At 40.9% G+C, this 72,089-nt stretch overlaps 1 protein-coding gene across 1 annotated transcript; it reads left to right on the plus strand.

The window, feature by feature from the left end:
* Nucleotides 1–208: 208 nt before the first annotated feature.
* IDO2 (indoleamine 2,3-dioxygenase 2) lies at nucleotides 209–47,875 on the plus strand (the record flags this gene model as incomplete). Its single annotated transcript, XM_079779075.1, has 10 exons — nucleotides 209–307; nucleotides 16,889–16,984; nucleotides 24,851–24,970; nucleotides 28,122–28,240; nucleotides 30,144–30,158; nucleotides 32,263–32,362; nucleotides 34,085–34,202; nucleotides 39,286–39,337; nucleotides 45,927–46,075; nucleotides 47,322–47,875. 10 exons carry the CDS (start codon nucleotides 209–211, stop codon nucleotides 47,675–47,677), a joined length of 1,224 nt encoding a protein of 407 aa, XP_079635201.1. The 3' UTR covers nucleotides 47,678–47,875.
* Between the last annotated feature and the right edge of the window lie 24,214 nt (nucleotides 47,876–72,089).

The raw sequence follows: 72,089 nt of genomic DNA on the forward strand, positions 1-72,089 counted from the left end.
TTAATTATTTACTCAGCCTTGTGTCAGAGAAAGTCCATGGCAGTCTGGATTTCAGCCTCAGGTCAAGGTTCTCTCCTGCTGCTGGGACACTAAGCAACTAACTGAAGTGAAAATGCTCTTTTGAAGCTCTCTTAACCTGGGTCTTTGATATATTTGAAGCTGTTGTCTTGTCAGTAGCAGCTTCGGTGCAGATACTTCAAACAAAATTATGGAACTTCAAAGACAGAATTTAAAGACAACATCGTCATTATCTTTAGGTCGATTTCACATTTCTGAAGACTGTGGTTTTCTTCTTCCAAAACCTCTGGTAAGCATAGAGTCTTTGATCAGGTCAGCATGTATTGACTGGCATGCTGGTTTGTTGGTTTGTTTGTTGGTTTGTGTGATTGACTTATGTAGTTATTAAGAGAGATACAACACAAATACCAAGTTGTTGACTTGGGGAAAAGGCTACAAATAATGCAAAGCATAATTCCCAACAAAAGAAAAGTGATAGCTCCAGCATAGGAGAGTCCAAATGAAATGTTTTAATACTATTTTTTTTTTTTTTTGGTAATAGAATGTTGGTTCAATAAACTTCTGAGAAAATCTAGTAGTTATCAAAAACGGTAGAACTTAGGTAGAGATCAATTATATGGGCAAACCAATTTATCTTGACTTTATAGTGGGAGAGAAAAGAGAACACAAAAGACTTGGAGTGCTTTCAGGGCTGATAGAAGGGATTAGACATTTAGAGAAAAGAGGAAGAAACTGTTGAGAAAGAACAGTACTTATTTGTTAATTCTACTTAAGGTTCATTGGGTAATGTAATTCTACTTAATTGGTTAACCCTTATCAACACTGCTTCCTCTTTGAATGTGGTCTGAGGCCTGCAGTGCTAAAACTAAGAAGCCATCGAATTCACAACCAGTAACTTTTACATTTGGGCTAGCTGAAGTCTAAAGGAGGTTGGTTTGCTCAAAGTCATATTAGTGACAAAAGCATAACTAGTACTCAGGACTCTTGACATATTTTTTTCTACTACATCGTAGATAAGGGGCAAGACCACTCAGTTAAACTCGGGATCTGATGTTACTATCATTGCAGTAACTTATTAGATCCACGTTTTTTTCTCCCATAGGGCTAAATTGCCATTTAACTGTGTTTAAGAATGGTCTACAAGTTAATAAGCTTTTATTGAACACCTACTGTGACACTTATTTACTTCTGAGTGTTATTAGAGGAATAGAGATGAAGATAACATCCATTCACTGGTCCTAAAAGCTCTGTTGTAGAACTGCTGGTTGTGAGACCAAGTGGCAAATCTGTGAGTAACTTGAGCATTAAAAATAGTAACTTCAGAGTGTTATGCAGGGTGGGACTGTAGCCCTGAGTACTGGATTATGCTGTTTGACACTGCCACTAGGATCACCAAAAGTTTCCATTTATTAGAAACTGAGGGGGATTCCAAAGATGTGGGATTTTACATGTTAGATCAGGAAAGTTCTGGGCAAACCAAAATGCATCAGTCACCCTAACTTGCACTTACAAACTCTTGGCCCCATCAGTGAATCCTAAGTGTTGCCTGCCCCCCAATTCCATTTCTATTGGATGGAGATCTAGTGCCGTCCCCACTCACTGGATTGCTATGGAGCCTGGAAGCACTTGGATAAATGCAGTTTAAAGGACTAAGAAGCCATTTATCCTGATCCTCAGCCCACTGCTCCTTAAGAACTCCCTTCTGTGTGTATAACTTGACTCAGGAATATTCCCATTATCCACAGTTCACAAGGAGGAAAGGGCCCAGAGGCAAACAAGCTCTTTTTGGGGTTAAATATTTAAACTGAGCTAAGGAAAAATATTATACACATTGAAGGGAGCCACAAATATTGAGTTCCTCCCTTCGTTGTTTCTACTTTGTAAATTTAAAAAATGAGAAACAATAACAACATCAAGTGTTGTCCTGAGTCAGACCATAATTGTCCTGTGGTCTGGTTGATGGAGATCCCTTAGTAGAAATTTCCATTATTGAGCTCATATAAAAATTCCCTGGCAAACTGGGTCTACTTTATTACAGTCAGAGGCCAGATATCTAAAAGTGTAGTTGTTTGTTTCAGTTTTCGTTTTCTCTCATTTGTGTGAGAAGTTTAAATATCTCCCTTTCTGGGAAGAGGTGTGGGAAGTAAGAATCCACCCTGGGTTGCTCTACCGATGAGGAGAGACTGTCATCTGTCTCTCCAGGCAGCAGTACTGTTGCAACAGATCAGAAGGGAAGATATCAGTCACCAGCTTCGGGCACGAATAAGCTTTGCTTTCCTTTCACTTAAAGCAAGTGACAGGAAGGCTGTTCCTCTAGGTCAGCTGGTTCAAAGATGCTCGTTAATCAAACTTAATGCAAATGTTCACTTCAAAGTCTCTCTGAAAAAAAGCACCGTCAAGCTAATGAGTAAGCAAACATTCTGACTTTGGGGAGAAGGGGCTGACTTGGTTTCAAATGCTCTACTCCACTATATCCATAAACGCTCAAACATTTCCAGGGTCCAACATTTCAGTTTGGAAAATGTATATGCCTCAGACTCATGGCCATAAATATGACACAACATCTTTGCCAGATTGTGTGTGTGTGTGTGTGTGTGTGTGTGTGTGTGTGTGTGTGTGTGTGTTTGGTTTGATGGGTGGGTGGGTAATTTTTCTTTAGCTATAAAGAATCTGAGGAATTTAGCTTGGCAGTAAAGGAGGGACCAGGTCAATTATAGCAGAAGATAAGATTAGAGTAGAACTGAGAGACCTTGAAGATTAGCCTCAAGAATTTGGATTTCATACATCTGGTAAATGACATGATGCAACTGGCATTTGAATATTTTTCTAGAAGAATGTTAAGTTCAGGGCAGATTAGAGAAGCAGTTTCTGGATTGCACATCAGAATGGCTCAGGGAGCTTTAAAAAATACTAATGCCAGCCCTGGCAGGATAGCTCAGTTGTTAGAGTGTTGTCCCAATAAAGCCAAGGTTGCTGTTTGATCCTCAGTCAGGGTACATACAAGAATCAACCAGTGAATGCACAAGTAAGTGGAACAACAAAAATATCTCTCTCTCTCTCTCTCTCTCTCTCTCTCTCTCTCTCTCTCTCTCTCTCTTCCTTTCTCGCCTCTGAAAATCAATCAATAATAAAATTTTAAAGAAAATACTGATGTCAGAGCCCCAACCTGAACAGTTAATTCAGAATCAGAATCTCTAGATCTCTAGCCTAAGTAGCTCAGTATTTGAAAAGCACGGAATAAATAGAGGACAATGCAGGTCCAAATGAGAAAGGAAACAAAGGAAAGGAGGACTTTCAAATGTGCCATGGAGCAGAAGAAAAGGACTGGTGTCAATAGTCCTGGGGATGTGGGAAACTTTATTCTTTGTAGTGATCATGCAATCATTTAGAAAAAATAAATACATACATACTCTCCTGTAAAATTCAAAACACTTGATAGAAGCAATGGATTCCTGCTGCTTAAAAGGAAGAGTAGCAAACTAATTGCCACAGGAGGCTATGGTTTCCAGACAGAAGGTATACGTAGGAAGAATTCAGATACTTCCCTGAAAAATCGTCACCTCTGCTAGGATCTGGGGCTTGCCTGATAGTATTGACTAGGAATTTGAGGCAATGACGGTAATATAGTGGAGATAGAGACAGAAAGCTCAAACTTCACAGCAGTTAATGTTAATCCATTAAAATGTTTTTGCAGTGAAGGAGATCGGATGCCAAAATTTAAGAACCAAGAAAGGTGAACAGAGCGAAAGGGGAAACAGACAGACAGAATAAGGAGAAGCAGGAGGAGGGACAGACAAGTTAGTTTGCTAGAAACCAGAATTTTAAACAATGAAGCAACTTAGAGTTTCTCAAACAGAATATCTAAGCTGTAGAGAAACTTGAAACAACATGGGGAGAGGTGAGCAGGCAGACCCTACGCTTAAAGGATGAAAACATTAGGTGAAGGAAAATAGACATCATTTCAGTCCAAATGAGGCTCAGGAAGTGTATTCGTTTCTTTGGGCCGTCGTAAGAGGAGACCACAGTTTTGGTGGCCTGAAACTATGGAAATGTATTCTCTCAGAGTTCTGGAGGTCTAAGGGTCTGAAATCAGGGTGTCCTCAGACCCATTCTCCCCCCAAAGGCTCTCTCGGGGAGAATCCTTCCCACCTCTTCCATCTTCCCGTGGCTCTTGTGGTAGAATGACTCCACTCTCTTGCCTCCATCTTCACATGGCCTTGGCTGTGTCTGTCTTCTCCCCTCTTCCTGTCTTCTCTTTTAAGGACACTTGTCATAGGATCCACCCTAACCCAGGATGACCTCATCTCTCAATCATTAAATTACATCAGCAAAGACGCTTTTTCCAAATAAAGTTACATTCACAGTTTCTAAGTAAACATATCTTTGGATGGGGTCATCATTCAACTCACTGCAGGGAGTGAGGTAAAAAGATAGAGATAGAGAGAGGGAGGGAGCTGGAGAAGTAAAACATTGTTTTGCCCTGAGATTTCCCAAACCTGACCATACAGGCATGAGAAGGTGAAAGACCATGAAAAGTGAGGGTGCAAAATACAAAACAGTCGCCGAAACCGGTTTGGCTCAGTGGATAGAGCGTCGGCCTGTGGACTCAAGGGTCCCAGGTTCGATTCCGGTCAAGGGCATGTACCTTGGTTGCGGGCACATCCCCAGTAGGGGGTGTGCAAGAGGCAGCTGATCAATGTTTCTCTCTCATCGATGTTTCTAACTCTCTATCCCTCTCTCTTCCTCTCTGTAAAAAAAAAAAAAAATCAATAAAATATATTTTAAAAAAAATACAAAACAGTCAAGGAGACACATGGCACAGTTCAATATCATTGAATGGTTTTGTCAGCACAATGTTAACTCATATTCTCCAGGATGACTTGGATATGCTGAAGAAAATTCATATCCTAAGCTGTAAAATTATAGCTTTAAGGTCAGAGGAAACTCATAATAGGAGACACAGTATGGGCAAAGGTAAGCAAGTAAGTTAGCCCACTTGAGCTCAAGTGCAGCCTTGTTTATATGTGTGACCACAGTAAGTATGTGACTACAGTATAATGGGAAAGGAGTCTTCTCTCCTGCATAAATTCAAACAGATAAGCTAGAATCATGTTTCTGAATGTGTGGCCTGTGGAGGGGGAGGAGGGAAGAGGAACAAAGACATTCTTGAGTGTGCATACATACTATGAAATTCAGTGTTTTTATTTTCTGACTAGATATAAAAACAAATTCTTATGTTTCAGTGATAACTTGCAATTGAAAGACACTTTTGTATGATTTTAGTGTTTATTTTTCAACTGAAGTCTTTTGATTCTTGGGAAATTATTCTCCGGGATTTATGAGCATTTTTTCTTTAAGACGATTTTATACATTACTCTAGTTGAGAAGTAGTACATAGTCAATATGACAAATTCTTATTAATGGCAGAGGTAGAATTTATAATGGTTATACTGGTTTCAGTTTCAATTCCAGCTAAATCTCTTTAACAGTTTTATAACTATCAGGTCATATTTACTCTCTTTGAACCTTATTTTCCTTATGTGAGAATAATACTGTATGGACATGTTATGAGCAATGAAGTAAGAAATCAATAAAAGTTAGATAGGGCTGAAGCCCCTTATAACTCTTACACGCTGGTTTGAGTCTAAAACAAAGTACCAGGCTAGCTCCAGCGCTGGGTCTTATTGACCACAGGGTAAATTAGGAGTCTATAGCCTAGATTTCCTAAGCCATGACCTATTTGAAGTAGACTATTTTATCTCATTTCATATCAAAATAAATATATGTGCCAATATATATCACACTATGTGTCTTAATTTGATTTTATAACATATAATTATTGTAAATATTACCAAATGCTTTTTTTAAAATCTTTATTGTTCAGATTATTACAGATGTTCCTCTTTTTCCCCCCATAGCTCCCCTCCACTTGATTCCCACCCCTCTTCAGGCCTTCCTCTCCTCCCCCCCCCCCCACTGACCTCATCCATAGGTGTAAGCTCTTTGTCCAGTCTCTTCCCGCACCCCACACATCCCCTTCCCCCCAAGAATTGTTAGTCTGCTTCCTTTCCCTGATTCTATTACATTCACCATTTTGTTCTGTTCATCAGGTTTTTTATTCATTTGATTTTTAGATTCACTTGTTGATATATATGTATTTGTTGTCACTTTGTTGTTCATAATTTTTTTTATCTTTACCTTTTTCTTCTTCTCCCTCTTCTTAGAGAATACCCTTCAGCATTTCATATAATACTGGTTTGGTGGTGATTAACTCCTTTAGCTTTTTCTTGTCTGTGAAGCTCTTTATCTGACCTTCAATTCTGAATGATAGCTTTGCTGGGTAGAGTAATCTTGGTTGTAGGTTCTTGCTATTCATCATTTTGTATATTTCTTGCCACTCCCTTCTGGCCTGCATAGTTTCTGTTGAGAAATCAGCTGACAGTCATATGGGTACTCCCTTGTAGGCAACTAACTGTTTTTCTCTTTGCTGCTTTTAAGATTCTCTCTTTGTCTTTTGCCCTTGGCATTTTAATTATGATGTGTCTTGGTGTGGTCCTCTTTGGATTTCTGTTGTTTGGAGTTCTCTATGCTTCCTGAATTTGTAAGTCTATTTCTTTCACCAGGTAGGGGAAGTTTTCTGTCATTATTTCTTCAAATAGGTTTTCAATATTTACTCTCTCTCTTCTTGTGGCACCCCCATAATTTGGATGTTGGTATGCTTGAAGTTATCCCAGAGGCTCCTTACACTATCTTCATATTTTTGGATTCTTTATTCTTTTCCGGTTGGGTGTTTTTTGCTTCTTCGTAATTCAAATCTTTGACTTGATTCTCGGGATCCTCTAGTCTGCTGTTGAATCTCTGTATATTATTCTTTATTTCAGTCAGTGTATGCTTAATTTCTGATTGGTCCTTTTCCATATCCTTGAAGGTCTCACTAAATTTCATAGAGGTTTCCAGAAGATTCTTGAGTAATCTTATAACCGTGGTTTTGAACTCTATATCCAGTATTTTGCTTTCATCCATTTCTTTCATTTGTGACTTGTTTCTTTGACTCTGCATTTTGGCTGCTTCCCTGTGTTTGTTTCTATGTACTAGGTAGCTGCTAAGTCTCCTTGAGTTGATAGAGTGGCCTTGTGTGGTAGGTGTACTATAGGGCCCAGTGACTCAGCCTCCCCAGTCACCTGAGGTGGATGCTCTTGGTGCACCCCTTTGTGGGCTGGGTGCACAGTCTTGTAGTTAAGCCTTGATTGCTGTTGGTATCACGGGGAGGAATTGACCTCCAGGCCAATTGGCTGTGATGACCAGCTGTGTCTACACTGGAAGATCTGTTGTGCAGGAGATACCCTTATGGGGCAGGACTTGCTTCAGTGGGGCTTTGGTGCTCACTGAATCTTCCCCTTGAGTGTGTCGCTTATGGATGTGAAGAGTTGCAATATGGTATGTTCTCACACTGACCACTGGGTATATTGGCTCTTGGATCTCCAAGGAGGTGCAAGGTCAGCCACTGTCTGGGGCCACCCAGCAGGAGCTACAGAGACATCTGCAGATTCCTCCTCTTTGTATGGGGTTTGGAAGTGCCCAGATGAGGCCCAGCTGTGATGCAAGGTTGGCTGCTGCTGCCAGGGTTTGGGCCTTCTTTTGGAAGCTCTGGGGCTCTCTGACCCAGCTGCAGTTTCACAGGTTTTAGGCGAACAAAGGACAGGCCATTCATATGCAAAAGCCAATGCGCACAGCTTGGGTGGGGTTGTAAATTGGGTGAGGCTGGGTCTCTGGGAATCACCAGGGTGGAGCAAACAGCAATGGCTGCCAGTCAGCCCTGCACTAGAGAGGTCCCTGGGTCTCTGCATCCCGCACCCCCATGCAGGAACAATGATTGCTGTGAGCACCTCTGAGAGAAAGCCACCATCTCATTCCTGTCCTGGTGCCAGACAGTCCAGTTTCTTCCCGTATATGTCTGGGTCCCCCAGATTTTCGCCTGGAACTGGAGTTCAGAGCAACCGGGAGCTTGTATCTCCCTCCCGGTTAAAAGAGCAGCACATCCAGGTGCCAGCACTTTCCATGCCTCTGCACCTCTTACCAGTCTCAATGTGCTTTCTTCACCTCTCTAGTTGTGCAACTTCCACTCAGCCAGTTTCCTGCAGTTCTGGGTAGTAGTTGTTCTGCCTTTTAGTTGTAATTTTGATGTGGTTGTGAGAGGCAGCAAGTATAGGTGTTTACCTATGCCACCATCTTGGTTCTTCCACCAACTGCTTTTATTGTGGAGCATTGGTGGTTCAGTGGTAGAATTCTCGCTTGCAACCAACTGCTTTTAATAACATATTATGGACCTATTATTGATAAAAAATGTCAAATATATATAAATTCAGGTTTGTGAGTCCAATTAATTAATCCACTGTTTTGAAATCTTACTTCACATTTCTCTTTATTGATAGTTTATTTTATTATTAATCTCTAGAAATTGGAATACTTCTGATATATGATAGCTCATCATTAGCCACAATATTTCTATGAAAAAATATTCTAACTATGGAAATTTTATTGCTAAATTCATAGAAGTATATTAAATAAAAATTGGAAATGTTGAAAAATATGAAACTATTTTTTCATAGCTCTGCCACAAAATCAAAATACCTTTGGTATTTTAGGATAATTTGTCTAAGAGTGTTTATGTCTGTGTGTGTGTTTGAAAAATTATAAAGTTGTAACCTATATTATGTACTTTTAACCCAATATTATAAACCTTTGCCTGAAATGAATCAGTCTTAACATAATTTTAATGGTTGTATCAAATCCCATTTGTTTGACATATTACTGAAATGTAAATAAATTAGATATTTAGTAAATTTCAATTTATTTTCTTCATAAATAAAACTGATATATAAAACTTGTGTCTATTTTACCCTTGATGTTTTAACTCAAACCAAACAATTTGCCCCAAATTTTAATATCTCGTCCTAAAAATAACTTGTAATCACTATCTAATTCTGAAACAATTATTTAAAATACTTCCCCACCTTTCACTCTAACCTCCATTTGTTCTCTCTCTTTAGAGTCAAATTACTGTCCCCTGATATACTATTATCTAAATTTATTCTGGCATTTTATTTATAGTTGCAATGTAGTGCATATTTTTTTTCACTGCTCTCTATGCTTAATGGACTTAGGCAGATGCTTAGGGTACAGATATGAATAAAACCAATATGAGCTCTGTATTCCTAGACTGAAGAAAATGTTGACAGAGTATGACAAAAGAACAAAAACATTGTGCATCCTAGATGAACTAATTAATTTGATGCCAATTAAAAGGCTTTAAAATTTTCACAGTATTTTTTATGATTAAAGATTAAACTTTTTTTTTTTCTATGTGGAGAGAGGGGTCTGAGAAGATGAACTACTCTCTGTGGTAGATAATATATCATGATTATTGAGACGAGAAATTTTGGGTGGTGAGCTTTTAATTACATTTTTCATTTTCTTCATGCTACATTGGTCTATTTAGGTTTCCTATTTTTAGACAAAAAATTTTGATCTTTTACAATTAAAATGAGGATTCAATTCAGATTTTCAAATGTATTAGCAAAACTTATTTATACCATTCTCTTATACTTGGTTAAAAATTGAGGTTTTTGCACTGGTGAAGCTCAGTGGTTGACTGTCAACCTATGAACCAGGAGGTCATGGTTTAATTCCTAGTCAGGGCATATGCTTGAGTTGCAGGTTCAATCCCCAATGTGGGGCATGCAGGAGACAACTAATCAACGATTCTCTCTCATCATTGATGTTTCTATCTCTCTATTCCTCTTCCTTCCTCTCTAAAATCAATAAAAATATATTTTGAAAATTTGAGGTTTTTTAGCTCCTGTTAAAGCCCCTTTGTAATATATAATAACATAATAATAATTACTATTTAGTTAGTGCTGATCTTGACCTGTATCTTGTATTATTAACCTTAACTATACTTTTTTCATCAGCACTTCACAAATTATTCGTTTGATTATAATGAATTCTGCCCTTTCCCTGAAATATACCTCTTAAATGCACAGCTTTCTCTATTTCCATCCTAGTTCAGTCCAGCATCATTTCTCTTCTGGATTATTGCCTCCTACCTTGTCTTCTTATTTCCATGCTTGCCCAGCTGTAAGTCTTTCTGCAGAGCAAAAGAACTCATCAAAAACAAAAATTAAACCAGGGCACTTTGCTCTTTAAAACTTTCCAAAACTGCTCGTTAGAACAAAAACAAATGTTTTAGTATAGCCTACAAAGCCCATCATTCTACTGACCTATCTCATCAAAGTTATCTAATATTTCTTTCTTCTCACATTACTTTGCTGCAATGTCACATTGGCTTCTTTCTCTTGAATATTGTCTTTTATTTCATTTAAAAGCAGCTGCTTCAAATTTTAATCTGAGAATTTAAGTTCTAATTTTTATGATATTAAGATTGTCACCCTGCCCTAGCTGGTTTGGCTCAGTGGATAGAGCATCAGCCTGCAGACTGAAGGGTTTCTGGTTTGATTCCGGGCAAGGGCACATGCCCGGGTTGTGAGCTTGATCTCCAGTAGGGGGGCATGCAGAAGGCATCCAATCAATGATTCTCTCTCATTATTGATGTTTCTATCTCTCTCTTCCCTCTCTCTTCTTCTCTGAAATAATACAAAATATGTTTAAAGAAAAGATTGTCACCCAACTTTCCTTTGTTTATATTTGCCTGGTTTATTTTTACTAAAATGTTTAACCTTTTTGGCTATTATTTTAAGTTTAATTTATTGAGATGACATTGATTAATAAAATTATATAGGGTTTCAGGTACACAATTCTATTATACATCATCTGTATGTTATTTTCTTAACCAAAAGTTTTAGTTAATTTAGCCAGTGTTAATTTAACAAAGACTTTATTATTTTTATAAATGTTTTATTTTAATAAGTCTATTCTCTTGTAGGTTATAAGTGTGTTGAGAAAAATTATCCAAAATAAAGCAAAGGATGGTTGTGCATTCATCCAATATTATCCCAGAGCACTAACAGTCTCCCTTTATAATTATTTAATCATTTAAGGGCTGTCCCTTTGTTTGACAAGCTATATACTATTGTTTATGTCCCAATCTCTGAAGTTACAAATTAACTTGTAGATTTTTAAGCAAAAGAGCTGCAAATGATTTCTGTTGGATAGAAAATATAACCCTAAAACATATGATGGCACTGCCCTATTGGATATTTACCAATTATATATTTAATCTAGCAATTTGATTTCAACATTATTTTTTTAATTCTAAACACACAGTTTATCACCCTTTTGAAACTACTGTACCATCCTGCTGATTCCATAATTAATGAACTATCTATATTTTTGACACAAATTCTATATTGGCATGAGTCATTTTTAATTTTTTTAAATAATACTTTGACAGGTGTAAAGTCTAGTAAAAGAATAACATAAAATTAAAAAAAATGATTTTAAAGGAAAGCCAAATATTGTATTATTTTTGTCCATCACACTCTGGGTCTTCTGATTATTAGAATCAGGGGAAGAAAACCATGTAAAATGTCTTTTAATTTCCTATCCCCTGCATCAACCTCCCTCCTCTCTGCCCCCACATCCCCCATTCTCCATGTGTTTTCTCTGAGAGGTAATTGAATGTACTCTGAACTTTGAGTCAGAGAGGTTTGACCTGGCCACTGACCAGATGTGTAATCTTAGGAAAGTCATCCAACAGCTTTTGGCTTTAACTTCCTCTATTTCAAAAAGGATATAATGAGATAAAAAGGCCTAACTCATAACATGTACAACACAAATGTAGATCGATTAAAGATGTGAACATCAACAATAAAACTAGAAGTACTCTAAAAGAAATAAGTGAAATAACTTCCTAAGCACAATATAAAATGTAGAAGAATAAGGAAAACTGTTGGTTCATTTGACTACCCTGCTGTGAATGACTTTTAAAAATATATATATTTTAATTGATTTCAGAGAGGAAGGGAGAGGAAGAGAGAGATCGAAGCATCAATGATGAGAATCACTGATCTGCTGCCTCCTGCACACTCCACACTGGGGATGAAGCCCACAACCCAGGCATGTGCCCTTAACGGGGAATCCAACCCTGACCTCCTGGTGCATAGGTCAATGATGAAAAGGAGGAGGAAGGGAAAGATTCCTTTAGCAATCTAAAGAGAAAGATCAAGTAAATATTAAAGACTAGAGTGGCACCTCAATTGAGGTAGTGTTTAAGAATTTCCATGCAAGTCAGGAAGCAGAAACCCAGATGCCTAATGTAATTATCAGAACAGGATTCCTTAACTAGGTATCAGAGATGATGACTTAGTTACAACTTCTTTTCTTAAAACATACTTTAAAAGACAGGAATATTGCCCTGACCGGTTTGGCTCAGTGGATAAAGCGTCAGCCTGTGGACTGAAGGGTCCCAGGTTCGATTCCAGTCAAGGGCATGTACCTTGGATGTGGGCAGATCCCCAGTAGGGATGTTCAGGAGGCAGCTGATCGATGTTTCTTTCTCATCATTGATACTTCTAACTCTCTATCCCTCTCTCTTCCTCTCTGTAAAAAATCAATAAAATATATATATTTTAAAAAAGACAGGGATATTGCAACCCTGTATCTTTTATTTCCTTTTATCAAGATTATATTCCATTGTCTCTTGTAACTACATTCAATTTTTGCTCATAAAACATATGAATCATATAGATGAAACAAGTTGTCAGTTTTCCATAAATCTGTCTTGATTCTTGCTAGCATTCTTTACTCTACTTTAGTCACTCCTTTTTTAAAAAAAGTTTAAATTCTTTATTGTTTAAAGTATTACATCAGTCTCCTTTTCCTTCCATTGACCTCTCCCTGGCCGCCCCCACGCCCCAGCACATGCCCTCACCCTCCTACTGTCTGTGTCCATTGGTTATGCTCATATACATGCATATAAGTCCTTTGGTTGATCTCTCACCTACCCCCCCCCCCCCCCCACACACACACACACACTCCTCTGCCTTCCCTCTTAGGTTGAAGGGTCTGTTTGAGGCTTCTATGTCTCTGGATCTATTTTTGTTCATTGGTTTATTTTGTTCATTGCATTCCACAAATGAGTGAGATCATGTGATATTTATCTTTCTCCGATTGGCTTATTTTGCTTAGCATAATGCATTCCAGGTCCATCCATGCTGTTACAAATGTTAAGAGTTCCTTCTTTTTTACCGCAGCTTAGTATTCTATTGTGTAGATGTACCTGTGAGAGCCCCTTTCACGTCCCGCGTGTTTCAGGGTTCCCGTTCAGGTCCAGTTTCTGGAGAAGGCCGCAAACAAAATGAAAAGAGACTGGAAAAGAGTTAATTTGGGTAAATGGGGGGCCAGGCAGGAGTCCACCTCTAGGGGGAGGACTACTCACTACTCTGGCCTTTGTTATCCCTTTTAGTGGGGTTCTGAGATATACCCATATCCTTTAGGCAGGAAATTCCAACAATAGACAATCAGCAAAAATTTACATATGATTAACAGGTGAGAGTTGCTTTAACTACCAATGTCTCAACTAAACAATGAGTGACTAGCTTTGACCATTCAGAGCGATTAAGGTTGTCCAGCCTTCCGGGATTCCCTTTTCACATTTAACTTCCAATTGACAATGTTCGGTTTCTGGCATGTACCACTGTTTTTTAATCCACTCATCTACTTATGGGCACTTAGGCTGTTTCCAAATCTTAGTTATTGTAAATTGTGCTGCTATGTACATAGAGGTGCATATATCCTTTCTGATTGGTGTTTCTGATTTCTTGGGATATATCCCTAGAAGTGGGATCATTGGGTCAAATTGGAGTTCTACGGTATTTTTAATTTTCTGAGGAAATTCCATACTGTTTTCCACAGTGGCTGCACCAGTCTGCATTCCCACCAGCAGTGCACAAGGGTTCCTTTTTCTCCACATCCTCACCAGCACTTGTCATTTGTTGATGATAGCCATTCTGACAGGTGTGAACTGGGACCTCATTGTCGTTTTGATTTGTATCTCTCAGATGATTAGTGAGGCTGCTGGAAGGGGCTGGCTCTCCAGAAAAAAATAGCTGCTTAGGTCTGGAGAGTCAGGAATGTCTCAGTGCTGGACTTCTGGTCACCTATCCACGACCCGCTCTCCTCCACAGCCTCTCCCTAGACTCCATAAATCCGCACCTCCACCTGTACTGCAGCCATGGGTGAGTGTTTTTATTTGAAAGGTCATATGAATTGGGTTTAGTGAATAAAAGGGAAGACAAAACAGGCAAAACAACCACGTGACTTCTAGTTTCTCCTCCTCCCCCACCCCCTGCCATCACTGCATGGCTCAGGCAGCTCTTCAGGATGCCTTTCTGGGCTCAGCCTCTCATGGCTGTGGACTTAGCTTTAGAATCCCCTGCCCCCAGCAGCTCTGTGGATTTCCTTTCCACAGTCAAATATTATGCCTGTCCCCAAAGGACATGGACTTGGTGCCATGCAGCTTCCTTCTGACCCTCTTGACTCAGTGGTCTCACAACTCTCTCCAGCCCCAGACCCGGCTGCAAATTGTCTCACCAGCTGTGTCTACTTTGCCAATTCTGGGTGGATGTCCTTCTATTTAGATGCTCCTTCTATCTGCTCCAGGATAAAGCTCAGGACATGCCTATTCGGCCACCATTTTCCCATCCCTCTCCATTGATTTTTTTCTAGTCACTCCCTCTTACAGTCACAGACTATAAATGGCTTAAGTTTCTCATTTCTAAGTGGTGACAGCTCTCAAACACAAATTAAACACAAATTTCCCCTTTCCTAGTGCCTATGGCTCTCCTAGAAAAGTAATTTACATTTATGGTCTCTATTTTCTTTCTTCCTCAGCACACTAAAATTTAAACCCTGCTTCTATGACCATGACCTGGGTTTGCCATATATATTGAATGACTCATAGGTATTAGTGACTTCTTGTTTTGGGTTGGTTTGTTTTTTGTTTTTGTTTCCCCAATCTTATTATAAGTTTCTAATGATGCATTTGACCTTCTGAATTTCTTACTTCTGTGAAAGTCTCTCATGTCATGACTTCCCTAAGATTAATTCTCCTCTGACTCACTGAATATCTATAAATGCCTTTTTGATTTGTATTGCTGGATTCAGTTCCTCTGTCTTATAAATGCCCCTTTTGTGTTGATCTAGGCCTCCTTCTCCTTTCATTTTGAAACTTCTCCCCAATGACCTTGTACATTTTTGTGGTTTTAACCACATGTGGAATTTTTTCTACAGTTATGCTTCCCAGTTGTATATTTCTAATATTTATTATCTCCTGAACATCAAATAGTATGTCCAAATGCCCAGTATACAAACATATTTTAACATTCCACATATATATTTAAGCTGTATCTAAAAAAGAAATCCACCATCTTTACACCCTCTCTTTGACTTCCTCCTGTACTTCTTTTTCAATGTGTGCTCCCACCAATTCATTCAGTCACCTAATTCACAAACATGAAATCATCCTCACCTCCTTTCCTTCTTATCCCAGAAATACAACATTTAGTTGTACATAATGTGCTCTCAAAAAGGAAACCCAGACTCTGGGATAGATCAGAGTTGGCAAACATTTTTTTCTAAGAAGCCAAATAGTAAATACTTTAAGCTTTGATACCAAATAGTTTCAGTTGCAACTACCAATTCTGCTGCTGTAATAGAAAGTAGCCATAGACAATTTGTAAACAAATGAGTGTGGTTGTGTGCCAATAAAAGTTTAATTATAGCCCTAACCGGTTTGGCTCAGTGGATAGAGAGTCGGCCTGCAGACTCAAGGGTCCCAGGTTCAATTCCGGTCAAGGGCATGTACCTTGGTTGCGGGCACATCCCCAGTAGGGGGTGTGCAGGAGGCAGCTGATTGATGTTTCTCTCTCATCAATGTTTCTAACTCTCTCTCTCTCTCTCCCTTCCTCTCTGTAAGAAATCAATAAAATATATATTTTTTAAAAGTTTAATTATAGCAATAAGTGTAGTTTGCCACTTCCTGGAATTGAGTCAGGGTTGCTGAAATCCAGCCTATGTTATACTTAGCTACATCATGGGCCCAGAGTGGGCACATAAAGGGTGCCATGGGGCTAGGAATCATCTTGCTTTTAGCATCCCCACCTCAAAATTTAATCATCGCATCATTTCATTTTTACTTTCAAAATATCTTTTGAATATATGTCTTCTCCTTTCCAAATTCATTTCCATCACCTAAGTTAGTCCTTGGACAGTATTTCAAATACTTTCTAACCTGAATGCATATCTTAAAATCCTACAGACAAAACAAACTTTCTAAAATTCAAAATAAAAAAATCAGATCAACTTACATAAAAAGAAAATTCTTATGTAATCTATACAAAGCACGTTTGATCTGATTTTGCAGTCTCATCTTCCATTATCATTTCTCTTGACCTTTATATGCTAGTAACATTGGATTATTTATAGTCCGCAAAGCACTGTTATCTCTGTTTATCCACAATCCCTTCTTTACTGCCTTCCCATCTTCAAATCTCCACCTAGAAATGTCACTTTCTAATTCTACAACTGGCCCCAACTGTCCTATTTCTGCATTTATTTCCCTCTGATTGCCCACAACAGCTGAAAGAATTAAGCACATTTTCCTCTTTGCAAGTTCTTAAGCTTATACACACATTGGTAATTAAGTATATTATTTTTTGATATATCTGATTATTTATATATTTTTTCTGTTAGTAGATCATATGTTTCTTAAGCACAAGGATTATATATTAGTCATCTGTGTGTCTGCAGTATTTAGCACAGGGCCCAGTTTATAGTGAAATCTGACAGCAGCTACTCCCAGCTACTTCTCAGAGAGGTCTAAAATACTGAGATGATTCTATTTTGAATGCAGAAAGAACTTCCAGATCATTATAAGCCCTGGATGGAAATTGCCAGCAAACTTCCTGACTTGATTGGGAGTCACCAGCTTCGAGCTCAAGTGAACGAGGTATGTATAAATAGTTATTTTACTTTTCCACCCCTTCTCACCACCCTATTAAAATCCTCATGCCACTTTTTCTTCTCAGCATTGTGGAACTGGGTGAGTTCACTTAAGGATACCAATTATTGCCATTGAATTTATTGACCCAATGTTCTCACCCTTGCTGAAGAGCTGAATGACTTGTTCCTGTTTTGACACATGTGTTACCCTAAAATTTCCAGAACCTGCATAAAACAATTCCCGGAACACATATTAAGTACTCCACCCATATTTGTTTTAAAAAAGGAAAATAAGCTCATCTTGTGTAGCTCAGCAGTTGAGCATCAACCTATGAACCAGAGGTTATAATTTGATTCCCAGTCAGGGCACGTGCCTGGGATTGCAGGCTGTATTCCCAGTAGGGGGCATGCAGGAGGCAGCCTCTCAATAATTCTCTCTCATCCTTGATGTTTCCAGCTCTCCTTCTCCCACTCCCTTCCTCTCTGAAATCAATATATATATATTAAATGAAGACAATCTGGTTGGGATCTGTAGGCAAGTTGCTGGGTAAGATTTAGCTGGGGAAGGACAAGCATAGAAATGCTCACCCTGTGTCACATGGTCAGTGCTCCTCTGCTCTGAGTGAGTCCGCCTTGAATGTACCAGAGGGGCCTCACAGAATAGTTGAGTCAAGAGAATTTCTGCGTTATAAGGTCAGTGTTGTCAGATTCTGGAGGAATGATTGATAAATCTGTAAATACATATGGGATAAAAATGAGAAATATCTGCCAAGAGTATATAAGGAATAAACAGTGAAAGAATGACAAGAAGGTGTAATCAGAAGAACATACGTTTTGATTCCGGAACACCTGAGTTTGAATCCTGGTTTTAATCAGTTAGTAGCTACATAACTTGGAACAAGTGACTTAATCCCTGTGCTTCTGCTTCCTTATTTATAAAATGGGAAAACATGCTGGTCTCATTGAATTGTTGTGAAGACTGAATTATTTTTGGAATGGCTTTTCGGATTTCCTGTCACACAATAGTGTTCAATATATATTTGTATTTCCCACTAGTCCCTTTGCATCTGTCTTAGTCTCACAATTCAAAGTGCCATGTGATTTCAAAGACACAAGAAATGTTTTCTACTCTCCAAAATTCTCCTTCACTGACTCTTACATACTTAATGTCCATAATTAAAAAATTCATTTAAAAAGACTCATTGAATGTCTGCTAAGGACAAGTCACAACATTAGAGACATTGTAAAAGAAATGTGAAACACTGTCTCTGGTAAAATGGCAAACTAAACCAAAGAATTTATTTTCCTGCCACATAAAGGGCCCATTAACATGGCCAAAAGAATACAAAAAGAAGAAAAAGGTAAGAAAATATCTGTAGTGCAGGAAAACAAGATAAAATTTAAGAATGTACATACCATATTAAGCAAATCATAGTGATCTACAAATGGGTGTATATGACCCATGCCAAGCATTCAACCACAGCAATAAGAAGACCCCCTCCCACCCCCACCTCTTGGAGCCTCTCTCTCCCATCTCAGTACCAGGACGCAAAATCCAAAGGGAGTCTAAGACAGTCTGTAGGAAGACAAATTCAAGTTCAGCTTCTGAACTGCACAGTCCTTTGTACCAGGCTTTCCTCAGGCTTTTAATTGATTAAAGTGCCATAAATAAAATGAAGGACTCGCTGAATTGGTGTTCCTCATATATTAAATGTCAATGAGAAAAGGCCAGGAGTGTCCTGCTAACTTTTGTCCATTGAAACCATGGGAGTTGGGGAAACAGCTTCAGCACAAAAGTGAAATTAATCCCCAGACACTTCCACTGGGCTGAGTAGTGTCTCTTTAAAAATCATGTTTCCTCGGAATCTGTGAATGTGAGATTATTTGGACACTAGAGGCCCAGCACACGATTAAATGGTGTGCGGTTAAGGTCCCTAGGCTTAGCTGCAATCAGGGCCATGTCCGCCGCCCAGCAATGCTCTTCCACCTCCGTGGTCTCTGCCCGGGAAGCGCCACGCTAACAGCCCCCGCCCCGCCAGGCTCCTTGGCCTCAGCCGCCCACACCCTGGACGCTCCTCCTCCTCAGCCACCCCGTGAAGCTCCATGCTAACAGCCCCACCTCACAAGGCTCCTCAGCCTCACTGCCCCATGAAGCTCCACACTCACAGGCTCCGCCCCACGAGGCTCTGTTGGAGAGTGAGAATTTTTGAGCATGCTTCCAGAGAGGCCGTGGACTATGCCCCAGATAGAGATGTCAGTGCTGACACTAGGCCAGGCCTTGAGATAGGGTCTCATGGCCCCTTCCCAGCACGTAGGCCTTCTTTCATAGAACACTGTCAGCTTTCTGAAGAACAGGATGACCCTGTGAATAACATGGTCGTCAATGGCATGACTCTGACGTTGCTTGGAAAAACTGTTTTGTCTTGGGTTACTTGTTCTGCAGAAACCGGATGTGGTTAATGTGCTTAAAAGTGGTCCTACACAAAGGGTCGCTGCTGCTCTCTGGTCTCCCTGCGTGGAGAATGGCAGAGCAGTCGCCAGGTCGCCCAGCCGCCCGGCTAATAAAGGCTCCCTAAATTTTAATTTGGTCTGGGCTCCAGTGGTCATTCACTCGCATCCACTCCACAACAGCTCCTTGGCCTCAGCCAACACACAAAGTTCCATGCTCGCAGCCCCCCACCCCACAAGGCTCCCGAGCCTCCATGGCCCCACCCACCATGCCATGAGAGCCAGACCAGTCCTTTGGTTGTTTGGGCCCACCGTTCCCTCTTCCTGACGCCCCGCTGCAGGCAGCCGGGAGCCCACAGCTCCCGCTCCCTCAGCTCCTTACCCTGCCGTTTGGTCATCCTTCCGGTCATTTCGGTCGTGACGGCACCTGGCTTTTTATATATTAAGATAAGGTCTTTGCAGATGTAGACAAGGTCATATTGCATTAGGCTGCACGCTAAATCCACTAAGACTGGTATCGTTAGAAGAAGAAGGGAATTTGGACATAGACACACAGGGAAGAACACCACATGAGACAGAGGCTTAGATTGGAGTTGGCATCTATAAGCTACACCGAGTTGCTGGCAATCACCAAAGACTAGGAGACAAACAATGGAGCAGGTTCTCCCCCCTCATCGCCTCCAGAGGAACCAAGCTTACAAACACCTAAATTTCAGATTCCTAATTGTGGGAGAATCAATTTTTGTTGTTTCAGCTTCCCATTTTGTGAGCATTTGTTAAGGCAGCTGTTGGAGACACTCTTGGCAGTCTCTTTACTTCTAATTACTCACGAAACATCTAACTAGATAAGACCATTTTTAAGACTTTACCACCATAGGCTGAGACTAAATAATTTGGAAATCAGTTATGAGAAGCAAATATAATGGCTTCCAGGACCACATATGAAGCTACATACTCAAATATTTGTCCTCTTGTGTCCTTTACTTGGCACAGACAACATAATAAGTGAATTTCCTGTTTGGATCTCACAGTACTTTAAGGACAACCACTTGTTCTTAGAAATCTGTATCTTGGTTACAAATAATAATCTATACTAATAAAAGCCTAGGTGGTCCTCACATGCAATGTCATCACAAGATGGCCTCCACAAGATGGCCACCACAAGATGGCCGCACACACAGTGGAGGCAGGGCCTGGCGGCCCCTCCACGAGGTGAGACCCAGGGGCCCCATGGCTCTGCATGGCACAGAGGAGGCCAGTCCTGGTGGAGGAGGTAGGTGGCGGCAGAGGAGGGCAATTGTGGGCAATCGTGCCGGCAGGGGAGGGCAGTTGGGGGCGATCGTGCCAGCAAGGGAGAGCAGTTGTGGACAATCAGGCCAGCAGGAAAGGGCAGTTGGGGGCCATCAGGCCAGCAAGGGAGGGCAGTTGAGGGTGATCGGGCTGGCAGGAGAGCAGTTAGGCATCAATCAGGCTGGCTGGGGAGTGGTTAGGGGGCAATCAGGCAGGCAGGCAGGTGAGCAGTTAGGAGCCAGCAGTCCCAAATTGTGAGAGGGATGTACAACTGCCAGCAGTCGGACATCCTCCAAGGGGTCCCAGATTGGAGAGGGTGCAGGTCAGACTGAGGGACAACCCCGCCCCCACACATGAATTTCATGCACTGGACTACTAGTAATAATAATAATAATCTTCTTCCAGGAAAATTTGCCCTCCTACAACCTCCTGCCGTAAAACACTACAGTCAACTGACTTGTTCACAGGAAGCTAGGACACTGGAAACATTATTAGGGAAGCTATATCAGCTACTAATCCTAATAAAACTCACCTCCATTCCTGAACACAAGTAAATAAGCCCAAATTATCAAAAGATATGCAGAGAATGAGCGAGTCAAAGAGCAGGAGGAAGGAACTGGATATTTAGAGCCAATGACCTCCAATCCAAAACAAAATATGAGATTAATGTTTTTAAAATTTTAATGTAATTAATTTAAAATCATTAATTAAGAATTAATTGATGTATAAGTAATTACATTTACTTCATAAAAATAAGTGAAGTTGCTACATAAAAGAAATTATTGGAAAACAAAGAAAGAAACAAACAAAAACAGTAGTAAAAACCCAAATAAATTAGAAAAATATGGTAATTTAGGGAATTCCTTGAAAATTTGTATAAAGCATAGAGCAAAAATGAAAGAAATACCTGTCATCAGAAAAATAAAAATATGTGAAAAAGAGAAATGAGTGATTAAAATTTCATAAAATAGAGCTCTCACAAACAGAGTAGTGTAGGTGGGGGAAAAGGAAAGCTTTAAGCATATAAGAATAATTTTTTTAAAAAATCTCAATAAATTAATTCTATTAAAAAGACAAATGGGGGTAGGAGGGCACCCAGACATCCTGGTGAAATTTCTTATTTTCTAGATTACAAAGGAAAATTTTCAAATTTTAATCATGAAATAATAAAACTGGGTTACTTACAGAATAACATAGGACTATTTATAATAGTATTAAAAGACAATTTAACATCTATTTGAATTGCTATAATTTTTTTTTAAAAATCTGGCAATACCAACTACTACTGAGGATATGTACTGAAAGAGACTCTCATTCATGGTGCTGGTGGGAATGCAAAATGGTACAGCTACTTTGGAAGACAGTTGGCAGATTCTTATAAAGTTAAACATAGATTTATTGCCTGACCCAGCAATCACACTCCCAAGTACTTAGCCAACTAAACTGAAAACTTATGTTTGTGGAAAACCTTCTGTGTAAATGTTTATAACAATTTTATTCATAATCACACAAACTGGAAACAACCAAGATGTACCTCACCAGGGGAATAGTTAAACTGAGTACCATGGACTAAATGTTTGTGTTGCTCCCAAATTCATATGTCAAAACTCCTAACTTCCAATGTGATTAGGAGGTGGGGGCAACGAGGAGTATTAGTCAGGGTTTGCCCAAGAAACAAAACCAAAATGTGGCTAAAACAAATTAAGATGTAAAATACTGGATATTGAAGACTTACTAGAAAAAAAGAGACTATTAAGTAGCTTATTATTTTTCTATTGATATTGCACTTATAATATTGTAAATATATTGACTTAGACAAAACTATATTTTTAATAAAATTTCACCTGTTTCTTTTTTACTATTTTTAAAATGTGGCTTCTAGAAAAATCACAATTGCACATGTGGCTTTCCTATTTATGGAGACAGACAGTACTTAACATGAGAGAGTAGGGCTGAGGTCAGAAGGGAAATTGCACCCTGGCTCAGTGCCCCCAGGCTTTGTCAAATACCTTATCCTGTCTCACTCTGTGGGTTTGGGGGAAGGGAACCACCCTGCATGAGAAGTTTTTAGCATTGTGCCTTCAATGTTCTTTAGTAAGAGTCTTAGAATAAATACTTAATAAATAAATGCCGTTATAATTCTCAGGCTGGTTCCAGTTGAAATGCAACATCTCAGCACCCCACTCCCCCCACCCTCCACACACACACACACACACACACACACACACACACACACACACACACGCCTAGGGCACCTTAAGTAGGCAATTTTATCTCAGAGCCAGTTTATAAGAGAAGGAAACACGCAGACAGGTTAGGAAAGGCTGCCCCCTAGTGGATAAAGAGAGAAGGATTCCGTCGGAAGGTCCCAAGCCCGAGATCCCCCTGGGCCTGGGTGCGTCCCAGCTCACTTGGAGGTGTCTGTAGCTTGAAAGGAAACCCTAGACACTCACCGCTGCTCCTTCAGGGGTTTCTTCGGACCCGGAGAGGGGCACCAGAGAAGATCTAGACAGGCTGTGTCTAGGGTTGGGGAGGTGATGCAAAAAGGAGGCAAGCTGAGGGCGCTGTGCCTGGAAGTGGAGCCCTGGGTCCTTGGTGTCAGCCAAGGCAGGCGGGGCCGGCCCAGGCAAAACTAATAAACTGACGATAGCTGTTTGGGTATTGCTGTTAGTGATGACTAACTTCTGCACAGGGTGTTGCCTTCATTGAGGACATGGCCTGTGTGACACGGGAAGGAAACGGTCATGGAGAGGTTCAGAGACCTAGATAGGGTCACCGGGAGTGTTGAAACAAGGGCTGGACAACCATTTGGTCCAGTTTAGCTCCCCCCTCTAGGAATTTGGTCAGATTCCTAAGTCCATCGGGCCTCTTTCTGTTAGGATACACAGCTGGTTAGATCTCAGCAAGGATAGGGAGAGCAAACAGGAACTGACATCTGACTAAGCCGGCAAATAGCTTTGGCGTCACCCCAGGAGCAACTGACATAGGTCCACCAGCTCAACAGGCCTGGGAAAACCTTACTGCCCACAGCGCAGGACTGTTTTAGGGCTAAAGATACCAAGTAACCAGAAGTGCTTTTATTCATTATTTTTTTTTTTATGATTTAAGCTTTTATTTGGGAAAGATACAACCCAATTATTTGAATAAATAATAAGATAAAACCTTATTATTTGAATACTCCATAAATTACATAGGAATGACAATCAGATAAACAATTCATTCTCTCAGTGATAAAAGAAGTTTTGCTAATAAAATATAAATCTTAGCAAAGAGGAGGGTTGAGTTGTTCCTTCCACTTAAGATAAAATATTTTTTCAGCATCTTTTTAAAAAAAAAGTTATTGTTGAGAGTATTACAGATATTCCCCATTTTTCCTACGTTGCCCCCCCCCCTGCCCAATTCCCACCCCACTCTAGGTCTTCACCACACTATTGTTTGTGTCCATGGATTATGCATATGTGCATTTTAAATTATTGGGTTATTCTCTGCCTGACCCCCCCCCCCCTTCCCTCTGAGATCCTGTCAGTCTGTGCTATGCTTCCATACTAACAGAGGTGCTTTGTTTTTAAATGATGTGATTGTAAAAGCTGCCATTGAAGCCCTGGCCAGTGTGGCTGAGTTGGTTGAGCATCATCCCGTACACCAAAAGGTTGAGGGTTGATTCCTAGTCAAGGCACATGCCCAGATTTCAGGTTTGGTCCCCAGTAGGGGTGTGTAATGGAGGCAACTGATCAATGTTTCTCTCTCTCTCTCCCTCTTCTTTTCTCTCTCTAAAATCAATTAAAATATAATTTTCAAAAAGTTGCCATTGAGGACTCCCATGTAATAAATGATCTTAGCCAATTTAATTATTTTAGGTAACCAAGTGGTCACCTCAGTGATGGAGACCAGTGCCCGGCACAACCATGGGCACAATTTAGGGACTTGGGTGGGGCTGTTAGGTACTTGCAGAACAATATCATTTGGACTACCTCCTCCTATCCTGCAGTGTCCTAGGATCGGGGAGAAATGGGTGTGCATGGTTCTTGCACTGAAATAGAACCCATTCCTGTACCCAAAGAACCCTTCAAGCCATAGAACCCCTGTGCTCATCCCATCCCCTGCACCTGATCATCTCTGGAATTTCTTTGAACAGATGCCCCTCCTGAACTGCCAGTTTCTCAAGAGTTACAGGGAACAGCGCCTGGCTCACCTGGTCCTGAGCTTAATTACCATGGGCTATGTCTGGCAGGAAGGAGAGGCACAGCCTGCAGAGGTAAGGGATACATTGATGCCTGTCTGCTCATGGGCAGGTCTGCCGCACCTCGGACATGCTGTCTGCTTGGCACCACAGTGTTCTTCTGGAAAATGGGTCCTTTCTTGTTCTTTTCTTTGGGTGTCCGTTGAAGAAAGAGCCAAGAGCCCATTTAAATAAAAGATGTCTTCCTCCTGACTGAAAGGTTAACTTTCTTTTTTTTTTTTTTTTTTTTTTAGAACTGGTAGCCCTTTTATTACATTTTGAATCTATTTGTTTTCTGTCACCCACTTCCAAGAATGTTTGAAAAGTTGGGTTTGAAAGCAAGTTTGAAATCTCATTAAAAAACTTACTGATAGCTCACATTTGACAGCATTTTGTACTGCTAATACATCAATTGTCTTGGTCAATTTTCGCAGTCCCATAAGGTAGATAGATCTAAGCTGTGTCCAATTTACAGACAGCTGAGGACTATAAAAGTCCAAGGTCAGATGGCCAGTTTATGGAAAATCCAAGGCCAGACTCCAAACTGTCTAATTTCACTAATGTCAACTCCTTCCTCCAGAGGCACACGTTGACATTTACAACACAACTGCTTTTGCTCTCTAATAATTATTGGTTTGACTCTTAATAATTCATGTAAATCTCTTCTGAATATTTGCATAACATTTTACAGTTTCAGCTCGAAACTTGAGACATGAAATCGCCGAGCTCCATTAATTGTAGTATAAAAGACGACTGCCTTTCATTTTATATAAATGCATCTTTTCCAGAAATCAGGGAGCTGCTCATGTTCCAGCATTCCATGGTCAAGGGAATGGCCCACACCTGTTTTGTTTGCCTGGTTAATTCTACCTCTTATCTTTCAAGTAGGTGCCTGAGACTCCCTATGAGAATAAAAAAAGGAAAGTGACAAAGAAAAGTATAGAGCTGCTTTAGATTTTTTAAACATATATTTTTATTGATTTCAGAGAGGAAGGGAGAGGGAGAGATAGAAACATCAATGATGAGAGAGAATCATTGATAGGCTGCCTCCTGCACGCCCCCTGCTGGGGATTGAGCCTGCAACACTGGCATTTGCCCTTGACCAGAATAAAACCTGGTACCCTTCAGTCCACAAGCCAATACTCTATCCACTGAGCCAAACCAGCTAGGGTTGCTCCCGATTTTTTAAGTGTCAGTATAACTCTTCCCATAAGCAGTAGCCTGAGGTGACTTCTGAAAATGGTTTGCTGTTCACTTGGCCCAGAAAATCCCACAAAGTCATGCCAATCAAGAGATTCAAATCTTCATGTTCACTTTAAGAACACTCGTGAAACTGCCCAGGCCATCAAGGGTATGCATATCCGAAAGCCACCAAGTGTCTGTCACTTTACAGAAGCAACGTGTACCATTCCATCCTTACAATGGTGGAGTTGGCAGGTGTGCTCAGCCACACAGTGGGGCTAAACGCAGGGTCTGTGGCTAACTGCTGAATTTAAGGGTGTAGATGTAGGTTATCTGGTCATTGAGAAAATCTAGGCGAACAGAGCTCCCAAGATGCAGCGCAGAACCTACAGAGCTCATGAGTGATGAACCTCCATACGAGCTCTCCCTGCCACATGGGAAGGATTCTTACTGAAAAAGAGCAGATTGTTCCTAAACCAGAAGAGGAGGCTGCACAGAATAAAAGTACATCCCAGAAGAAATGGAAGAGACAAAAACTTATGGCCCAGGAATAATTTAGCATAAAATAAATGTTAATAAAAGTCAAATAAATGTCAGTACATATAACTTTTATGAAAGTATATGTTTATTGTTAGAAAGTTTGATATCTAGGCCCACAACAGAATATTCCAATTAGGTTTCCCTCCCTTGCCTGTTCTCCAAACCATAATACTACGTCGGGGTAGAGAAGGGTGACAGGTGATGGAGTCTCCAGCTTCGAGGAGGGTCCATGTATTTCCAGGCCCCGTGAGCCCCCTACTCTCCAGCCTCAAATCCTATCTTACTTTTTTTGTATCTTCTCTGACTTTTCAGCTAAGTAGACACCTCTCTTCTGCACTGTCCTCCTCATCTCCTGCCTCCTGAGGGAAGCTGACCTACGTTTGCATTTTATAACTCTTTAAAGCTCTTTGTTGCTTCTACCTAAGAAACAATTCTATCCCAAGTCTATTTATAAATATTATAGGGAAAAACAAAGGCAGAAGCAAGAATTCCAAATAGATATTTCTATCTTAAGGGTAAATAGAAATGGAAGTGGGAGCAAGGAACCCCAAGGATGTTCTTTTGGATCTAGACTAGCCTTGTCCACAGATAGATCTGAGTTGCTTTCCTGGATGTGGGGGACAGAGTGTTCCTCAGGTAATTCAGGGGTTGAATGGGGACTGTTTTGAGGTCACTTACTTCAAGTTGTTACTGGGTTTGACTTATGAAGTGACTAATTGAATCAGTGGCCACACATAAACACACATATACATATAGGTATGTAAAATACAAATATATAAAAGCATAAGCGACTGGACAACCGAACGACCAGTCACTATGACGTGCACTGATCACTAGGGGACAGACACTCAATGCACAGGATTGGGCTCCCTCCTGTCTGGATTGGGCCTGTGGGGATTGGGCCAAAACCAGCTATCCGACACCCCACCCAAGAGGCCCCAAATTGTGAGAGGGTGCAGGCCAGGCTGAGAGACCCCACCAGTGCACGAATCTGTGCACTGGGCCTCCAGTACATATATATGCTTTTAGTTTTATACACACAAATGTACATATATCTACATATCTATAAATATAAATATATAGGTAGATAAATAGATACATTCATATAGATTTTATCCTACCGCTCATTACTTCAGCCCCAATTTATGCTTAAACACTTGGTAATGCCATTTTATGCATAATTAATGTTCAGGTATTATTTTATGCTACATGTATATGTATGTGTTCCAATCTTATACTTTTCCACATAAATTTCAGATTGTACTCATAAACAATATATTCACTAGGTTGTTAACAGAAAAAACTTGAGAGTGAGGTGTGCATGTACAGATCACTCAGATAATCCCAGTTTATCCCCAAGTCCATTTCTCTACCACAGGATTGCTGAAGTAAAAGTTAGCCATAATTACCTCCCCTGCTGCACTCTTTATAGGATGTGCTCATTGTCAGGATTTATATCTGATAGGTTCTGCCAAGAAACCTTGCCCTTCCCTTTGTGGAAGTCTCCAGGGACTTGGGGCTCCCTCCTATCCTGGTCCACGCAGATTTGGTGTTGACAAATTGGACTACAAGGAATTCTGAAAGGTAAGAAAAGGAGAGTGCTTTGGACTTGAACAGATGGAAACAGAGTAATGGACAGTCTTGTGACCTGCTAGGAAGCTCCAGGTTTGTTCAGCGATTTTGTGATTAAAGGTGTTCATATTTATTGTCTGCCATATGGTTGCAAAAAAGGGATGAACTTGAATACATGTTCAAAAATCACAGGTCCCAGAAATTTCTTCTCAACCCACATTGACTGCATTGGTGGAGACCACTTTTATTTGTTTGCTTCCATATCAAATTTGCAGTTCTCAACCCGACCTTAAAGCTCCTGCATATTCAGGTTTCAATCATTCCCTAACATGTCCTCCATTCAAGTCAAGTTAGGACCAGGAATGCAGTAAATGTTCTTTATATAGAGATTACAAATGAATGATTATGTATGAATTGAGAGTAGGTACTCTAGGTATGTCAGATTGAAAATTTGATTGCCCAGCCAGCATGGCTCAGAGGTTGAGCATTGACCTATGAACCAAGAGGTCATGGTTCAATTCCTGGTCAGGGTATATGCCTGGGTTGAGGGCTCGATCAATAGGAGGCAGCCAATCAATGATCCTCTCTCATGTTCTTACTCTATATATCTCTCCCTTACTCTCTGAAATCAATAAAAACATATTTAAAAACATATTTATTTGATTAATAATGCTATCTATCCCCACTAACTAGCATCATTCTTTCAACAGTTTAGGTTGAGAATGTTGGCATTTATCTAAAGAAAAGTTGAAGGAGTTTTTAAAAACAAGAAATTCCAATAAATAGAATGGGGTGGAAGTGGTGAAACATTTTTTAAAAATATTTATTGTTGCAAGTATTACTTATGCCCCCTTTTTTCCCCATTGACCCCTTCTAGTCTGCTCCCAGCCCCCACCCTAGGTCTTCACCACACTATTGTCTGTGTCCATGGTTATTTATATAAGTTTCCCTTTGAACTTATTTTTACAGCCAAATTTATTTCAGGCCATAGATGCAAGCAACAGCACTTTTGTGACTTATGAAAATAGCTAAAGGGACATTTAAATTAGATGTGAGGAAGACTTCCTTAGTATAAGGGTGTGGGTAAATACAGGATTGCCAGAGATGATGGGATTTTTTTTAAAAGAATTAAGTGCTTATAGGCCCTTAATTAGCTCAGTTGATTAGAGCATCATCTTAATATGCCCAGGTTGCAAGTTTGATCTTTGAATCAATGAATGCATAAATAAGTGTAACAAATCAATATCTCTACCTCCTTCTCTCTCTAAAAATCAATTAAAAATATTTTTAAATGATTAAATAAAGAATATATATATATATTTCTCAGTGGGTGAGAATGCAGGGCTAGTTTAATCCCAGAGAGGCAGAAACAATCCCGGTTCAGTCTTTATTCTTCTTGGCAATTATTTTTTTGTATCTCTCTTAATATGCCTCGCACAACACAAAGTACAATGAAGAAATGGAAGCAAAGTACAGCTATTTAACTAAGTGGTTAAATAACAAAACAAAATAGTATATGACAAATGTCAGAGTGACACAAACAGTAAACCCTTCGGAATTTCAAAGAAATTACATTATTGCAGACTTTAAAAATCAGGAAAAAGCTTGGTGAGAGGTTGGAACTTGATCTAAAGTAGATATTAAAAGGTGAGTTGGAATAGCATATCTACAACAAAAATTGAGTTTGTGATAATTGCAAAAATATAAAAGGAGCAAGATGATTTATCACACTACTACAAGTTAAATGTTCTGGGGCTGATACAAGAGTTGAGATTTGGCTCGCTTTTTGTAGCCTATTTGAGTGTGTGTGCATGCCTGTATACATGTGACCCTAGAAGGATGTCTGTTTACAAACTGATTTATTCTTTTATTTTCTTTTGTCGTTTGTGATTGTCAATAACTGAAATTTTACGAGGCCCCTGGACATCAGGTAAGTTCTCAGAAATCTTTCAATCACTTAAGAATTCACACTAACTTTAAAAGATTACAGCAAATGGGGGAATAAGGACACATATGTAACACCATAATCAATAAAGAAATAAAAATAAAAGATTACAGCAAAACAAGAAAGAAGCATATCAAATTGTATGTATAGTATACAAGCTATATACAAATGCATGCAAAAATAAGGCTAAAAGGAAAGGGGCCAGAATTTATCAATGGTAGCCTCTTACATGTAGGGATTTGGGGATTAATTTTTTTAACTGGATTTTTTCAATCTGTACATAATAAAGCAAGTAAAGTGCAATGCAAGGAAAAAACTTTACCAATCCTATATAATAAAGAGGTAATATCCAAATTAACCCTCACAAGATGGCTGCCTACAACCAGGCTGGCAGGGGGGTTAGTGAGAGACGACCAAATGACTGAACAAGCAGGCTGCGTGGGGTGACCAGGCCAGCAGGGGGGTTAGTGAGGGACAACCAAACAACTAAACAGCAGGCTGCGTGGGGCGACCAGGTTGGTGGTGGGGGGGGGGGCTGTGAGGGATGACCAGGCCAGCAAGGGGGACAGTTTGGGGCAACCAGGCCAGTGGGGGAGGGGGCAGTTAGGGGCAACCAGGCCGGTGGGGTGGGCAGTTAGGGATGACCAGGCTGGCAGAGGGGGGCAGTTGGGGGCAATTAGGCTGGTAGCAAGGGGCAGTTAGGGGTGACGAGGCTGGCAGGGGGGGCAGTTAGGGGCAACCAGGCAGGCAGGGAGGGGGCAGATGGGGACAACATGGCCAGCAGCGGGGGACAGTTAGGGGCAACCAGGCCAGCAAGGGGGGTAGTTAGGGGTGACCAGGCAGGCAGGCAGGTGAGCGATTAGGAGCCAGCGGTCCAGGATTGTGAGATGGATGTCTCACTGCCGGTTTAGGCCTAGGGATTGGGCCTAAACCAGCAGTTGGACATCCCCTGAGGGGTCCTGGATTGGAGAGGGTGAAGGCTGGGCTGAGGGGACCCCCTCGCCCCCCGTGCACAAATTTCGTGCACCAGGCCTCTAGTCTTTAATGATCTGGAAAAGAGCTCTCATTTCACCATAACTTTTATGAAGGGCAAATTACAGGCAGTAGTTGCCACAGCTACAGAAGAATTCCTTTGAAATATTATGTCACCTGGACAGCAACTCTTGAGGCAGGTCTGGCCCAGACATCCTTAGGCTATTCTTTCTCTGGAGAGCAGAATCAGCCTCTAACTTGACATTGCCTCTCCCATCACCAAACCTCAGTTCAATAAAGGGGTCTGGTATAAAAGCTGTAGCTCAGGAAATTGAGGGATGGAGGGGTGAAGACACCTTTTCTTACACTAATGTAACTTCTGGAACAATGGTATTTATTTTGTGTTTGTTTTCCTTTCTTCTCATGCTTAAACTATTAGAAGCAGGAGTGATTTATGGAGTGAAGTTTTTTAAGTTTTGTAAATTGGCTCTATATCTGGGATATTTGAATCCATATGGTCACAGGTCATTTAAAAGTGATTCCTCTGTACAGTCTTCTAGCTCTCACCCTATCCTACAAAGCAACACAAAAAAATTATTGATTAGAAAGATCACTAGCGTGAGTTATGAAACTATTCCCCACCTGGTCTTGTGACTAACCAGCAATGTGACCTTGAGCAAGGTGTTTGCTTCTTTGGGCCATATCTATAAAAACAACAATAACAACAAAAACAAGGAGCAAGGGATTAACTGTTACCTGTGGTCACTGTAGCTCTAAGACTCTGTGCTCCTGACAGGAATGGTGTAATGGGCCTGAGAAGAATCAGAATGACCTGCCCACTCAGGCTTCAGCTGTTCCATTGGGGGGATGGTCTGGGACCATCAGGGCCATGCTGGACTCTGAGAGTCCTCAGAGCAGGTGAACTTGGACTTGAGTAGATCTGTTCTCTTCCCTTCCTGAATGTAGGGAGATGCTCATCCTTGAGGCTTCCCTGTAGAGAGAAGTGTTCACCGATTCTGCCCTGTGCTTACAGTTGTCTAACTCTGAGGGGACCTGTGGGCTGTGCACACTCACAGTGTCCATGTCTCTCTAATCATATGGTCATCTCCTTCCCAAGGAACTTGGACATCATTTTCTCATTGCCTGGGAATGAAAGCCTGCGTGGTTTTATACTGGTGACTGTTTTGGTAGAGAAAGCAGCAGTACCTGGGATTAAGGTATCCTTCCACCCACACCACTTTTTTTTTTCTCAATGAGAAATCAGCCTGAGCTTTACTTCCATGAATTAATCAATATAGATGAGCATAGGCCTTGACCTGCTGTTTTATATCTGAGGAAAAGGTCATGTTCTAGGCCATATAGATACTCGCTTCTCCCAAATCCTATAAAATGTGGAATTGACCATTTGTCCATTCGACAACAAGCATTGTTCTAGACAACGAAATATATGGGGGAACAAGACTGACCTTGTTCTGGCCCCCAGAGAAGCTCCTGATATGGTGGGGAAAGATGGGTTGATGTATAGGGTAATAAGAAAAAAAATGCAGTGTTTTATAAAAAGAAATCTAACACTTAATTCAGACCTGAAGGGTCAGGCAAAACTTCCCAGGGGAAATGACAACTAAAGTTAAAACCTGAGTGATATATAGGAATTAAGCAGAGAGAGAGAGAGAGAGAGAGAGAGAGAGAGATAAAGGCAAACAGACACATAGACATATTTCTGGCAGCGAGGACAGCTGTGCAAAGGCTCAGAGGAAAAGAACCATCACTGAGATGACCTAGCCTTCAGAGTTCAGGCAGCTTATAGAAAGGTCAAGTTCAGTAAGACAAATGACAGTGGAGCCCAGCTGGTGTGACTCAGTGGTTGAGCATAGACCCATGAACCAGGAGGCCACTGGTGTGATTCACGTTAGGGCCACATGCCTTGGTTGTGGGCTGGATCCCCATCAGGGAGCCTATAAGAAGCAGCCAATCAATGTTTCTATCCCTCTCCCTTCCTCTGTCTCTAAAATCAATAAAAGTAATAATAAATAATAATAAAAAAGACAGTCCAGCTGGCGTGGCTCAGTGGTTGAGCATTGACCTATGAACCAGTAGGTCACGGTTCGATTCCTGGTCAGGGCACATGCCAGAGTTGCAGGCTCGATCCCCAGTGGGGGGCATGCAGGAGGCAGCCAATCAATGCTTCTCTCTCATCATCGATGTTTCTATCTCTCTCTCACTCTCCCTTCCTCTCTAAAATATAAATATAAAGACAGAGGAGCAACAGGTGATCAGCTAGAGAATCCATGCCTTGCCTGAAGATTATTAGTTAGGTTTATGTCTTTCCTTACCACCTTCCCTGGTGAGCATATTTTTAAGTCTTTACTGTGTCACCAATCCCGGTGTGAGTATTATAACATTCTCAAAAGTGAAACCATATAGTTATTTTACTTCTCATCAATTTAGTCCATTGAAAGGTAAAAAATGAAATATTGGTCTTTCAAATATAGCTCAGATAAGGTAGAGACTGCTAGGAAGGCTTCATGATGGAGGGGCCTCTGGAGCTGGGGGCTCTGTGGGCTCTATAGAATCTGCCTGATTTTATGAAAACAGAGCTCAGGGGTGAAGATCTCCTAATTCAAGATACAGACGTAGACATTGTTATAATGTGTGATAAATACAGAAGAAGGAAGGAGAAAAAGGATAGCATTATAGCAAGTAGCAATCAGTGGAAAGATCTAGAAAAATATGTCCAAGGGTCTATCTGGGAGATGCCCAGAAAGGTTATCCTCTCAGGCAGACCTCACAGCAAATTCAGTTTCAGGGAGCACTGGCAAACAGTCCAGCAGTCAGAAGGACGCCCTTCCTGATTTCTGTAGCTCTGATGCTCAGCTCACTCCACCTCAGCGGGCCTTAAGTGAATGCTAATAGACTGAGTGAATGAACCTTCTCCCCAGGCACTTGTTGAAGCAATGAATGCCATGCTGCAGCCCAACCAGGACTCCCTGCTGCAAGCCCTGCAGCGGCTGAGACTCTCCATTCAGGACATCACCAGAACCTTAGGACAAATGCACGGTATGGGGCTGCTGTAGGTTGAGGGTTCTGCTTGGGGCAGGGCTGGGCAACATCCACTAGATGGAGCTAGTGTATTAGCTTTGTTTTATGGTAACTCATTGCTGTTTTAACTATTGGAGAATGATCTCTCACTTTGCATAGATGTTCTGCGGTTTTGTCTTTTTTTAGTATTCTCTTGTGGTTAGGGTAGTTTGCTCTCTTCGGTAGCCGTATATTTCTTTTCATGTTGAGATCTTGCATGAAGTTTGGGAGGAGGGGGTGAGGCAAAAAACAACAGCAAAGGTTGTGTACATTCCGTCCAGCAATGTCAGGATACTGCAGTGTTGTCCTTATGCTCGCTTATGCCCCTTTTAGCCTTTTTTTCTCAAGTGGAACCTGGGATGATTGATTGCTTTAGGCCAGTGGTTGGCAAACTAATTAGTCAACAGAGCCAAATATCAACAGTACAACGATTAAAATTTCTTTTGAGAGCCAAATTTTTTAAACTTAAACTTCTTCTAACGCCACTTCTTCAAAATACACTCGCCCAGGCCGTGGTATTTTGTGGAAGAGCCACACTCAAGGGGCCAAAGAGCCGCATGTGGCTCGCGAGCCGCAGTTTGCTGACCACTGCTTTAGGCTCCTTAGTGCATAGATGAGGTTTCATAGGTGTAGCCAATTCAGTGGCTCACCAGTCCTGTGGTTAGTTTACATTTTATTCAGGTGACTGCATTCAATTTCAAGACAGCTCTTCAACTTCCTCTATCAGAAGAAACTTGAAAGTGTATTGTGTGTGTGTGTGTGTGTGTGTGTGTGTGTGTGTGTGTGTGTTTTGTTCTTTAAGTAAAATTGGTATATAACCTCATATGTTTCAGGTGTATAACATCACAATTTCACATCTGTATATACTACAAAGTGATCTGTACCACAAGTCTAGTTAATATACATCACCATGAAACCAATTCCCTTCACCCAGTTCTCCCAAGCCTCAACCTCTGTTAACCACCAGTCTGTCCTCTGTATCTATGGGTTTGTTTGGTTTTGTTTGTACATTTGTTTTGTTTTGTTTGGATTCCAATATGTATGAAATCATATGGTATTTGTCTTTCCTTATCTGACTTATTCAGTTAGCATAATACCTTCGTGTTGTTGCAAATGGCAAGATTTCATTCATTTTTATGTTGAGTACTATATATATACATATTTACTAGAGGCCTGGTGCATGAAAATTCATGCACTGGAGGGGGGGCAGTCCCTCAGCCTGGCCTGCCCGCTGCTCTCACAGTCCGGAGCCCTCAGGGGTGGGAGGTGACCCAGAGATCAGGGGAAGGCGATGCCCTATCACACCTCTGCTGCTGCCACTGCCGGCAGCGCAAGCCTCAGCTGGCCCTGGTTACCTGAGCCTCGGGCAGCCCTGGGCGGCTGGGGGGGCTGAAGGGACTGGGGGACTCTGGAGGCAGGCTTGCGGCAAGGCTGGGCCTGCCTGGGGGTGGGCCCAGCCTTATTGCATGCCTGCCGCCCCGGTGAAGCTGAGGGGACAGGGTGCCATCATCTTGTGGCTGTGGGCGCTGCCATCTTTGAGGGTGTGGCAGTTAATTAGCATATTCCCTCTTTATTAGATAGGATGCTGCCATGAACATAGTAAGTAGTGCATATATCTTTTCCAATCAGTAATTTTATTTTTTATATGAATACCCAGAAGTGGAATAGCTGGATCACATGGCAGTTCTATTCTTAAATGTTTGAGGAATCTCCACACTGTTTCCACAGTGGCTGCACCAATTTACCTTCCTTCCAACAGTGTATCAGAGTTCCCTTTTCTACACATCCTTTCTAACAACTTGTTTCTTATATTTTTGACAATGAAATGTGCCAACAGGTGTAAGGTGATATCTCATCATGTTTTAATTCATATTCCTCTAATAAGTAGTGATATTGAACATCTTTTCCTGTGCCTGTTGGCCATATGTATATATATATCTTCTTTGTAAAATATTTATTTAGATCCTCTGCCCTTTTTAACATGGGATATTTGCTTTTTGTTGTTGAGTTGTAAGAGTTCTTCATATGTTTTGAATACTAACTCCTTAAGCGACACATGATTTGTAAATACCTTTTCCCATTCAGTAGGCTGCCTTTTTGTTTTGATGCTGATTTCCTTTGTTGTGCAGAAGCTTTTTAGTTTGATGCAGTCCTATTTCTTAATTGTTGCTTTTGTTTCCCTTGCCTTTGAATTCAGCCTAAAAGACCTATGTTGCTAAGACCTATGTCAGGGACCTCCTGCCTTTGTTTTCTTCTATGAATTTTATGGTTTCAGGTGTTGCATTCAAGTCTTTAATCCATTTTGAGTTAATTTTTGAGTATGGTGTAAGATAGTGGTCTAATTTCATTCTTTTCTGTGTGGCTATCCAGTTCTCCAACATCATTTATTGAAGAGGTTGTCTTTTCTCCATGGTATGTTCTTGATTCCTTTGCCCTATATTAATTGTCCATATATGTGTGGACAGTTAGACTTATTTCTGGGCTCTCAATTCTGTTCTATTGATCTGTGTATCTTTTTATGCCAACATCATGTTTTTTGTTTGTTTGTTTGTTTTTAAATATTTTTATTGATTTCAGAGAGGAAGGGAGAGGGAGAGAGAGATAGAAACATAGATGATGAGAGAGAATCACTGATCTGGTGCTTCCTGCATGCCCGACACTGGGGTTCAAGCCCACAACCAGGATATGCCCTGACTGGGAATCAAACCGTAACCTCCTGTTCTTAGGTAGATGCTCAACCACTGAGCCGTGACAGCTGGGCCTTGTCGTTTTGATTACTATAGATTTATAGTATAGTTTGAAATCAGAGAGCACGATGCTTCCTACTTTGTTCTTCTTTCTTCACAAAGGCTCACTCTTTCCTTCCTCAGCTATGCACACAAGGAAGTGGCCACATGTGGGTGTGTGGCATGTGGGTAAGGCACCCTGAACACTAAGGGAGCTCATAGGCCAGTTGGGGGATCTGTAGGCGCAGCATTCCCATCAGCTCCTGGGAGGGTGTCTTGTCAGAGTCTGTGAGATGGTCAGTAGGATCTGCATCCCTTTACCACCCTCCAAGAGCCCTATCTGGCACTCTCACAGCTGCTCCTCACCTCCCCGCCCACCCATTTTCTCAGTCCTGAAGCTCACCTTAGTATTCTGGATATGGTGAGGAAGAAGTGGGTCTCTGCATGCATTCCATGCATCTGGGGAAACTGGGCACTCACATGCTCTCACTTTTCCTTGCGGGACAAATCACAGGCCAATAAGCTCTCTGTTGGTCCTGAGCTATGTCTCCTTGTGGGGCGGGTGATGTAGGTAAAGTGAAATGCTCTTCTTACTCCCTTTAGTGCATTCAATATCCTCAAATTATTATTATTTTTTACTGTAGTGGTGTGCTGGGGCTTTGCTGGACTCCTGGACTTCCACAAATGCTCTCTTGTCCATGGGTGACTGTCTAAATCAGTATTCATTGGCAAAAGACAGTAGAAACTCTTATTCCACTATGATAATGATGTCACTCCTTTGAATATTAACCTTAAATCTAGCACGTCTTATTCATTGTAATAATTATGTAGAGATTATTTGGGGTTTCTATAGAGAAGTCATTTGAGAATAATGTTCTCTTTTTTTATTCATTTATAATACTTATAACTTTTATTTCTGTTTAATTTTATTTCTCATTCTTCTTGCTAGGACTCCCAATACAGTATTGAATGGAAATGCTGATCCTTGTTTTGTTTCACATTTTGAAATACTTATTTTTTTATATTTTAACATTAAGTATAATGTATACTGGAGACTTTTTATGGATTCCTTTTATCAATTCAAGGATGAGTACTACTATTCCTAGTTAGCTAAATCATTTTACTTTATTTTTTTTACCATGAATGGATTTTTTCACGCATATTGAAATGTTTTATATCAAAATCATTTCACATCTATTGAAATGATCATTTGACTTTTCCTCATTAAATATGGTAAGTTGGGTGAAAAATTATTACCAGTCATTACTGATTTAGAAAAGTGTGTACCTAATATTTAGCATTTGGGAAGGGGAGGCAAAGAGCACCAAATGGGTAAGACCCAGAAATATCACCCAGAAAAAAAAAAGTCCAGAAGAGTATTGTCACAGAAGAATGAGAGACTGTAACACCATTCAGGAGCACGGGAAACCCTGAGGCTGAAGGAAGACATTAGTTACCTGAGTCATGGGACTTCAGAAAAAAACAAGAGATGGAGGACCAGAGAGTAGGTGTGATGGTAGCAAAAGAAAAACTGATGGTATAGAGATGTCACTATTTAGGTATCATAAAAAGAGATGTGTGTTTTTCCCCTCTTAGAAACAGAGAGAGATAGACAGGAATATGCATAAGAGAGCATGCTTAGTCACAGAGGGACCCCATTAGATGAAGAAAGAGAACAACCCTCAAAAGTTGATTAAAAGAAATTTGTTACAAATGTGAAAACTTGCTTCCTTATATATAATTTTATTATCTAGTGAAAGCAATTACCCATAAGCATTGGCTTAGATTCAAAATAGCTGCACAGCTTAATGAATGCAGCTAAATGTGGAGCTAAATGAATCTGTATTTGACCCGGTGTGGCAATCCCCAGCCAGACAAGGGACTCTCCACTCCTCTGTCCTTTGTTGGCTATACAGAACTCCACTTGAGCAGAGATGGCTTTAGTTTTCCTCTCTTGTGAAAGCCTTGAGAGGGGATTCTTTCTCTCAGCCTTCTCCTTTCCACTTCCCATATTCTCTCAAACATCATGTCTGTTTAAATTATTAATTTTTAAAAAGATGGCCTTGATCTCTCTTTTTGTTGTGGTTAAGTAGAGAAAGGGGAAGTACCACAAATAGAAAAGGGCAGCATTTGGAATAGTTTAAAAGTTCTGCAAGCGCCAATGAGGACAATTACAGAAGAGAACATTCCATCCACCTCTTGCTTGTAGCTTTCATTCCAGGTTTCCATGCAGATCAGATAGAGAAGCAGCCCCAGGAGCTCAGCAGGGCCCATGCACATGTAACCAATTGCTTTTTTCGCCTGTAGTAAAGTTCACATTTTGATTGCTCCTCCAGATTATGTAGATCCAGACATATTTTATGCAGTCATCCGGATCTTTCTCTCTGGGTAAGTATAGTTCAAACGTTTTCCTGCAGGAGGTCTCTGTAGCATTTTCCAAATTTATGGGGGTGGAAACTGACATAAGCTTCCTAGAGTAAGAAACACACCAAATAACCATTGTTAGCAAAGTAGTCACCTAGATCCACTCTTGGATAAAAGAAGAGAGGTAACATCTGCATGGCAAATGACATTAAAGGTTGAATATTTAAGTTTAGAGTAATTGTCCTTAGGCTCTCATATTAGATTCATGTATATTTACTTTCTTAGAACCCGACCTTGATGACAGGAAGGGAAAAAAAAAGCCCAATATGCCACACACAAAGCTCAATCATTTATATTTATTCCCTCCCCTTGTTATTAAAACAGATGGAGGTATAGACAGTAACTGGAAAGCTTTCTTTTTTTTTTTAATATATATTTTATTGATTTTTTACAGAGAGGAAGGGAGAGGGATAGAGAGTTAGAAACATCGATCAGCTGCCTCCTGCACACCCCCTACTGGGGATATGCCCGCAACCAAGGTACATGCCCCTGACCGGAATCAAACCTGGGACCCTTCAGTCTGCAGGCCAACGCTCTATCCACTGAGCCAAACCAGTTTGGGCTGGAAAGCTTTCTTATAACATTCCAAGGTTGGCTACACCAAGCCATTTTCTCATATTCCTGTGTACTCTTTTTTTTGGTCACATGACCTATAATCTCTCCAAAAATAAATCTCTACTCTTAGATGCAGTTCTTTTTTTAAATACACTAGTCATACATTGACATATTTTAATGAGATTGTTTTCCTATTCACTTTAAGAAGTTGAGTTTGTTTGGGTGTGTGTGTTTTTAATGGTGAAAAGTGTAAGATGGCAGTAGTGGATGGATGTGGTAAAAAATGTGAAGTCAATATCATCTAGTGTGCCATGTGTATAACTAGGAGATGCCTGAAGTGCTATTGATAGAATCTGAAGTTTGCTTGGATAGAACAAGAAACATGCCAAATACCCAAATAAATAAATTTATTGATTTAGTGGTATAATGCATTGGTGCAAGAGCAGAGTGACAACATGTACTAAGTATTTTCTATAGATTGGGTGGGTCTGGAATGTGAGAAAGTGACCTCCCTCTCTAAGGGAGGGCGGCTTGGGTGGGGATTTCTCATTTATTCTCACTGTAGAGAATAAAAGCAGGAAGGTTTCTATAGAATAATTTGAGAGTAATAAATACCTGGTTTATGGGGGAAAAGGGAGAAAAAAGGGAGTGACAGATATGGAATTGGGACTGTTTCTCAAAATGCTCTCCAAAGAGAATATCATATAGAATTCTTCTCACTCTTTATATGTTTTTCATGTAGTCAGGGTCAAGAAAAGATCTGATGGTAGAGAAAAGATTCTAGCAACAAATATTAAGCAAAACATGTAGATATGCTTTGGTAGGATTAGACAAAAGAAAAAAGGGTCATTTAAAAATGTTTTAAAATAGACTGGGATTTAGGAAGCACCTATTTCTGAAAAATCTATTTATGCTTTACTTGGTTCTCTGCTTAGGGTCTCAAAAGGCCAAGTCAGGGTATCTGCTGGGCTGAGTTCTTATCTTGAGGATCTGGGGAAGAATTCACTCACTCACGTTTTAGGTTGAATCTAATTCTTTGCGGTTTAGAAACTGAGGTCTTTGTTCCCTTGCTGACTGTCAGAGAGAATCTGCTCTCAGCTTCCAGAGGCCTCCTGCATTCTTTGTCACATGGTCTCCTCCGTCTCAGCAATGACACTTCCTATCCTCCTAGTACTTCAAATCTCTCTGACTTCTCCTTTTTGTCACTAACCAGAGAAAACTCTCTGCTTTTAAAGACTTATTGATTGGATTCAGTTCACCTAGATAATCTAGAATGACTCCCTATATTAAGACCAACTGACTAGTAACCTTAATTACATCTGTAATATGATATATCATATCTATAGGCTTGAAATCTCATAATATTAACAGTTCTGGGAATTAGAATGGGAATCTTGGGACATTTTTTTTTTTAATTCTACCTATCATCATTAAATAGGCACCAGAAGGTGACTTTGTTTTCATTAAAATAATTTCTGGGTCAATGATGCATTTTATCAGTGTCTCACCTCTGTTTCTCATCCTCAAAAATATTTCCCATATAACTAAACTAAGTGGTGGCCAGTACCAAATCCTAAGTACATTGATAAGTGCAGATGTCCAAGAACATCTGGATTGTTGATAATTCCCAATAGGGTTGTCCTGAAAAAACTAATTCTGCTCCTGTGTTCTTGATTTGTCCTATGTTTGATTTATTATTTTTGTTGACTTTTTAAAGCTTTTTTATTTAGGAGAGTTGAAAGATTTCATTTGCAGATGAAACATTTTATCTTTATTTCCCACTCATATTAAATTTCTCAGGAGGTTAATAGCCCCTGTGGAAAAATAATGTCATCTCATTTTCTTTTCCTTTTAAATGTCTGCTTCTATTGGGTTTCCTAGAAATATGCTACAAGAAGACTAAAAATAATCTTGCCTACAGAGACTTGAAAGAAAAATAATCCTTTCCTTCCAAACAGCAGTTTGGGCCTGAGAATGCATGGGAGCAATCCGTGGGTTCTTTTTTTTTCTTCTTCTTTTTTTTTTTTAAATATATTTTATTGATTTTTTACAGAGAGGAAAGGAGAGAGATAGAGAGTTAGAAACATCGATCAGCTGCCTCCTGCACACCCCCCACTGGGGATGTGCCCGCAACCAAGGTACATGCCCTTGACCGGAATCGAACCTGGGACCTTTCAGTCCGCAGGCCGACGCTCTATCCACTGAGCCAAACCGGTTTCGGTAATCCGTGGGTTCTTCACAAGAACTCAATTTCCCTTCCTCAGACTACTGTCATCATAGACAGAGAATATGTGTGTTTTATTAGTAAAAGTAAATGCCTTTCTCTTACTTTTTTGACTTTCACACTGGTATTTCCTCTTTTGGTATTCTATGGGGCTCCAACGTATCTTCTTCAGGTTAGGGCACTAAAAGGAGATTGATGTCTTCACCATTTGAGCATTTGATGGCTCTTTTAGGCTGGCCAGGTCTTTTTAAGAAATATACTTGCGTCTACATGTTCTAGATATAATACATAATTATAGAATGCTATATGTTTTATTCACTGATTCATCTTCCAGGCACAGTTCTAGGTGTTAGCAATGAAACAACAAAACAAAACAGCAACTTCATTTTTGTGGAGCTTACATACATTTTAATGATGGGAGGCAGATGAAGAAATAAATATAATAACATCAAGTATCATACAAGATACGTTAAAACAATAAGCAATATGAGAAAATGTGAAGTAAGATATAAGGAACCATGGATTGTGGTGGCCAAAGTTTGTTTGTTTGTTTATTTATTGCGATCTAGGAATGCCACACTTCTAAGTGATATTTAAGCAGATACTCGAAAGAAGTAAGGAGTAAGCCACCTAGATACTGTTGCAAGCAAAAGGAAAAGAAATGACAATGACCCTGAAGCAAGAGCATGTTTGTCATGGAGGAGTAGCTGCAAGGGAGCCAGCAGTGCTTGAATGGAGTAAATATTGGGGAGAATGAGAAAGATACAAGTGCTGGGGGAAGACCAGGTCCTGCAGGGGCCCATTAGCTTCTTTTCTGAGTGAGATGGGCAACACTGGCATGTTTGGGAGGACTGGCATGATCTGTCTTAAGTTGGAATTCATCACTCTATCTTCTAAGTGGAAAATAGATGATTTCAACTCAAGAATGGAAGCCAGGAAAGTATTTAAGGAGCTTTTACTACAATTCAGGGTGGTAGCTTTAACTAGGGTGGTAACAGCAGAAGCGTTGAGAATGGCCAGGTCTGGATACAGATTGAAGGTAAAGTTTGACAGGATCTGCTATTGGAGTGCACGTGGAATGGAAAAGAAAGGGTTCAATCAAAGAAGATTCTATGGTTTTGTCCAACTCTGCTGAAAAGATGTAACTGCCAGTTTTTCTGTTGGGGAAGACTGTAGGCAGGACAAGTTTGGCAAAAGGGTGGGGAATCAGGAGGTCAGTTTAGAACATGTTAATTCCTGTGCAGATGTCTAGCAGGCATTCAGATAGTATAAGAGTCTGGAACATGGGGGAGAGGTTCAGGTGCTGGTGCAAATTTGTAAACAGTGAGAATAGGTGTTTAAATCTATGAGGCTAGAAAAGATCCCTTGGGAAGGGCGAGCAGTGAGACGCCCAAGGACTGAGCCCTGAGAGAGCCTAACACTTGGGAGTTGTCATAATGGGAAGAAACTAGAGAAGGAGACCAAAACGCCTATGCAAGATCATCGACAGGAATACAAAGGAAACCTGAACAGGCTGGTCATTGTATTTGGTCCACTTACTGCAGAGTATCAGTCATCTTCCATATTCTTCCACAGAGAATGTTGTTTAGAAATTTTATCTGACCAGTGTTCTGAACTCTGACAAGTCGTGAAACCTCTCTGAAACCCATTCCTTTCTCCCAGCAGCTTTAGGAAGTAGGTGCAAATTAGGAGCACGAACACTCAGAGGGTTGGTACAAAGTAACAGAATAATGAAAGGGAGAAAAGGGATCCCACTCATTCTGAATAACATTCTAAAATGGCTGATATTTATTGAATGCTTAATAATGTATTCCAGGCATTGAGCAAGTATTGTTTTAATTAGTTCTCTCAAAAACCCAATAAGGTGGATACTTGTGGTATGTGGAGGAGGAAGTGGAGGCTCAGAGAGAATTGAACTAAGCCAAGGCTCACAGTTAATACACATCACAGCTGAGATTAAATTCTCTATCTGCCTAAAACAGAGCCCTCTTTCCCAACAAGCACAGCATGTTATAGTTTTACACTCAGGAGCCTTCCTTTGCTTTTCCTGCTTGTCTCCCTGACTGCTTTCTGTGCTCCATTCCTTTCAAGAGTGACAGCGCCCCACCTGCAAAGGCCACTCTGATATTCCTCCAGTGAAAACCAGAGTACAGCCAACCAAAAACAATCCCCCCCGAAAAAATAATCCAGATTCTTGTAGCATTTCCTGCCTCAGAGAAATATGTAAAAAAGGTCATGAACAGCAAGCTGAGCGGCCTGTCTACGGCTTTCGTGCGTATGAGATGTGTTTCCCTTCTCTGGAGCACAATGACTTTTAGAATTACGGGAAGAAGGCGAGACATCACGTAAGCCTGTTATTTAAACTGTTAACAACTGGGAGTAGTTTGTTCCCAGTAATAAGAGAAAAGGATTCTGTTTCTTAGAAAAAGTAGAAATCCACATGTGCAGGTTCTGAGAACATGAAAATAGAAAATTACAAGTTTGGGATTTAAGTTCTGATTCTCTTGTTCCCTAGCAATGTGGCCCTGGAGATTGAACTGCTTAGAGTCTTTATTTCTTTATCTGCAAAATGGGCTTAAAAATACCTGCCTTGATATACTCATAAGAGGTCAAACGAAAAAATGAATATGAAGGTGCTTTATAAACTGTAAAGCATTGTAAGTACAAATATATGTGTTCTTGGTGCTCTTGTTTTTGTCTCATTATGGAGCCACCCACATACACTCTGTGACTATTTAAGACTTTGTAAAAAGCAGATGGAAATGAGTATAATAGTTGAGGTAGAGAGAGGGGTATCCAGAGACAAAAAGATAAATGGAATTAGGGAGACTGAAGGGAAGAAAGGAGAGAAGAAAGGAGAGAAGAGGGGAGAAAAACCCACTTAATCTGAGCATGACTAAGAGCCTCCAGTCCTTCCACATCGCTCCTGACACTCTGCAGTCTTGTATTGTGTTCTTTTAGTCATACCCTTAGTATGCATACATGTCATCAACAGAGCATTTGATAAAGGCATTCCCGTTAAGTCAAGTAGCATTTAGAACTGATAGTTTAATATGACAACTGTTATAACTGTTTTAGGGAAGGGCAAAGAAGTGTGTGTGCGTGTATTTATATGTGTGAGTATGCTTGTGTGTGTGTGTGTGTGTGTGTGTGTGTGTGTGTGTGTGTTTTCAAATCTCTACTAGTGAAATTATCAAGTCATCAAGGCTATTTTATCAGGGGAAGTGAAGATTGTTCTGGAGCCCCTACTTTGTTCCTGTTGATAAGCACTGATGTCATGTTTATGATTGTATGAGAGATTCTTTTCTATTCTTTTAAAAAAATAATTTTATTGATTTCAGAGAGGAAGGGAGAGGGAGAGAGAGATAGAAACATCAATGATGATAGAGAATCATTGATTGGTTGCCTCTTGCACACCCCATATTAGACATCAAGCCTGCAACCTGGGCATGTGCTCTGACTGGGAATCGGACTGTGATCTGGTTCATAGGTCGACTCTCAACCACTGAGCCACACCAGTTGGGCATTCTCTATTCTTTACTTCTCTGTAAACTCCTTTAAATGAAGGAGGAAAAGGGCTGCATTCTATGTCCTGTTATGAAATTGGGGTCAAGATGATGCTTAAATACACATCCTACAAAGATATCCAGTCTTTTGCCCTGAAATTGCCATTCAAATCATGTTGGCTTTATTGCTCACTCTCTGGTTCTATATCAGAAAAATATACTCTTAACTCCAAGCACCTACTTCTTTCTGACTTTTACTCTTGCTTAGATGGAAAGATAACCCAGCAATGCCTGTGGGATTGATATATGAAGGAGTCTCCACAGAGCCCCTGAAATACTCTGGAGGGAGTGCAGCTCAGAGCACAGTGCTTCATGCCTTTGATGAGTTCTTGGGCATTCGCCATAACAAGGAAAGTGGTAAGCCAGACATTTTTCTTTGTCTTTTCTTTTCTTTTTTTCTTTCTTAACAGGGAGAAGAACAGAGGTGTTTTTACAAATTGATAAAACCAAGTGTAACTTAAAATGTCACGAAGTCTATACTTTTCCAAATTAACTGGGAAACTCTGTGCCTGCCACATGTTATTGTGTCAAGTCAATTAATATCAGGTCTCAGCAGGAAATTGGGTTTCATTTCCAAATCTTAAAACATTGCTATATTTCCAGCTGTTCACTGCAGTTTTGTTTGGATCTTTAGGCAATGGCTTCCTTGCTCTAAAATGAAGGAGAGTTCTGGAGTTTGGAGGGTTTGGCATTTTGTTGATAAGTCTGGGTGTTGCCCATGATGGTTCGAAGCTCCTCCATGAAAGCCCTTCCCCATGAAAATGGTGCAACCTCAAGCCAATTCTATTTAGACCAGAAGAGAGAAGGGCCAACCATTTTAGAAATTTGAAATTGCTAATTTCCTTACCTGTCAGTCTTGAGCCAAATGTTTAATAGCTGCCAAAAGCACTTCATAGTACAGAGTTTTCAAGTTGAATTAGAAAAACAAAGACTAGAATTTGGTGTCAGAGGGTCCAGTCTCATCTGCAGAAGTCAGTTCTCTAGAACTATAACTTTGCATGGATTTTGACTTGGTGATGTTAGTAGGTGTCGTACCATGTATAATATTAAACAGGAATGGGATTCCTATAGATTATCTATCTACATTTCTTGTAAATATCAATTGATTAGGTTTTTAAACAATTTGACTTCAAGAGGTTGTAATTAAAGTTGCTCATTCTTTATCTTTTTTCTCTTATAAACCCTATTATTTTCTTCTTCCTTAGCACTCCTCCAAAACAAAGCATTTAAGAAATAAAATTCAGCAGGTTATCTAGCTACGTAGTTTAAGAGTTTATGCTCACATCTGTAAATATCCTCTCAGAACGATTAACAATATAATTTGCCCACATTTGACATATGGTAATCATTTATACCATGATAGAGGTAGTTCCAACTCAGTTATCTGAGCTGTGCTTACTTCATTTTCCCTTCCCCGTAACCTATCAATAGTCAGGAATGTACATTTGTGTGTTTGAAGTCTACTAGCAAAAGAACCAGCAAACTAGATTGGACAGTTAGCATGATAACAACACTTTTTGCTGCATTGATGTCTGGAAAAGCAGATCAGTTCTCTTACCTTTCCATGTGGAGCTTTGACATTGGTCTGGATTATTTCTTTCAGGTGACTTTCTGCTCAACATGAGGGACTACATGCCACCTTCTCATAAAGCCTTCATAGAAGCCATCCAGTCAGCTCCTTCACTGAGGGACCATGTCCTATCCTCCGGGAATGGCCCACTCCTGTCAGCATATAACCAGTGTGTGCAGGCCCTGGCAGACCTGCGCAGCTATCACATAACCATGGTGACCAAATACCTTATCACATCTGCAGCCAAAGCAAAAGGCAGGAAGCTAAGCCATCTCCCAGGGCCACCTCAGGCCTTAGAAGACAGGGGCACAGGAGGAACCACAGTTCTGAGCTTTCTAAAGAGTGTCAGGAATAAGACCTTAGAGGCAATCCTCCCCCAAAGTGGTTAAGAACGGCCTCTCCTGGTGATGCCAAATCAGCAAATGCCCTACCGGAGGGCAGATGGGCCTGGAGAATGAAGGTCAGGGTCTGTCTGGAATAACCCAAAATCGACCTCAGCCTTGTTCATGTTCCTGTTCTATAGAACTTCATCTTCTTCTTTGTTGAGACCTGTTGGCCTTCACAGAGGAGAATTTTCATGGCCATAAATTTTCTTTTCTCCACACGATCACTAATTGGTAGCAAATAGCTTTGGACACTCCCTCATTCAGAAACCTATAAAGGAGCAAGGGTATCCCTATTCTATTTGCAAAGTGATGAAAAACCAATCAAAATGTCAGAAACTAAATAAAATTGCCTGTGGACAGACCACCTTGTAGATTTCTTGGAAAAAACAAATTAAATATTCATGCATTCCTTCATTCACTTAACAATGTACTAAGTTCCACTCCAGCTCTCACCTCCTTGCACCTGTTGATTTGTGGAGATGTAGAGGATAGAGGAGGCTGAGCTGACAGCGAGACTTGGAAGTCACCAGTATGAAAATGAATAATGACATGGGAACGGATGAGACTTTTCCACATGGTTTATCAATGTGCAAATTCTATTTTAGTTTCCTTCTTTATTTTTAGGAGAATGATTCTTTCTCCTTACACTGAAAGTTTAAAATAATTTTAAAATAATTAACCCTTTCGAAGTAAATGAGCAAAGTGGGAATAAAGAGTAAATTCACATGTTTACAAGGTCTCATTCTACTTGACAATACAAAGTTAGAAAATGTTCATCTTGTCTATTTAGGATAAACTCCACTAATTTAGACTTGTTCCCCATTCTGCATACACACGTAGCTGGGATAGTATGTAAATTCCACAGCACTGATCTAGCATTGGGGCATCAGGGAGAGGTACCTGACTGGGGGATGGGGGGTTCTGTCCAAATTAGTGTCTGCTAAGCAGGCCCCTTCTCCAAGTAGGCACTGGTCAAATGAAACTCACAGCATGTCTTATACTAAGAGACCTTTCAGATTCTTGGCCCTCAAGGTCCGATCATGCTACTTAGAGAAAACATTTTACTAGTTCCCATATCCCCAGGAGTATTGGGAGATTAGAAGGTTAGCTCAAAGTGTCTGCCCAGAACTCATTCTCTAGTGTCATGGTGGTGTGTGGGGAGGAAGACAGGACTTCTGGACTCTTGTTAACTCTCAGGGTCCTTGATAAGAAGCAATGAACCAGAATTTTCCACTTGGGGTACCAGGAAGTCTCCTATTGCCCCATATCCTTCAAGGGGTTGGTCTGGCAAAAAAAAAAAAAAAAAAAAAAAGGAGGTAGAGCATGATAGGAGCCAGACCTTCTACTCTGAATGGGCCAAGGGAAAACCCTGGGTTTTACAGCATCATTTCTGCCTACTGCCTAGGTCAGGATCTCAGCTCAAAGACCTAGGCTCTCATAACTCAAAAAGCCTTTCCATAGGTTCTTTGTCTTGTGTTTGAAAAGTCTGTTATGAAACTTAGAAAATGAGCATGGATATGCTTACTTCTCTTGGTTTGCTTTTCCAACTGCTCTACCTTGGTATCAATAAACCCAGGCTGCCTTCACTGCCTGGGCTGGGTGTATGCTATGGTCCAAGGAGGTAGACCAACTAGTCTAGATGGGGGAATAGGAGAGAAGCACATTGGTTAATGATTCAAGACATGGTCCCTCCTCTATATCATCCTCAGGTGAAAAGATCATGACCTTTAAAATAAGACCTGTATTTGATTTCTGATGTCTCCATTTTTAACAACAATGTGGCTTTTGATCAATTTCAGAAAAATCATGAATCCTCAGCTTCCTATTTATTATAAAATCGAGATGACCAGATTGGTCTCAGGGTGCATACAAGTAACAGAAGGGATAGTTCTTGGCAAGGAGTAAAAGGCAATAAAAGTTTATTTGGTTGTGAGTTGCGGCCCAGGGCTTCTGGAGAGCACACTGTATTCCTCAAGTTTCTTGGACTCACAGAGTCTGCAGAGCAATAAAACAACCATTTATTATTTATCATTGGGGATTCTGGAAAGTAGAACATGACAAAAGTGTGGGCTTAAAGAGCTGAAAAACCTAGGTTTGTGCTCCAGCTTTGTCACATTTTACAATGACAAATTGATTCATCTTTCAGAGCCACGGTTTACGCTCTTGTTAAAGAAGGGACATCATAATTACTGTGTGGAGCAATAGAATAACAATTTTTGATGATATAAATGATACTTTCATGCTTTAGAAATCTCAACATTAACGATGAATTTTACCTTCTTTGAAGCCATCACTTTTGTATTAATAAATAATAAAACATCAGTAGAAGCTTAGACACCTTGCTCTTCACAGTTGTTTGTATACAGAATTCAAACTATAAAATCAAAACCTCATTTCTCTCAACCTGTGAACAAAGTCTCCTTGGTAAATTATTTTTCTTCCTAAGCACACCAATAAATATTTATATCAAGACCTCAAGCATAGCTATTTTCATGTAATCAGATCCAACAGAAGAATTCATTTACATAAATCTTTGTAGATAAGAAATGTGTGATTTGCTGTCCATATTCCAATTCCAATCTGTCTTTTCTTCAGAGTTTGAGAAGTGATACCATGAAGAGCTAGTCTGCCAATTGTGCATCACAGGTGTATTAACGAGGTTGGTTACAGGACCTTAGCATCACAGCAGCTGGTCACAGGGTCACAGAACTCCCAAAGCATGAAGCCGGGGATGGTGTCCCCACCTCCACACACTGAATACCAGTCCCTGTGCTCAGGGGATGGTGTCCCCACATCCACACACTGAACACCAGTCCCTTGTGGAGAACACAGGCATGAAGCAGGGCAAGATCATGTCTACACTCATGACAAGTTTCTTACGGACATACAGGGACAATCTATGTACTGACTGTTCACCTGAGGAACCGAGAGTTCTCAAGCTGGCTATTTCACTAAAATTATACACCTTCCCCTGCACTGCAAAACAAAACCCCACCAGTTCACAGTGCCAACACCACTGAAAACTTGTCCCTGGTCAAGTAAACATCTTGTTGTATTACAAATATAGAGATGGATGAATAGACAGTTGCTTAATATATGACAGATATAGACTAATGACAGAGAGAGGGAGGAGAAGGAAAAGAAAGAGAGAGAGAGACAGAGAGGAGAGAGAGAGAGAGAGAGAGAGAACATGACCTTAAAACAAGCAAATAAAGCAAGAAATAACCTGGAATTTTCTTAAAATAATGTGAGCACATGTGGACTCAAAACTTTAAATCTAGATCTGTACCAAATGGGGCCCTGATCTGTCCCTCAGAGGACAGGACTGCAAAGAATCATCTCAATTTGTATACTTTCAACAGATGCAAGTCCCACTCAAAGAGACCACAGAGCCTAATTCAGAGCAGATTTCCTATAAATGTTGAATCAATGGAAAACCAGATAGAATAAAAGGGGTGGAAAAAAGACATTTACAAAGTCTTATCTTTCAAAATTTTCAGATATGTATAGTTTGTTGTCATTACACAATGATGATACAAATGCAAACAAATGTATTTTATTTCCCAATGAACTAACTTTAAAAAAATGTTTTTATTGATTTTTTAGAAAGAGAGGAAGGGATAAGGGAGAGAGAGAAGCATTGATAGGTTGCCTCCCACATGTACCCCTACCTGGGATGGAGCCTGCATGTGGCCTGGGCATGTGGCCTGAACAGGAATCAAACTGGTGACCTTTCGGTGCATGGGACAACGCTAAACCACCTGAGTCACACTGGCCAGGACCCAATGAACTAACTTTTAATTCATGTGTCAAGGCTTGATTTCTTGGGCTAGGGAATGCCATTTTTGGTTTTATACTATAGTAGTACAAGTAAAGATATCAGTATAGAAGAAAACACATTTTTCTCAAAATTTCTAGTGAAAAAAGGTATTCATATCAGTAAAAAACAAACAAACAAACAAACAAAAAAAACACACAAAAAACAAACAAACAAAAATACCTTATTGAAGGTAGAAATTATTTTACTAGTATTATATGAGGACTAGTGGCCTGGTGCATGAAATTTGTGCACCGGGAGAGGGGGTGTCCCTCAGCCTGGCCTGCACCCTCTCCAATCTGGGACCCCTCAGGGGATATCTGACTGTCGACAGTCAGACATCCCTCTAGCAATCCAGGACTGATGGCTCCTAACCACTCACCTGCCTGCCTGCCTGACTGCCCCTAATCACTCTGCCTGCCGGCCTGCTCACCTCCAACTGCCCCCCCCTTGCTGGCCTGATTGCATCCAACTTCCCCCCCTGCTGTCCTGATTGCCCCCAACTTCCCCCCCTGCTGGCCTGCTCACCCCCAACACTGCCCCCCCTTGCCAGCCTGATCTCCCCCAACTGCCTCCCACTGCCACCTTGCTCTCCCCCAACTGTCCCCCCCACCCCCCACCAGCCTGATCACCTCCAACTACCCTCCCCTCCTGGCCTGATCGCCCCTAACCACCTCTTCCTTGGCCCCAACACCATGGTTTTGTCTGGAAGGATGTCCAGAAGGTCCCCCAGAAGGTGTCTTGGTCTAATTAGCATATTACCCTTTTATTAGTATAGATAGAGGCCTGGTACATGGGTGGGGGCCGACTGGTCTGCCCTGAAGGGGGTCTCCTTGGAGGGTAGGGCCTGTCTGAGCTAGGGGCCTGGAGCAATTTGCAGGCCAGCCACACCCCCATCAGGTTGGGGGTCCCCACTGGGGGTGGTGCTGGCCTGGGCAAGGGACTGGGGAGGTTTGCAGACTAGCCATGCCCCCATTTGCGTGGAGGTCCCCTCTGGGGGGCATAGCCAGCCTGGGTGAGGGGCTGAAGGCTGTTTTCAGGCTGGTCACATACCGTTCGGGGTGGGGGTCCCTACTGGGGGATGTGGCCAGCCTGGACGAGGGGCTGATGGCCATTTGCAGGCTGGCCATGCCCCAATCAGGGTGCGGGTCCCCATTGGGGGGGCGTAGCTGGCTTGGGCGAGGAGCTGAGGGCCATTTGGGGGCAGTTTGCAGGCCGGTAAAGCTCCCGGCTTTGTCTGGAAAGACGTCCTGAAGATCTCCGGAAGGTCTCCTGGTCTAATTAGCATATTACTCTTTTATTAGTATAGATGCTATTGCAAGTCTGAAGGAATGGCAAGTAAGCTTAGAAATCAGACAAATGCAGGTTTGAAGTTTCACTCTGCTGTTTATTTACAACAAAAGCCATTCATCTCGCTTAACATTTGAGTCATAATAACCACATGTGTAAATGAGGATAATAATGTCTACTTTGCAGTGCTTTTATGAAAAGTAAAGCTAATACAAATTTGTTGGCTTCCAGATTACCCACTGGATCTGGATAAGAAAACAACTGTAGACAAATGAAACAGTAAGGGGAGTGGGAAACTTGCTCTCTCCCACTCCGTAGGTTCCAAGGAGAATGGAGAGGAGACCCAATATACATGTAACCAAGAAGTCTACAGGAACCCTTTCTTGAAGCACGTGTGGAATAACTTGTTTATTTATATGGGTGTAAGATGCAAATTATGACTGAAAACAAAGAAATTGCCAAACCAGCCCAGAATCAGACCCCAGGACAGGTTCACCCATCTCTAGGATTTGTAATATTGTTTTATAATGATAAGAACCACAAAAGACGCTGTGACAGGATTCTATTTTGCACTTACCTGGATATAATCAAAATCAGTTGTAGTGTGTAACACAGAGTAGTTTCACAATGATTATAGAATAAATCAACACCCTGGCTGCCCCCAACTGCCCTCCCCTGCTGGCCTGATCGCCCCTAACTGCCTCTGCCTCTGCCCCCACCACCATGGCTTTGTCTGGAAGGAAGTCAGATGTCTGGAAGATGGCCAGTTGACCTGGTCTAATTAGCATATTACCCGTTTATTAGTATAGATGTTCTAGCTTGATTTATAACTTTTAGATAAGTGTAGAAATGGCTTCTGGATGTTCATCTGTACTTTACCCCAGACCTTGACTAACATCAGGGGTGGGGATTGCCCATCTGTCTCATGCCAGAAAAGTATGAACTTAGCTTGTAAGTCTGCCCTCTGACCAGCAGATTGAGTGTGACACCAGGTGGTCTACAAATTCTAGCCTTCAGAAAATAGTTGCTTTCAGGATACTCAGCCTTACTGCCAGGGACCGCGTGGAGGTGGAGGGAAATTCATACTTTCTTCCCAGCTTAGAGAGGTTGTATCTCCAAGTATTGTAGAGGACCAGTTCTGCATATAGGTGGAGCATGTACCATTTAAATGTTCAATTTGAAGGTTCACCAAATGTATGCTGACCCACAGATTCCTTGTCAATGCCTTATAATTATTTGAGCTTTCTTAATTAGTGACTTATATCAGTTTGGGGTCTCCATATAAACAGAACCAATAAAGTGTGTGTGTGTGTGTGTGTGTGTGTGTGTGTGTGTGTGTGTGCTTTGAGTGGAGGGAGAAAGAAGAGCTATTATTTTAAGGAATTGGCTTATGTGATTATGGAGACTGGCAATTCCAAAATCTGTAGGGTAGACCAGCAGCCTGGAGACCCAGGGACAAGCCAATGCTGTGGTTAAAGTCTAAAGGCCAACTGTTGGCACAATTCCTTTTTGCCTAGGGGAAGTAAGTCTTTGTTCTATAAAACCTGTAACTGATTGGATGAGGCCCACCCACATTATGGAAAACAATCTACTCAAAGTCCATCAATTTAAATGTTCATCTCATCTAAAAACAAACAAACAACAAAAACCCATCACAGAAACATCTAGAACAGTGGTTCTCAACCTTTCTAATGCCGCGACCCTTTAATACAGTTCTTCATATTGTGGTGACCACCAACCATAAAATTATTTTCGTTGCTACTTCATAACTGTAATTTTGCTACTGTTAATGAATCATAATGTAAATGTATGTGTTTTCCGATGGTCTTAGGCTCTACAGCAGCGGTTCTCAACCTGTGGGTCGCTAGATTCTAGAATAATGTTTGATGAAATATCTGGACATCATGGTCCAACTAAGGTGACATATAACATTAGCTATTATAAGCCTCCTTTAGAAAGGGCCCGGATAGGGTAAGTTATGATATCTAGCACACAATCCCTATTAGAGCAGGAGAATCTTCCTTTGTAATGATGGAGAGAAGGCCAAAAAAAAGTACAGAGTATAATTACTGACTATAAGATGCCTGGATGGGATGCAGTAGTGGGTTGCATAGAAGCTACCAGAGAGAAGTGAGAATACCATCAAGGAAAACCTGACTTAGTTTATAACTCATAAGTGGAATCCAAAGAACAATGCTGTATAAACAAACAAACAGAACAGAAACAGACTTATAGATACAGAGAACAGACTAATCGATACCAGAGAGATAGGGGTTTGTGGGACTGGGTTAAAAAAATGAAAAGATTAAGAAGTACAAATTGCTAATCATAAAATAGTCATGGGGATTAAAGTAGAGCATAGGAAATACAGGGAATACAGTCAATAATATTGTAATAACTATGTATGGTCCAGGAGGATACTGGAAATATCAAGGGGACTACTTTGTAAGGTATACTAGTATGATTGTCTAAACACTATGCTGTACACCCAAAAATAGTGTAAAATAATATTAATGTGAACTGTTACTGAAAACAATTTAAAAATTTTAAAAGTTTTATCCTGGGTGATCTATGTGGAATGAAACCATTGTCTCTCTTCATAAAAATAACAACCCCCTCCTCTGAGGTTGAGAATATGGGGCAAATCTTCACCTGGGGAGAGGGCAGGGCCTTGGAACCTGAAACCTGGTGCACAAAATTGGCCTTCACTTTGGCTGCCCCACCACTTACCACTGCTGGTGACGAGGGAGCACCGATTCCTTTCCATCCTGTGCTCACGTCCAGTCCAGCTGGGATTAGTTGGGTAATTTTCAGAAGACTTTATTAAAGACTCAGCGATAATTTTAAAAGCAAATGAACAAAATTGCATACCAGGAACACCAGCTAAATGTCATGACTAACATGTAATGCTCGCTCTGTGGGCCTCACAGGCCCTATCATGATTTTTGGGTAACCTGTGGCAGCTCAGGATCCCTCAAACCTGGACACAAAGATCTCTCACTTTACTGTGTCAAGACCAATGAGGCTCAGAATCTAAGTTCTCCTTTTGCCATTAGTCTGAAATGTTTTGTTGTCTTAATACAAGGTTAAAATAAAACTAAAACCAAACAACAATAAAGACATGCTTAAGACCTATGAGATCCGATCCAGTTTAAGATGTGGGATATAAAACGTTTGGTACCTACAAGCCAGTTATTCCTTCCACAACAGTAAATTTCACCCACCAAATTTTGTCTTGCATTTTCTTGTGCACAGATGTCCTATTTGCTTGGGTAATGAAAAAAATGCTCTTCTCTTTCTTTGTTCACTTAACAGTAAACTTAATATAGAAGTCGGGTATCATTGCTTTCTGAAATGCAATCTCTAGTTAATTTTTGCAGTTTAGCATCTGCTTCCAGTGATATTGAAAAACTGAGTTCTTGAATGTAAGCATCATCCAAAACAAATGATTTTTTTTGCAAAGTAATTTCCTTTGTAAACTCACAAATCTTTAGGCTCACATGGTTCTGTGGCAGCTATATAGATTTCAAACCAAACTCAATTATGTATCTGCCTTTAATGGTCCATAAACAGGTTCTCTCTCTCTCTCTCTTTTTTTTTTTTTCCTTTCTAAAGGTTTCAATCAGAGATTTAACCTGAAACCTGTGTTGGGAGTTCTTAGACACCATACTGGTCCTTAGCAGGCTATATCCCTCCTCACTAGACGAGAAGTGCTGGGGCCTATAGGACTTGTCTTTAGAGTGACCAACTTTTTAGAAAATTGATCAGGGACACAGCCATACTGAACAACATAAGGACAGCAACAGTGATAATAATAATGATGCACAAAGTATTATTAATGTATCGTTAAAATATGAAAGTATGTTCCTTGGCCCGGTGGCTCAGTTGGTTAGGGTGTTAGCCCATACACCAAAAAATGCCGGATTCGATTCCAGGCACATGCGGGAGGCAACTGATTGATGTTTCTCTCTCACATTGATGCTTCTCTCTCTTTCCCTTCCTTTCTAAAATCAATTTAAAAAATAAATAAATAAAATAAAGGGTCCTCTTCAAAGATATTGCCAGTATTGAGGACAACCTAGAGAAGGCACATCTTAGCACAGCCACACAAAGAAAAAGAGAAAAAAGAAAATATGAATCTACTTGAAATCATATTCTATTAAGCATTACTTACTTTTTGTTACATAAATGTTATTATTTAAACAAAACAATTTGCTAGTTCACAGTGGCAATTAGTAATAATAAATAGGAGGATTGATTAAACAATATGTAATTGTTCTTATTTTAGTGATCTAAACTTTTCAAGCGAATTCAGAAAACATGATCACAATACTCACCATGTGAAAAACAAACTCAGTACAAAGCATAATGTTAATCCACAAAGTCACAGACAGACGGTTAACATTTAAGATTACAATGCGCTTAAATTACACACTTTAGTCACATCCATTATTGCAAACCGCAAATCACAGCTGCCAACATCAGCCATCAGAGGAAGCATCACTGACAATGAATATGGAAGATGGATCATCTACACCATATTTGACCCTACTAAGAGTGTTCATCTCAGCCCTTATTGGAGGGGGGTGGGGGAGGGTCATGTGAATATTTCACTTTTCCTTTAATCGTTTGGTGCATGATCAGAAATGGGACTTGTAACATCCTGATGAAGGACTTCCAAGGTCAGGGACTTTCATTGCTAAAAGCAGGACAGATTTAGGCAAACCAATGTATTCAGCCTATTTGCCCTTCATTAACCCACAGCCTCTCCACCAACACTGCTTTCTAGAGCATACTTTGCATACCCAGAACTCCAGAATCCCAAGACTGTTTTTTGAACCTGCATAGTCCTCTCTCCTGTGTTTACTCCCAATTGGTATTGATTTGCCTGGGCTCACATTAAGTGTGTAGGGAGGGGGTTATTTGCAGGTATGTGGTTGGAGCTTATCCAGGTGGCTGGATATCTGCAAGCATGATGGAGCTGTCCCTGGAAGTATGTGCCAACTGGGCTGAGAAGAATGAGTCTAGACCTGAGACTGACTGTCTTCATGTCTCCATGGAGTTCTAAGGAGTCTGAGAATTTTAACTTGAATATGGACTCTCGGGTAATAATGAAAGTATCTTTTATTAGGTAAGTTGTTAGAACACCTTTTATGTAATAACTAGAAGCCCGGTGCATGAAATTCATGCACAGGGGGAGGTGTCCCTCAACCTGGCCTACACCCTCTCCAATCCGGGACCCCTTGGGGGCTGTTCAATTGCCAGCAGTTGGACATCCCTCTTGTAATCCAGGACCATTGGCTCCTAACCACTCACCTGCCTGCCTGCATAATGCCCCCAATGGCCCTCCTTTGCCAGAATGGTCACCCCCAACGGCCCTCTCCTGCTGGCCAGTTAGCCCTCAACTGCCCCCCCTGCCATCCTAGTTGCCCCAAACTGCCCTCCCCTGCTGGCCTGATCACCCCTAACTGCCTCTGCCTCGGCCCCCCACCACCAGGGCTTTGTCTGGAAGGAAGTTGGACGTCCGGAAGATGGCCAGTTGACCAGGTCTAATTAGCATGTTGCCCTTTTATTAGTATAGACTAGAGGCCTGGTGCATGAAATTTGTACACGGGAGGAGGGGGAGGTCCTCAGCCCAGCCTATAATGATGCCAGCGTCCCATACCCCAGCCGGCCTCTGGCCAGAGGCCCACCCACCCCCCCGTCCTCCCTCTGTGGGCTGGGGTGCGTGGGACACTGGGGCTGGTTGCCAGGGCGATGCTGTCCCAGCGTTCTGCATGTCCTGGCCTGTGGAGGGAGGGAGGGCGGAGGGTGCCTCCATCGTTGTGATGGAGTGACAGTTAATTTGCATATTACCCTTTTATTAGATAGGATGTTCTGGCTTGATTTATAACTTTTAGATAAGTGTAGAAATGGTTTTTGGATGTTCATCTGTACTTTACCCCTGACCCTGACTAACATCAGGGGTGGGGATTGCCTATCTGTCTCATGCCAGAAAAATATGAACTTTGCTTGTAAGTCTGCCCTCTGACCAGCAGAGGGCAATAGCAACCTGCAATATACTTCACCAAACTCCAAGCAAGGCCTGGATTCCCCACTCATCTGAGACCCAAATACTTTCCTATTTTTTTAAAGTATCTCTTTCTCTATAATAAGACTGGGAGGAATCTTGAAAGGTTATTATCCAGAGCCCTGCCTCCTGATAGCACCACACTAAATCAACCCAGATAGATCTGTCTATGCCCAAAAGCAAATCATATTTCATTTACTTATACATTTCAATAGGGATATTCTGGGTGGTACAATGGTAAATAATTTGTATTCCTCTTTTTATATGTTTCTTTATGAGAAAGAAAACCACTAATTTGTGTGTTTTTAAGAGTCGGAGGGGAATTCATTCTACATCAGTGACCAGTGTTATCAGAGAATTTTTACTGTCAGGGAAGCTTAAATGTTGCCAAATGGTGAAAAGATTAGTAACAGGACTACACATGGAAAGAAAGATCACATAAATATTACTAACAGGAAAAGCCAAATAATTGCTCTGGGCTTAGAAAGAGATTAGTTGGGGTTTTGTTTACAAGAAAATACAAATGTTATCACTGATTAAATATTTCTCTACCCATTGCCCCCCTCACACCCCTGCCAACTCTATTATACTCAGCCATGTGTGACTCCTGTGAAATGCCTACTATCATAAGAGTCCAGTTATGTAGTTTGCATATGCAAATAGATAGTTCACTTAAAAACGTCCTATTGTGATGATCAGTGAAATTATATTCAATCCTTGGAAGGAAAACTATGGTTGGACTGAGATACCAAATGGAATGGGCAATGTGACACCTAACTAATCTGCTCATTGCTACCAAGTTCAGCCTTATTTTAAAATACAAAACAAGCATTTAAAAAACAAAACAAATTTGAAGAGTCCTTATCCTCTCCCTTGTACATTAATTTCCAATGATTGATAAACACAATGAACAGAGAATTTAAATTTTTAATATGAAACTAATGAGAACAACAAATCTAGACTATATATTACACAATCTCCCTTAGCCACATAGCAAACATAAATTTAGGATTAGTGTATGAAGACCATAAATATCTTCTACTCACAACATTCCTCTTTTTTAGTCACTTGCCTGGGTACAAATTTCAGTTTCTCTATCTAACATATTTGTGACATCTGTGTGTCCATTTTAGGGTAATAAGAAAATTTACATTATAGGTAATGATAATTATATTAGTTAATGTATGTGAAGCATTTAGACCGGTGTATATAAATATAGCAAACATTATATAACTACTAGAGGCCCGGTGCATGGATTCATGCATTGGTGGGGTCCCTCGGCATGGCCTGCACCCTCTCACAATACAAGCCCCCTCGGGGGATGTTGGAGAGCCGGTTTTGGCCCAATCCCCACAGCCCAGGCCAAGGGACCCCACCAGTGCATGAATCTGTGCACTAGGCCTCTAATATGCATATAAAATCTGTGGTTAATCTCTTCCCACCCTCCTCTTTGCCCCCTTCCCTCTGAGATTTATCAGTCTGTTCCATGTTTCCATGCCTGTGTGTTGAGCGCCTGCCCCCTGGTGGTCATTGCACATCACAGTTACTGGCCAGTAGGCTGGTCGCTTAGGCTTTTATATATATAGATTTGCTGTGATTATTATTACTATTCTTAATTGTCAGGGACTGTTAGACACACTGTTGTGCAGTGTGGAAGGAAAGCTTGCTCTCTTAAATCCAAGGCATAGTCATGGAAGAGTTCTGCTCATTTATGCTCTCTTGGGCTTTATCTGAAAGGGAAAATTTGTGATCTAACAACCCCCGAAGAAGGCCTTTGTAAACATTGAGAAATTTCTATACTATAGCATTCTCTTCTTTTTAGGGAAACATTTTTCTGATACTGTTTGATTACTGTCATGTTCAAGCTGCCTCAACTTCTCCAATCCCATTCCTAAATTCTAAAGGCCATGAAACATCTCATGTTAAAATCAAACTAAAGGCACGTTAGTGTTGTGAGACCTTATAACACTCTTTGAGAAAAGTGGAGATACTGTAAGTTTTGAAAAAATAATCAGGACTATAGTTTTACAGAGCTAAAGACTCATAAGCATGTTGGCAGGGGGAGCTAATTTTCTAGAAGAAGAGATGTAATATGCTACAGCCTGACAGGATTGGTTAATCTGTAAAATATCTGAAGTTTAGCTTCCACACCTCTAATCTCTCCTTTTTATGCTGACAACCCCCCCATTGGGTGACATCTATCAGGAGAACGTTATATTTTATAAAATCAAAAATCCCCAAGGATAGAAGTTTGTTTCTCCCTCATGTTTTAAATTACCCAGGGTGAAATGGTGACTCCATAGAGTCATTAATAAATCAAGTTGCTCTTTCTCTGCCTGGATATCCTCTGGAGGTTGCTTCACCTCATTGTTTAAGATGGATGCTGAAGCTCCAGCCTTTGTATCTACCTTCCAGGTCACGGGATGGAAGAGGGGAATGAAGGACAATGTTCTCCTTTTTTGAGAAGACTTCCAAGAAGTCCTCTACATATAATTTGCTTTCCATTGGCTCTATATCACCTCCATAGCCTTCCTAGCTACAATGGATATGGGGAAATGTAGCCCTTTAATAGAGCAGTCATATACCCGGCAAAAAATAGGATTCTGTCTAAAAAAGGGAAAAAGAGGCTGACTGCATATTGAGGTAGGCAATAAAACTCATTTTTATTACAACTTCCTTATGAGTACAATTTTCTCAGTAACCTTTATGTTTCTCAAAACTTTTTCTCAGAGAGAAATCTAAAACTCATTCCATTGCATAAGAGATGGTAAAGTATGAGAGTATTAACTCTACTTAAGGAACTGGAACTATAATAGCATTAAAGCTTTAAGTATAGTCAATGCTAATAAAATGTCAAGGGAAGGAGAAGGGAATAAAAGGAGCAGAGGCAATGTTTGATAGAACTGTGTATGCCATCACAGCACACAGGCAACTCACACTTCACCCTAGTCCAGTCAGCTTGCACTAAAAGTTGTAACATTATCTTCAACTTGTAGTTGTACTGATATGGGAAAAGTCCTGTGAACATACCTGATCTCACATTAGAATAAATTCTACCTGTTTTCATAGTGAGGAGTAAATTCTTTATATGAATTGGATTCCATAAATTTAGAGCAGTCTGTATCTGAAACTTTAGCCCTACATCAGAATTTCCTGGAAATTGATAAAGCACAGTAGGTTTGGGGTTCAACCTGAGAATCTTCTTTTCTTTATTTTTTAAATATATTTTTATTGATTTTGGATAGGAAGGGAGAGGGAGAGAGAGATAGAAACATCAATGATGAGATAGAAGCATTATCCACTGCCTCCTGCTTTCCCTCTACATGTGCCCTGACCAGGAATCAAACTGTGAACTCCTGTGATGCTGTTCAGGTGAGAATTTGCTTTTCTAAGAAGTTCCCAGGTGATGGCATTACAAGCTAACGTTGGAGAAGCACTAGTTTGTGCTGTTTTCTTCTTTCTCATGTTATCAAAGGCACCATCCACCATTACCTGTAACTCATTTCATACTTAATGAAAGAGAATCTTGCTTTCTGAAAGGGGAAATCTTACGTTCTTTATAATCATCTGAATATGCAGCACAAAATACCTAAGTTGTTTTGGTGACTCACATACCCATCCCTCAAAAACACATGCAGAAAAGTGTTTGCATATGTTACAAAGGGAGTATTTCTTTTGATCCATCTTTTGCACCATTAAGTTTCAACAGAAATGGAAAACAAAATCAAGTTTCAGGAACAAGGCAATGCTATTGTTAATAAAGAAAAGAATAAAATTCAAGACAGCTTGAGCCAAAAGACACAAGAAAGAAGATGGATGGTTTCCTCAAAATGGCAAAATCCCAAATCAATTGCTGACTATGATTTTATCAGAGGGAAGATTGGTTCTCAGTCTTGAACTGAAACTAGTTTGAGGTGTGTTTTAAGTGAAGTTAAAATTAAAGGATAAAATATTCCTTTGAAAGTTAGTGAGAATAGACAGAGCTGGGAAATGTTTAATATAAACCAGGATTCTTCTGCAAATAAATATACACTGTGTAGCTAAATGATTATGTTACTCCTCTCTGCCTGCCCACCTTAGGCACAGTGCATCATCTCACTGAGCCTCATCACCTTCAATGGTGAAGTCAGTGTGCTGGACTGGATGATCTCTAAGGTCACTCTGTTTTCTAACATTTGATGACCTGGTCCTATGCTGAGTACAAGGGGAGTTAGTTCTATTTGTAAAATGAATCAGGAATTATTCTAACCTCTAGTTTCTTCATTGCCATTTAAGCTGGATTCTGCCTACTTGCCTTAAAAATAGGCAATGTTTATGACAAAAAGAATATATATATATATATATATATATATGCCTAAGCCACCGGCCGAATGGCTGACCGGCTAACTGGCCAGTAGCTATGACACTCACTGACTACCAAGGGTCAGATGCTCAACGCAGGAGCAGAAACCACAGGCATGGAAACATGGAACAGACTGATGAGTCTCAGAGGAAAGGGGAGGGGAGAGGGCAGGAAGAGATTAACCAAAGATCTTATATGCTACTAGAGGCCCTTGGCCTGGCCTGCAGGATTGGGCCGAAACTGGCCTTCTGACATCCCCTGAGGCGTCCTGGATTGTGAGAGGGTGCAGGCCATGCCGAGGGACCCCCACTAGTGTGCAAATCCATGCACCAGGCCTCTAGTGATATTAATAAACCAACTAATCATACTTTAACAATTAAATTTATTAGATAAATCCACCTTCTTCCTTACCTGAAACATCCAGCTCCCAACTACTAGCTCCACTGAGCAAGTCCTCATTATACCATGGCCATCTGCTCTTTCCAAACAATATCACATTTGAGCGATGATTGAGATTTTAAATCATGTTATCTTAACCTCTTCATAATTTATGATAATTAACTAAGTCAATCTGCCTCCTGCTTGCTCCCCACATGTTCCCTGACCAGGAATTGAACTGTGACCTCCTGTGATGCTGGCCAATCTATTCCATTCCAATCTACCCAGAAAGCTTGGAATTTCCTCAGCACATTTCCCTTCTGTTTTTTCCTACACATCCCTAAAGACTCAGTTCAGATGTTGGCTCCAGGAGGCCATTCCTAGGCCACTATGCTTCCCCACCCCCTGCCCACCTATAAGCTGCCTAACAACTTGGTCTTGCTGTCATGATTGAACTTGTCTCATGGAGTACTTGTGATGATCTGTTCTCTAAATGTTTCCTTCACCCAACTATAAGCTTCATGAAGTATTCCCTATGCCAAGCCTGGGTTGTGCTCAGTAAATATGCTTTGAATGAGGAATGAATAAGCTCAGAGGGTGTATGAAGAGAGCCTGTTAGAGGTGGCGTCATCAATGTAATCACTCTTTAAACTTTTGTTACAAGGGAAAACAGCTATCTTACCAGGAAGCAGAAGTCTACTTGCCTCTATAGCACCAGCAGCCTAGGACAAGCTACTTTTAACTAGTAAAATATTATTTTTATTTATATTAAGCCCAGCTATGAACCCTGAGAAATATAGGGCATACACACCACCATCATAATAATGATGTGTATAATTTATGAAAGGCTTTCACAAGTATGATTTCATTTAATTTTGATGACAGATTTTTACCCAATTTGTTAAGTAAAGAAAACAATGCTCCAAGGAATTAGGTGACTCATCCAAGCTCATGAGCACAGTAAGTGACCCAGATTTTTTTGGCCCCCACATGCAATGGTCTCTGTATTGTTCTTTCACAATGTATTTATCAAAGGAGAAACAATTTCCAAAACTGCATGCATGTTGTTTGGTGGAGAGAAGAGTTTGTTGAAGGCAAGCCTGTCTCAGTCCCTCCTAAATGGCTTAAAGAGGATTCAGTCCTTTAGCCTCAGCCTTTAGTAGCTTTTCTTCCTGTCCCAATGTTTCATCTCTGAACTTCTGTGCCAATCTAGCAGCGGAAACCCAGACACACAGGATCCCAAAGCGATGGTCCTAATTGGCAGATCTACATTAACGGCTTTGGGCAGAGATTTCCCCTACCGTGAATCACCCCTCAATCACCAGTGAGTCAGGCTATTTAACTCTAATCTTTAATTCATATTTCATAAACAGCTCCACTAACTTCCAAAGTCTTTAATTAAAAGCCTGAGGCGATGGCAACAGCAATGCAAGGAGTCCCCTCGCAGAGTGTAAAGAGAGAGGAAAATGAAAGCAGGTGTTGCTTTTTGCTCTCAGTAGAAATTACCGTTAATATAGTATCTCCTCCTCCACCTCCATCCTTGTGGTCAGTTCCAGCATTTCTCATGATGATAGAGGGAGAAATACAAAGTGCATTTGCAATCTGCCCTCTTAGCTCTGGGATTAACCCAGAGACCGAAGTTACCATAAATCACTGTGATGGGGGCATTCCACAGGTGTGGCATTGAAATATCCTCCCCAGCTTTTAGCAGGACCTGGCTGGAGAAAGCAGAAGAGGATTTGGTTTGGGGCCTTTTTGGTGCCCATCACTGAAACCCTAATAATATCACAGAGCTATACACCAGGACTGTTCTGTCCAAAGGATACGGAAGGCTCGACTGTCCCAAGCATAGAAGAGCCTGGACTGAGATTCTCAGCAATGCTGTCAAAGAGCTCATGATGTGGGTCTTAACTATAGCGAAGGGGCTGGAGCACTGTCAGCATAGAAGCTTTAACATAAGGCATAGTAAAATAATTAAGTGGTTTTAATTATTTAAATTGAAGTGATAAAAACAGTAAAAACAATGGAGACTTCATTTTATGCTTCCAAACTAAGGACATACTTCAAATACCAGATCTTCAGAACATTCATTTCTAAACCAACTTTTGCATATACAGGGTGGGGCAAAAGTAGGTTTACTGTGATGAGTACGCAAAACACAGTTTCTTCTCATATTACTGTTTATTAATTATCATTGTTTTCCATATCAACAACTGAAAACCTACTTTTGCCCATCTTGTATGTAGTCTCAAGGCATGTCCTCAGAGCTGTTAGTCCACCCAGAAAGTCAAATGATTAGTGAGGGTCACTCTGCCTTTCAGACACCAGAACTAGCTCTGAGCCTTGTTTGGTACGTAGATACCATGAGCCTTGGGAATAAAATGATGCTTTCATATTTGGTGTCACTTCCAGGTAAAAAGCTTCAAAGCATCATTCACTTCATGCATAGTAAGCGTTTTAATGGGACTCGCACTGTGGACTACATTCCTGGCTTACTCCTGTGCTATTTCACTCGTGGTTTGAAGGCAGCTGAAAGCTCTGCCAACATCCAGATTTTCAGTTTCTTTCCTGGTGGTGCTCAGGAAGATATACAGGCTGTCCAATGACAATCTGTTTTTCATTTCTTCCGGAGCTAGGAGCTCTTTACTTCCACATAAGCATTCCTAGGGTTAACTGTTGTGTCCAGACAGTGCAGTGTGGTTGTAGGGAAGTCCAGACCTCCTATTTTTCCTCCTTTGACCTTTTGTGCAACTACCCTAATGTGGTATGTATGTCAACATTATTCTATGTGAGGGCTCCTCCATATATATCTCTCCTGGAAAAAATGCTGAAGTGATTTTTTTTTTTTTTTTTTTTTGTCTGCAGTGCCCTCCTCCATCCTGTTTCCTGTTCTGCAATCCTCTCAAACATTCTTGTGCTTTTATACCCAACTCCTCACTTCCCACAAGCCTGGTTCTATCTTACTGGCAAGAGCACCTTTCCACGCCCATTGGTATTTAGGATCAAGGTCAGAATGCCTTTTTTTTTTCCATTTCCTGTATTACCAGTGGGGCCAGTTCCAATTCTGCTGTCCACAGGTGTGGGTAGGTGACTTGGTCATATTTGGACATAGGACTCTATTACCTTGGCCACAGGACTACATACGTGACTCAAATGGGCCCAATCAAACTCTTCTCTGACATTGGACATCTGGGTGCTTAGAGAAGTTTATGAAAATGTAGGTTTGGGGCTGGCTATAGGAGCTTGTCTGAGGACAAAACTTACAAAAACAGGGAGCCAGTATCAAGAGAGAAAAGGAGAAAGGGAGGAAGAGGGAGAGAGAGATGGAGGGAGAAAGGGAGTGAGAGAGCGAAAGAGGAGAGAGAGAGGAAGAGGACAAGAGGTAGAGAGAAAGAGAGAGAGAGAGAGAGAGAGAGAGAGAGAGAGAGAGAGAGAGAACGTAGAAGACATGTTCCAAGCTACTGTCAGCTCTACCCTTGGACTTTCCAGTTACCTAAGCCAATACATTATATTAAATTAAAAAAAAAAAACTGAACACAATGAACTGCTGTCTACAGCTATTTGTCCTCACTGCTCACTAATCACCTGTACCTGGCTTCCTTGTTTAACTCTGCGGATGTGACCTCAGAGTTTTTAACAGAATTTCACACTTGAAGATTTCCAGGTAAGGCATTATATTCTCCCTGGTGCTGAGCTGGCCATGCCCCTGGCTCAGTTTTTGCTGTATAATTACATTTTAGTATCACACTCCTGATCTGCCAGCTACCACAGCCGCAGCCCATTTAAGACCACCACACTCTCTGCATTTTGTCTAATCCCTTTCTTGGTTTTCTTTGCTAGTCCAACTTGGCCGGAAGGCACACAGCAACTCCACAGATGTCATGAAGAGCTGAGATTGGAAAGAAAACACCTTAACTGCAGGAATATGTCCATATTAGTACTTCACCTGTACCTCTGCATTCAGAAACCCAAGACACTTTAACTACAAAGGAATGCAGGTGCGATTTCAAGCAGTGCCACAGGTCCCTGTGGTTTGAAGCTTGCCCAGCATTTATTAAGCAAAGCCATACTGACTGATATTGATCATTTCCTGCTCGGTTCACATTCCCTTCCAAGGAAATCTGCTCTGTCTAGAGTCCTGCCTACCTAATGGGCCGTGTTTTGTGCTGTGTCACCCAGTCCTCCTGAGACCCAGTGTCAAGAAGATGAAAGTAGAAAAGATAGAGAGAAACACCTATATTTTGAATATTTGACTCACACTGAAGGAGGAACATTGTAAGACATCAAAGAAAGTCCATGACTCAACACCTTGACTCAGAAAATACAGCATGAAGATCTTGATTTTGAATATCTACAAAAAGCTCATTTCCCAAACCACACTGCATGAAAGAAATTAATATTCCCCAACCCAGCTCCTGGTGCTTACCTAACTAGGTGACTCTCAGCCCCTTGCAACCAATGGTAAACAACTAATAAATGATATAAAAATGTAGTGTTTTCTTTATCAAATATAAGGATAGCTCTGATTGTCCTGAAAGAGTAAGACAGAGGTGGGGTGGCATTGGGGGTGAGGATGTGTGTTTTAAATGTGTAATTGTGTTCAGCAGAAAGGAGAATCCAAGTCAAATTTAACATAACTTGACTTAGACCTAAGAGAAGAAAGAGACAGGTAACTCTAGTTTCTGATCCCCTTTACCAATGCACATCTTCTAGGAAACTTTTTCTTACTCTTCTAAGCATGAGATGAATCATTTACATAAATGTTGCATATCAGTTAGAATAATTTGGATGAAAGCAACACATGGTATATTAAATAAAAGAGGGATTTACTGAAAAGATATTAGGCATTTTGAAACTGAAGGAAGGCTATATTTCCAGCTTTTTCAAAACTGTTTTCATAAACTTATAGATACACAAAAAAATTGCAAAGATAGTGTTGAAAAGGTCCATGTAACCTTCAGCCAGTTTCCCTCAATGGTAACATTTCATATAATTATAGTATAATGTATTGAAATAGCAAACGGACATTGGGCATTGGTGTGGGTGTGTATATTTCTACGTTGTTTTATCAACTGTAGATCCATGCAACCACCACTACAATTAAGTCACCACAAAGGGATCTCTTTTAAACCTTTCTATAATCACAGCCCCTCCCTCCACCCCAACATCCTTAATCCCAGCAATCACTTTTCTGTCCTCCAGCTCTATAATTTTTTCTTTTCAAAATTGTTATATAATTGTAATCACACAGTCTGTGACCTTCTGAGATTGGCTTATTTTCACTCAGCATTATGCCCTGGAGATCCATCAAAGTTGTTGATGTATGAATAGTTCATTTCTTCTGATTCCATGACATTGATGGAGCACAGTTTGTTTAATCATCCACCTATTGTGGGGCATGTTAACTGTGCCCAGTTCTTGGCTATTACAAATAAAGCTGCTGGGAACAATCATTGCACAGGTTTTTGTGTGGACCTCTTTTCAGTTCTCTGGGATAAATGCCCAGGAGTATAATTGCAAGGTCATAAGGTAAATGGATGTTTAGTTTTTTGTGTGTTTTTTAAGAAACTGCCCAACTATTTTCCAGAGCGACTATATCATTTTACCTTTCCACTATCAATGTATGAGAAACCCAGCTTTTCTGCATCCTTGCCAGAATTTAGCATTGCCACTATTTGTAATTTTAGCCATTCTGGTAGGTATAGGGATACCTCTTTGTGGTCTTAATTTGCATTTCCATAATGGCAAATAATGTTGAACATCTTCTCAGTTCTTATTCGCCCACCATAAATCCTCTTGGGTGAAATGTTTCTCTATACCTTTGCCAAAGTATTGTTAGTAAAGGTATAGTGAAGACCCAAGACACTTCTCACCACCAGGCGGTAATGAACCTTCCCACCTTACATAGTGTCAGTGGAGACCATGTGGGAGCCTGGATTTCCACCAGCACCTGTTTCTCTGTGCCAGGGTATGAGAGGAGCCTAGTGGAGAATCAGTACCCAGTGGAAGAGGCCTCTTCCCTCACCATGACCTCATTGAGGAGCAATAACAAGGTGCCCCTGCACCTTTACCTCCATTGGCTGTGGTTGGCAGGCGTGAGAGTGGGACAGCAGATTTTCTGTGTGATTTGTCTGGAGTAGACTGGCTAGTTTCTCAAAGTTTTCTGTTTTGCCAGCTGCCCCTTTCCTGACCCTTTGGCTAGAGACAACAGGCATTTGTTGGTGCTTTTACTATCTGTACCCATTGGCCTTTCTGGGTTGCTGGCTTCTCCAATTTCCAGTCAGGTATAGATGAGGCAAAAAAGCAAACCTAGTGCACTCACTTACTTGGGTCCTGAGATCCCTAACTGCCTGATTTTAATCACCACTTTTCAGGGTCTTTTTAGGTTATTTTACATATGAAGTAAAGGGATTTTAGCTATACTAAAGAAAGAGGATTCAGGGATTATGTTTATTTTTATTTTTATTTTTCTATAATTGAAAGTCCTATAAACTAGACTTTAAAAAGGCAAGAAGCAAAACATCTCAGCTGGAAGTTAAGGAACAAGAACTCCAATAATGATCTTTGTCAAGCTGGTCAAGTTGCCAGCATCAGGATGAATAATCTACTACGATTAAAATTTAAATACAGAAAAAAAATCATATAGCCAAACTTAGGACATGTGCTCACCCCATCATAAAAGTGAGTCATTTTGTCCCTTACAGCTTTCATTGTTGAATTAGGTTTCTTTAATTCTTGTTCTACCACCACAACAAATTTTCCCAAAAGGAAAATAGGATGCTTTGGGGAACAGTACATGAGTACTTGGAAGATCTTACTCACACACAATATCCATCAAATGGGATCTGCAGATTATCTATTTTGCAATCCAATATTTATACATTTTCCCTTTGGAAACACTTTCTAAAATATCCCATCCCATTAATATAATACAACTCATAAACATACAATAAAAACTATGTAAACTGAAGTCTTAAAAATTATATAGCAATATCCAAATCAAGGAACTCTGTTTAATGAGTATTCCTCCTCTACTAACTCAGTTGTGATTTCATTTTTACATTATCTATAACTAGAGGCCCGGTGCACGAAATTCGTGCACGGAGGGGGGTTGTCCCTCAGCCCAGCCTGTACCTTCTCCAATATGGGACCCCTCAAGAGATGTCCGACTGCCCGTTTAGGCCCGATCCCACTGGGATCGGGCCTAAACGGGCAGTCGGACATCCCTCTCACAATCCAGGTCTGCTGGCTCCCAACTGCTTGCCTGCCTGCCGTCCTGATTGCCCCTAACCACTTCTGCCTGCCAGCCTGATCACCCCCTAACCACTCACCTGCCAGCCTGTTTGCCCCCAACTTCCCTCCTCTGCCGGCCTGGTCACCCCTAACTGCCCTCTCCTGCAGGGTTGATCACCTCCAACTGCCCTCCCTTGTAGGCTGGGTGCTTCCCAACTGCCCTCTCCTACTGGCCATCTTGTGGTGGCCATCTTGCGTCCACATGGGGGCAGGATCTTTGACCACATGGGGGCAGCTATATTGTGTGTTGTAGTGATGATCAATCTGTATATTACTCTTTTATTAGATAGGATAGAGGCCTGATACAGGGGTGGGGGCCAGCTGGTTTGCCCTGAAGGGTGTCCCGGATCAGGTGGGGGTTCCCTTGGGGTGTGGGGCGGCCTGAGCGAGGGGTCTGTGGTGGTTTGCAGGCCAGCCACGCCCCCTGGCAACCCAAGCGGAGGCCCTGGTATCTGGAATTTATTTTCCTTCTACAATTGAAACTTTGTAGCCTGGAGCGGAGCCAAGCCTGGGGCTCCCTCTGAGGCCATTTCTGTTGGGGTTGTAATTGAAACTTTGTTGCCTTAAGCGGGTGTGCCCGGCCAGGGTGTGCAGAAAGCTTTGCTTCCCCTGTTGCTGGCGGCAATCCTGGCTTGCTCTCTCAAGCTCCATTCTGCCGCCATTTGTTTGAATTTGTTTACCTTCTATAATTGAAACTTTGTAGCTTGAGTGGAGGCTTAGGCCTGGCAAGGGCAGGCGGAAAGCTTGGCTTCCTCTGTTACCTAGGAAACCTTGCTCTCTGTGGCTGTAGCCATCTTGGTTTGGGTTAATTTGCATACTCGCTCCTGATTGGATGGTGGGCATGTCTTATGGGTGTGTTGGAGGTATGGTCAATTTGCATATTTGTCTATTATTAGGTAGGATAATAAAAGAGTAATATGCTAATTAGGCAGGATGTCCTTCTGGATGAAGCTGGGGCCTGAGGGAAGTCTGGGTCCCAGGTGCCAGAGGGAAGCCGGTGCTGGCAGCTGGGGGAAGGAAGGCCTACTCTTGCATGAATTTTGTGCATTGGGCCTCTAATACAACATAACAGCCAATGACAGAGAACAGAAAAAGAAATAAGATAATTTAACAGAAATATAAAAATTATTTGTAGGATTGTGTAGACATAACACAATAAATGCCTAAAGATAGGGGCTATAAGGATGGCTGGTTAGCCAGAGACGGGTAAGATTCCTCAGGGAAG

Source organism: Cnephaeus nilssonii (assembly GCF_951640355.1).
Source record: "Cnephaeus nilssonii genome assembly, chromosome: 8".
In the NCBI taxonomy this organism is placed as follows: domain Eukaryota; kingdom Metazoa; phylum Chordata; class Mammalia; order Chiroptera; family Vespertilionidae; genus Cnephaeus; species Cnephaeus nilssonii.